Here is a 72,089-nt window from a genome sequence, read left to right as displayed (position 1 = left end):
AAATGCTTCAGAACTCATTGGATGGCGCTTCACAGTGCAGATGGACAATGACCCAAAACATACTGCAAAAGAAACCAAAGAGTTTTTAAGGGAAAGAAGTGGAATATTATGCATTGGCCAAGTCAATCACCTGACCAGAATCTGATTGAGCATGCATTTCACTTGCTGAAGACAAAACTGAAGGGAAAATGCCCCAAGAACAAGCAGGAACTGAAGACAGTTGCAGTAGAGGCCTGGCAGAGCATCACCAGGGATGAAACCCAGCGTCTGGTGATGTCTATGCGTTCCAGACTTCAGGCTCTAATTGACTGCAAAGGATTTGCAACCAAGTATTAAAAAGTGAAAGTTTGATTTATGATCATTATTCTGTCCCATTACTTTTTGTCCCTTAACAAGTGGGAGGCACATATGCAAACTGTTGTAATTCCTACACCGTTCACCTGATTTGGATGTAAATATCCTCAAATTAAAGCTGACAGTCTGCAGTTAAAGCGCATCTTGTTCGTTTCATTTCAAATCCATTGTGGTGGTGTATAGAGCCAAAAATTTTAGAATTGTGTCGATGTCCCAATATTTATGGACCTGACTGTATAAGCTATACTAGCAACCTAGGACAGGTCTTAGCTGGCCAGCTACACCCTGAACGGATCTCACAAACGGAAAGCCAAAACGCTAGTGTGAAAGTATCCTAAAATGTATTTTACTTTCAGGCTTTAGAAAAATTCTATTTTAGATAAGGTGTGTAGATGTTATATTTGTTTAGCTTCATTATAAATATGTGGATTACAATGAGACAGACCATGATGTTTTTATGGGGCAGGAGATCCAGCACTGGTTAGTCTTATTCTCTTTGCAATAAAGTAGTGAGAACCTGTGCAGCTCTCCCCTCACCAGAAGAGGGTGAGGAAAACCCCTTTCTAGTTGGACTTTTCTTATAGGACCCTGTGTTTTCTATGTACCCATTGACAATGGATGTCATAAAACACCACAATTAGAATATTGCTATACAGGGACGTGCACAGACATTTTGAAGGGCAGGGGCTTAAGTTAAAAAAAAAGGCCACTTGTCATAATTTAAAAATTTTTTGTACCATGAAGCTTACTTTTCTAGAAGTCCTACCTTGTTCTCCATGAATTTTTTGATACCACATTGCCTGCCCACATACATGATACAACACTGTCTGCCCACATACATGATGTCACACTGCTTGCCCACATACATGATACAACACTGTCTGCCCACATACATGATGTCACACTGCTTGCCCACATACATGATACAACACTGTCTGCCCACATACTTGATGCCACATGGAGGGACACTTCAAAGTTGTTTTGTGGTGGCGGACAGAAAAAAATTGTGATGCTTATAGAACAGACTACACAGTGTAGAGGTATACTGTATATTGTGTGGCACAGTGTATGCTAAATGTGTATAACAAACATAATTGACATGAAAACTTACAATTACTTGGCTTGGCCCTTGGGGTCTTGGACACCACTTCAACACTTTGGCTGGGGGGCATCTCCCCGTCGCGTGGATAAAAACATCAGGCAACGAGGGGAGCAACCAACAGCTGGCCGCTATAGGAACGATCCTCCTCACCAGCTGTTCCCCCCGTCGCCGGATGTTTTGATCCGTGCGATGGGGAGATGCAGCAGTGGCCATGTGGGGATCAGGAGCGACGAGGGTGCTGGGGAGCGGTGTAAGTATAATTTATATGAGGGCCCCGGGCATTGGGGGGGAGCATGTTTTATAGTTTGGGTAACCCCTTTAAGATTCCAGGAAACTCTGCATGCCACACTTAATTTCTTCAGTAATCCAGGAGCGTTTAACATCGACCTTTGCCTTTAATTAGTTTGCCCAATTATAACACTCAATAAAAGGTTAATTATTTATTAATAAGATTGCAGTGTACATTACCATACCTCTTAATATAATATCCCAAGCCCTGAGAAAGAATGTATCAACTTATGTGCCCATATCTCATGAGCATTGATGTGTATGAAAAGCTAACTGCTGAAAGCAAGAAAAAAGGGCGTCAAAATGTGGGGGGAATTTACAGTTAGGCCAGTTAAGAGTTAACTGACAGTATTTTTTATTTTATTAGATTTGTCACACTGCAAATGTGCAGCAAATACACTAAATTTGAACTCACCCTTACGGTATTTGCTCCAACGGTGTTTACAATTGCTCCAAACAAGTAATTCATTACCAATGTTTTTCAAACAATTACATGCTGTGAGTGATTTTAAAACGTGTTAACTATTTATTTCCCTCCATTAAAATTTTCCTTCCTTTAAAATCACTCATTAAAAGGGTTGTCTCATCTCAGACATGGGGGCATATCACTAGGAAATGCCCCCAATGTCTGATAGGTGCTGGGACCCGCACCTATATCAAGAACGGAGCCCCAAAAAGTGGTGGAGGATGCACTGCGCATGCGCAGCCGCCCTCCATTCATATCTATGGGGCCGTCGAAAATAGCCGAGCAGAGGAGCCTCTGATGCAGTTGTGAATAAGCCCATAACATGACTTACAAGAAATAGGGAGAGACTTGTGAAGCACAGTGAAGAAACAAAGGTCTCAACATTGGTACTTTTACATTTATCAATACAGTTTCTAGTTTTTACAGATTTATGAGATAACTTTTTGTAAAAGTCTTTTATTTTATGATGAAGCTGTGACGGTCCTGCTCTCCCTTGTGGGCATGAACGTGTCACCTCTTACCAGGCTGCCTGCTGCTGCTCAGCTACAGGCTGCCGTTATCCTCTGTAGGCTAGGGTCTACATGCTTCTAACGGTGCACTCCTGTTCCGGTCCCTTAGGCCTTCTGCACACGACCGTATGACTTTTTCAGTATTTTGCGGTCCGTTTTTAACGGATCCATTGTTGGGTTTTTTGTTTCCGTTGTGTTACCGTTTCCGTTCCGTTTTTCCGTTCCATTTCTGTTTGTGATCCTTTTTTTGCGGATTGCAAACGGGACTGCTGGTAACCAGTAAAGGGGAGGGGGGGTACCACTTTTGTTCCCTTTGGCCCCTTTTCTAATACTAAACCATAACAAAAAACGCAGACAACTGTTTTAGTTTATTGCTGGATGGTGATCGGCCACAGCTTTCTTTATTAAAAGTGGCAAACCCTAATAACCATAATCCTTGGAGCGGTATGCCAGCCGCTGGACTCCCACCACCATATCTTCGCTGTACACAAATGCCGCCAGCTGTGACTTCAGAAATTCAACCGGAATTCAGACCACTTAAAAGTAGAAAGAAAACAAAATAAACAAGTATCCATAACTGCCCATAACATCTTAAAATGAGTTATCCCCAAAGAATAACTATAATGGGAGGGCGGGAGGGTCACTTCGCTTCCACTGTCAAGAGGAAGTGGCTGAGACAAGGAGGGAGTTTATATAACCTTCAGGTAACCTGCTCCGCCTCTTCAAAGTTCTGGGGAGGATCCCCATTAATTTAACCCTTACTGCTCCAACTGCATCCCTACTTCCTTCAAACACCACAGTAGCGGAAGTGGGGGGGGGGCAGATCATAAATGCCTTAACAGGGAAAGGGTAAGGGAAGACCAGCAGTCCCTGAGCACCCTCCCTGTACAGTCGGGCGCTTGCAAAAACGGAAGCATACAATAATATTTAAACAGTAAGTACATAAAAAAAGTTGGGCTGGGCATAAAATTTTCAATAGATGGTTCCGCAAAAACTGAACGGATACGGAAGACATACAGATGCATTCCGTATGCATTCCGTTTGTTTTGCAGACCCATTGACCTTAATGGAGCCATGGACGTGATTTGCGGGCAATAAGGGCATTTGCGGATCCGCAATACACGGGCACCGTTCCATGTGCATTCCGCATCACGGATGCCGACCCATTCACTTCAATGGGTCCGCAAATCCGAAGATGCGGAACGGAAGCACGGAACACTATGGAAGCACTGTGGAGTGCTTCCTGGGGTTCCATTCTGTGCCTCTGCACCGCAAAAAAGATAGAACATGCTCTATCTTTTTGCAGAACGAAGGGATCGCAAACCTATTCAAGTGAATGGGTCCACGATCCCCATGCGGCTGGGCCATGGTCGATGCCCGTGCATTGCGGACCGCAATTTGCGGTTCAAAGCATGGGCACGGGCTTTACCTGGTCGTGTGAACGAGCCCTAATAGGACATGTTCTATGTTTGAACGGAACGGAAATATGGAAATGGAAGGCATATGGAGTACCTCCCGTTTTTTTGCGGATCCATTGAAATGAATGGTTCCATATACGGTCCGTATACGGAAAGCAAAAAACGGAACGTAAACGGGAAAAAAAACTTTCGCATGCAGGAGGCCTTAGGGTGCACTTGCTGTCGGCTTCTTAAAAGGCCAGTGCACGCATGTCCAAATCCTTCCCCAGCCAATTACTTGGCATCCCTGAATATTTTAGGCACCCTTTCCAGTTGGAGGGTGCATGAGCTTTAGGTTTCCAAGTCTCTAGTAACCGGCAAAAGTATTTTTTCCTGTCTGACTACCCATGTTACCGTGCTTCAGCCTGACTACTGACTGACTTCTAGCAGCCTGCGCCGACCTTAGCATTTTTCTCAGATTGACTGCCCTGACCTTGGATCTATCTTACGCATATGCTAGTACACTGTCTGTCCTGACCTTGGCCCATGTCCAGCCAATGCATATAGCCTGATCTTTCTGTTATTTACAGCGGTGTTTCTGACCCCATAAATCAGCTGTCAACTACATGGTCCAGATCCGTCTATAGGGGGCTAAAGGGTGAATAGTGGAAGCCTACCAGAATAATGCCCTTAGAGTTGGCCCAAAATCAAACCAGTTGGTTGTTCCATGGATCCACACCCACTGTCCGTAACAGAAGCAAAGACTAGTGTGACACATTGGAGGAATAAACATATATTCATATGACAAAGAAAAAAATAAGGGGTTGGGTCAGCACAACCTGCTGCAGGTGCAGATCACTATGGCGAAATACATATACAAACGGAAAATGCAAATGTGATCGCACACTACATCCAGCACTCTGCCCTCCATGCTGGATGAGACATTGGTTTATATTTTGGCCAAAGCATAGTAAGCCACTCACCGCGTCAAGGCTGTCTCATGAGTGGTCCCTAACTCTTGTTCCTACCTGTTCATGGGCCATGACAGCCACATAAAATCCAGGGAATGCAGGTCAGCATGCAAGCCAAGTACACTTTGCTTGTAACCCCGTCCGGTGCCATTACAGCTTTCATCGGATCCAGGGATGCAAGTATGAGATCCAGGGATGCACTCATGAGACAGCCTTGACGCGGTGAGTGGCTTACTATGCTTTGGCCAAAATATAAACCAATGTCTCATATATTCATATGAGTATATTCATATGAAGTCACAGCAGTAAAATACGTGAGAATAAGCATGATGTTGGTCCCAGTTACTTTGTCTGATAAGATAAGATTAATAGCTGCACAGCCAATAAAAATACCTTATGGAACAAGGAAGGTGATATTCAATAAAACTTCTTTAGGGAGTAGGTGTTTGGTATCCAGTCGTATAAACAAGACCTATAATTGACTGTAAAAAAGCTTTTTAGTAGGCCATGGGCAGGCATGCTTCACATGGGTAATAGGCATTATAACTAGAGATGAGCGAACTTCTGTTTTAAGTTCGGCGTCTAAAGTTCGGCTTCCGGTTAGCAGAGGATCCCGATATGGATTCCGAATTCCGTTGTGGTACGTGGTAGCGGAATCAATAATGGCCATTATTGATTCCGCTACCACGGACCACAACGGAATTCGGAATCCATATCGGGATCCTCCGCTAACCGGAAGCCGAACTTTAGACGCCGAACTTAAAACGGACGTTCGCTCATCTCTAATTATAACGCATCTGGAGACCCTGCAATGAATGTGCGTTACAGGTGTACAGCATACCTGAAGATACGCAACCTCTAGGACAGATACCAACAATGGTTATATTAGGCTTTGTCGATAACGGAACTTTAGTGGAGGTTCAGAAACATTGAAGAGAAATATTATGAACACAAATGACCATGGTTAAGCTAAAGATTACACCCAGAGATCGGACCCTTAGTCCACATGTATATTTGCAGATGTACTACCAAGATAGTCATCTCACTGTATAATAAGATTTTTCCTGATAAGGGGGAGAATTGAACAAGAGATGGGAAGGTTACCTGTCACTTTAACAAAAGTAAGCAGTTTGACAGAACATGTAGTGTAGTTGCTTCACTGGTACTTCTAGCATAGCTACAATCTTCCCTGCTCTAGCGCTCTGCGATATGCACCTGCATCCCTTCCCCACTATATAAATATGGTAATGGGGAAGAGTCACCAACAGTCTAGGGTCCAAGCCCAAGAAGGCCAGCCCCATAAGTAAGAGGTTGTAAGCGTTTCCAGACCTCCAAGATGTACTACTGTTGTGCAGCTATTAGAGTATAAAGTAGTTATGTAGTTTGAACTTAATACGGTCAGTATATTGATTAGCATTTTACATCAGTATTTGTCCCCCTTCCCTGGGTATTGGATTACTGAACAGAATAATGGCATGTGAACGTGGCCCAAAAGTTTTTTTTTCCAAAATGTATATGTCGCAGGGAAATGATGAAAATGGAGATTTGATCAAATCCCTAAGGGAAATGATCAATTCACGGAAGATGATGTTCCCTAAAGAAAGTAAGTGATTTGATCATCAAATCTCTTAACTGTTTTAGTGAAAAGTTTAATATTTTTGATGATATAATAATAATAATATGAAATAATATTGTTTAGATATTTGGATCGGAGTCAGACTTTCTCTTCAAAATCAAAGATTTTTTAGTACCTACTTCCATAACATCGTATTTTTTTCCATAATAGTACTGTTTATGTGTCTGTTGTAGCTTAAGTATTGGTGCTAATTTAAATTACTCAATGACTGTGATAGCTTCTTCTATCCTTTCGCGAGTCCACAAAGGTTTTGCTTTCATGCCGCTTGTTCAAAAACGTCCTGATAGTTTCATTAAACTGTTCTTCAGATACAACTTCGGTCAGAGTTTGATTTTTTTCTATGAACTCATGGCCAGGAGTGTGCCCCCACAGAAATATGCCTGGCTGTGTTCCCCCTGCCAGAATAGTATATACCTAGAATCAGGGGCGTTGCTAGGGCCTTTTATCAGCGAACTGTGAGAGCTATGGGATAAAGGACCTTTGATGACATCATCACCATGTGACCAGTAACACAGCAATATTACTGGTCACATGTCTATGAGGTAATCAAAGGTCCTTTGACTGCTTTCTTTTTTTCCCAAGACTCCTTACTTGTTTATTTCATCTTTTCACTAAAACAGTTAAGGGATTTGAACCAAATCACTTACTTTCTTTAGGGAAATCACCCCACAGAGATGTTATTTTAAATATATTCCGTGAATTGATCATCTCCCTCAGGGATTTGATCAAATCTCCATTTTCATCATTTCCCTTAGGGATTTGATCAAATCTCCATTTTCATCATTTCCCTGCGACATATATACTGATTTGTCAGGACATAAATGAAACAGTATATCAGTAGAGTCACAAAGCCACGAACAGAGGTGATGCATCCGTGAAAATGTGTTGAAACTTCAGAAGGGTGAGAAACCCACTTAGGCTACTTTCATACCAGCATTTTTGCTGGATCTGGCAGGGATCAGCAAAAACGCTTCCGTTTCTGATAATACAACCATCTGCTTCTGTTATGAACGGATCTGGTTGTATTATCTTTAACATTGCCAAGACGGATCCGTCATGAACTCCATTAAAAGTCAATGGAGGACAGATCCATTTTCTATTGTGGCAGAGAAAACGGATCCGTCCCCATTGACTTGCATTGGGCGTCTTGACGGATCCATTTTGCTCCGCATCCCGGGACGGAAAGAAAACAGCAGCTTGCTGCGGTTTGCTCTCCGGTATGGGTATGCAACCAAACCGAACTGAATGCTTTTCGGACAGTTACGTTTTGTCCCTATTGACAATGAACGGGGACAAAATGGAAGCATTCCCCAGATTTTGTAGATGAGGATTATGCCTCATTCACACTCAGTGTTTTGGTCAATGATTTCCATCAGTGATTGTGAGCCAAAACTAGGTGCAGATCTTTCCCTTATACCTTATGTATGTGGAGGCTCCAATCTTGGTTTTGGCTCCCAATCACTGATGGAAATCACTGACCAAAACACTGATGTGTGAATGAGGCTTTACTGTGTGTCAACTAAATTCTGGTCAAACTACATACACCAAGAATAGCTCTAATAATAAAGATGCAGACTGAACTTTTGGCTGGTAGCACTACTTTTATATCAAGCACTGCTTTTCTAATGTTCGATTGTTCAGCGACCGGCCCATCATACTGTACATTACGGGCTATTGTAGACAACGAACATGAGCCTGCTATGCATGGAAATTCAGACATGGAGATTTGAATGTAGGGGCGTAACATGTAAGAATGGGGTCCCATACTAAAAACTGACAAGCCCAGCCTTATTAGCAAACAAGTATTATAAGATTATAGTTATTTGTTATCCTCATCTTGTCCTTTGTGTCTTTCCTAGGTGTCCTAGCAATGGGAAATCCATTTACCCTTTCATCATCCATAGACATTGGTGCCCATAGCAGTGGCAATAGCTGCCATCCTGGTAGGTACACCCATGTATATATGTGACAGCCCATAAAGTAATGATGTTGTCATCTTTTACATTGTGCAACATCCTGCATTCCAGTTTTGTTTGACTAAAGTTTCTGCTGTCACAAGCCATTTCCTACCCACCATGGATAAAGTGTGCTACTTGTTCTATTGTTAAACCCACACCTGTATTTTGTCACAGAAAGAAAAAAAGTCTGACAACTGTATGAAAGGTCAAATGCCGTAGATTCTCACATTTGCATACATTGCAGGGGCATCTTACAACACTCTCAGAAGCGTTCGAGAAAGTCCCTGGCCCCAATGCAAAGGAGAGATTTATCAAAACTGGTGTAAGGAAAAACTGGCTTAGTTGCCCTTAGCAAACAATCAGATTCATCAATGGGTCTTGGGCTCCGTTGAATCTGTTGCCGGTTCTCTGCTTGCACTTTTGGTAGGTACTAACTACTAACCACTGCATACTGGGAAAAACCACACTGTTAAACGTGTTCTGATACTGGTCGTCAATTGGGCCCCTTTCAAAAGTCGCTTCGATTTTTACGCTTACCAATTTTTCCTGCTTCCAACTTCAAGAACTGCCTGTTCATTTGCTGCTATAATAGTATTACATAGCCTAAATCTTGAGAGCTGCCATTGCTGCAGAGTAAGGCTACATTCACACTAGCAATTTGGTTGGATCTGGCAGGGCTCAGCAAAAACACTTCCGTTACTGATAATACAACCATCTGCTTCCATTATGAACGGATCCGGTTGTGTTATCTGTAACATAGCCAAGATGGATCCGTCATGAACTCCACTGAACGTCAATGGAGGACGGATCTGTTTTCTATTGTGTCAGAGAAAAAGGATCCGTCCCCATTGACTTGTATTGTAGGTCATGACAGATCCGTATTGCCCGCAACCCATGACGGAAAGAAAACCGCAGCATCCTGTGGTTTGCTCTCCGGTATGAGAACGGAACGGTATGCATTTTGGAGAATTCCGTTTTGTTCAGTTAAGTTTTGTCCATTGACAATGAATAGGGCAAAACTTGAGCGTTTTTTTCCACTATTGAGACCCTATGACGGATCTCAATACCGGAAAATAGGAACACTAGTGTGATAGTAGCCTAATCAGTTCTAATTACTGGCGAATACATATGGGTACACTGTATAGTGTGCATGTACATAATTTCAACACATGCATTTTCACCTTTCAATGCCCAAGCTTTGCCCAAGTCTATCTTTCTTTATATACTGTAGGAAGGCACAAGGGGTCGTCATTGATGGTAGGTATGTGTCACCGAGGTTCCTGGCCTCGGTGAAGTAAGAGCCGATATTTTCATGTGTCAGCGGCAGCTAATGCTGATTGACACTTTGATATTTAATATGGCTGTAAATAGCTGATCCGGGACGGCTCTTACTGGGAGTAGTCAGAGTGCTGGGTGGGTGACTAATCCCCACGGTCCAGGCCTGGTCTTGGCAGGCTTATAAAAAACAGCCAGCACTGTCAGGTGGTGTGGATTACCTCCCTCTGATAGTGGAGCTCTAATGACCTCTGTGCTGAGGTCTGAAGACCGTGTGTCAGGCGAGCAGGCCACCTTAAAGCCTGCAAGTGGACTTTCTGAGGCTGAGCATTCAGCCGGGCGTGAACTGACACCCAGGATACCAGGTGAACTTTATTTTGTTTTTGTGTTATGTTATAAGTGTGAATAAACACTGAGGAGTGATTTACAACCTGGTCCTTTGCCTCTATACTGCGTCCGCTAACCTGCCTACCAGAGCGAATCCCCACAATACACACATTGATTTGAGTCTTTTGTGTTTCAAACACCTTTATTAAAGGTTTTACACATTTTGTGCAGTTAAGAGACAAAAGAGAGTATAGCAAAGTAAATCAGTAATGTCAGCAGAATATAACTATGAGGAGATATAATTTGCGGCCACTAATAGTGCATAATTTCCTTATCCACAATGCGGCCTTTCAAAAAGGGCCATTACGGCAAACGAAGGAAGTATAGTAAAAAGAAACATGGATAACCGACAAATGTGAAGAACAGGGGAAGTAGACGAAAGGCAAACTATGAGTGGTATTTGGTCACTTGTAAGCAGTGGCGTACCTCCAATGGAGGCAGACCATGCAGCTGCTATGGGGCCCCTGGGGGAAGGGGGCCCGCAGTGGAGGGTAGGCCCCGCCCACTTATTACAGTTGTATAGCTACCTGTGAAAAGAGAATATAAGAAGTGGAGAAGGACCTTTGGTGATGTGATCAACCATGTGACCAGTGCAGGAAGCCAAGGAATAGCAGAGCAGCAGAAGGCTGAAGGACCTTTGATGATGTCATATCATGTGACCAGTGCAGAGGACTGGTGAAAGACCAGTGAGATGTGGCTGTCAGGGGGGAGGAGCTTCTGTGTAGAGATGTCCCAAACTATTCGCCGGCGAACAGTTCCCGGCGAACATCGCTTGTTCGCGTTCGCCGCGGTGGGCGAACATATGCAATGTTCGGTCCGCCCCCTATACGTCATCATTGAGCAAACTTTGACCCTCTACCTCACAGTCAGCAGACACATTCCAGCCAATTAGCAGCATACCCTCCCTCCCAGACCCTCCCACCTCCTATCAAAAAGCAAGGACAGCATCCATCTTAGATTCATTCGGAAGCTGCAGTGTTAGTGAGAGGAGGGACAGTGTAGCTGCTGCTGATTTAATAGGGAAATCGTTAGCTAGGCCAGTGTATTCAGTGTCCACTCCAGTCCTCAAAGACTCATCTGATCTGCTGTAAGGACAGCGTCCTGACAGCACCCCAAAAAGCCCTTTTTAGGTCTAGTACATCAGTCTGCTTTTTTTTCTTCTCTGTAATCTAACTGCAGTTGCCTGCCAGCGTGTGTGTCAGGCCTACAGCGTGTACTGTGCCCACTACTGCCAGTGCCCAGTGCCACCACTCATATCTGGTGTCACAGTAGCTTGCATTTAAAATAAAAAAAATAAAAAATCACTGTAATCTAATTGCAGTTGCCTGCAAGCGTGTGTGTCAGACCTACAGCGTGTACTGTGCCCACTACTGCCAGTGCCCAGTTGCACCACTCATATCTGGTGTCACAGTAGCTTGCATTTAAAAATAAAAAACTATTTTTTCACTGTAATATAATTACAGTTGCTTGCAAGCGTGTGTGTCAGGCCTACAGCGTGTACTGTGCCCACAACTGCCAGTGCCCAGTTGCACCACTCATATCTGGTGTCACAGTAGCTTGCATTTAAAAATAAAAAACAATTTTTTCACTGTCATATAATTACAGTTGCTTGCAAGCGTGTGTGTCAGGCCTACAGTGTGTACTGTGCCCACTACTGCCAGTGCCCAGTGCCACCACTCAAATCTGGTGTCACAGTAGCTTGCATTTTAAAAAAAACAAAAACAAATTCACTGTAATATAATTATAGTTGCCTGCAAATGTGTGTGTCGTCAGGCCTACAGTGTGTACTGTGCTCACTACTGCCAGTGCCCAGTTGCACCACTCATATCTGGTGTCACAGTAGTTTGCATTTAAAAATAAAAATCTATTTTTTCACTGTAATATAATTACAGTTGCCTGCAAGCGTGTGTCAGGCCTACAGCGTGTACTGTGCCCACTACTGCCAGTGCCCAGTTGCACCACTCATATCTGGTGTCACAGTAGCTTACACGCATAGTACAACTAATCGGAAAAAAAATGACAGGCAGAGGCAGGCCTCCCCACAGGGGCCGTCGTGGTCGTGGTGCTGTGATTTCCTTTGGCCCTAGAATAATGCCCAGTGTTCAGAGGCCACGTACCCTGAACTCGAAAAGTTCTGAGGACATAGTTGACTGGCTTACACAGGACACCCAATCTTCTACAGCTTCCGCTCGGAACCTTGACGCACCATCCTCCTCCAGCTCAGCTTCGGGCACCTCTCAAGTTACCACTCGCCCGCCTGCCACCACCACCAACACTAGCACCACAGCTGCTTCACTTGATCTGTCAGAGGAGTTATTTACACATCAGTTGGAAGAAATTAGTGATGCGCAACCATTATTGCCAGAGGATGTAGATAACAGGCATTTGTGGTCGTGGCAACCAAGTACGTACCTATCCTACCTAGTATACCCTATCCCTAAGCGGTCAGAGTTGTGCCGTAACCGCGTCGTGGAGGGACGCCTGAAAGAGGGCATCCCCTTTGAGAGTAACAGAAGAAAGGGGTGGGTGGGAGGGAGAACTCTGCACGTCGTACGCATGTGGGAGGGTGCCGGCCGTTGAAGTAGGTGGCCAAGCCCCTCCCACAAATACAGGCCAATGAATCGGCCTTTACACTTCTGGTCGTGGCAACCAAGTACGTACCTATCCTACCTAGTATACCCTATCCCTAAGCGGTCAGAGTTGTGCCGTAACCGCGTCGTGGAGGGACGCCTGAAAGAGGGCAAAAAGACATACTGATAGGCAGAAGTAATTTATTGCAAAGTCGTTACAAAGCCAAAGTTTGAAAGGCTGCCGACATTTCTGTTTCGGGGTGAGGTATGTAACGATTGAAACAAGACGAGTGCCAACGCCCCAGTTTCTGTATGACATGCGCAGGCACTCGGTTTTTGGAGGCCGCGAATGCGGCACCTATGCGAAATGAATGACCCGAAATTGTGGCAGGGTCACCTCCCGTGCTGGCCACGAGTGACCTTACATGGGATATGAACTGATGGGTGGTGAGTGGAACCCCCCCGAAGGGTAACAATGGACTATTCGGTCCGGCCTCGGACAAGGCAGACCGTAACTGACGAAGCACCGTCACCGGACACCATTGGTGTGCTGTGGGAAAGAAGGATACCGGAACAGGGGGCCCATCTGGGAGGTCTTGGACGTTTTGAGCAGTAATATGAACCCGTCGGAGTTCTGGACCAGCTGACTGACCGTGAGGAACTTGCTACTGCCTGGCGAACAGGTGAACTCCCCAGGTCTCAGGAAGCCGTAAAAGGCTAGATAGATGGCGGATTTAAGTACCAAGCTGGCCAAAACCCCGAAAGGATTACCGTCCAAGGCGTCGGACAGTTTGCGGAAAAGAGGGCCGGTGACCGCTTGCCTGCGTACTTCGCTTTGCGGCCCGCACTTGCTCAAACCCTTGAGAGCAGCTTTGACAGCATGTATGGTAAACACTGACGCTAGTTCGGGATGGCTAACAGAGAGGAAGTGTTGCACTCCCGCCAGGTACGACCTCACTGTACCGTGGGAGAGCCTGCGGCAGTAACCAATGAACGCCAGGATGTACTCTGGAAAACTGGAGTCCCCTTGAGGACATTCCCCTCGAAACCTGCAGAACGTCTTCCACCCTGTGTTGTATGCCCTGGTTGTGTTAGGTGAGAGGGAATTGCGTATCAGAGCGTGAGCCGTCTCAAGGTGGTTGGTTACATTAGCCTTAAGGACTCGAGAGGAGGGACGGTGGTGCCTGTCGCGTCTGCCTCTGGCATGATCTGAAAGAAACGGGAGAAGTTAGCCCTCGACAAGGCGTCAGCAGCCCCGTTTTGCGCACCTGGCACATGGGCACTGAAAACATGAAAGTGGTGACGTAGGGAGAGCTGCACTAACCGTCTGAGAAAACACATGACTTGGCTAGACTTTGACAGCCCACTGTTGAGGATGTCTACCACAGCTGCGTTGTCAGTTACGAACAGAACAGACTGACGCGCCCAAAGACTGCCCCAAATGTGGGCGGCTACCACGATGGGGTACAGCTCGAACAGCGCCGAGGTTTGGAGGAACCCCGGAATTTGTCCCACCTCGGCAGGCCATTCGTCTGCAACCCAGTGGGTGCCAAAAATGGCGGCAAACCCTGAGCCCGCAGCTGCATCCGAAAAGACTGTAGGCGACCGACAAGACAGCTCGGGTACGAATAAGGACACCCCGTTCCACTGGCTCAGGAAATGGTCCCACATGTGGAGATCCGCTAGGGCTTGACTGTCCAGGCACACTGGGCTGTCCTGTTCCGGGGCGGAACTTAAGAGCGCCAGTAGGCGGGATATGAACGCTCTGCCCTGCGGGATGATGCGCATGGCGAAGTTTAACATACCTAGTAGAGACTGAAGGTCAGCCTTAGTGACCACGGTTGTGACTGTAAACCTGTGGATGACTTCTCTAATCCTTGTTAACTTATCCGCAGGCAACCTAGCTAACATGTGCTGGGAGTCTAACTCAATGCCCAAAAAGGTGATGACTATGGCCGGGCCTTCTACTTTCTTGGGGGAAACCGGGACACCTAACTGGGAAAAACACCTCAGCAACTTTCCCAGCCCTAGGGGAACTGCCCCTGGCCTCTCAATCAGCAGGAAGTCATCCAAATAGTGGATGACAAACTCACAGAGGACCTTGTGTACCAAGACCCAGTGGAGCGCCTGAGCCAACTGATCGAAGAGCCAGGGGCTGCTCTTGGAACCGAAGGTGAGCTTGGTGGAGAAATAATACAGGCCTCTCCACTTGATGCCGTGCCACTGCCAGAGGGCTGGCATGATGGGAAGCAACTTAAAGGCATCCGATATGTCGGCTTTGGACAACATGGACCCTGGGCCCGTTTTCATGATGATGGCGATAGCCTGATCGATCAAAGCATATCTCATGCCCACTTCCTCCGAAGGAATGAGGGAGTTAAGGCTGGGGACCTGGGAGCCGTGTGGGGCCGATAAGTCAATAATGAGTCTCTCCTTTTTACTGAACTTGCCTGTAACTACCCCCACGGGACTGACTCTCCAGCGTTGAAAGGGGGGCACACTAAAGGGACCGATCAAGAACCCTTTGCTTAACTCGGCCTCTATTAGTGTGTCTACCGAAGCGGGATTTCTTTCGGCTGACTGAAGGTTCCTGCATTCGTGTGTGAACTCCGGAGTCGTGATCAAGCCCGTATGGAAACCCTCGTGAAATCCTGACACCAGGAACTGTACGAACCCTGGATTGTGATGACCTTGCAAGTACTCTTGTAGACGGCTAATATTGACCACACTCATATAATTTTTCACCGACTTTAATGAGCACGCTACTCGGGGGTGGGCCCTAAAACAGTTGGTACAGATATGTAACAGACGGCATTGACCGAAATTACAAGACGCGTAATTGAAATTGTTACATATCTGTGCCCTCCCTAGCTGAACGATGGGTCGGCCCAGCTTGTCTACTGAGTTGGGGGGTCTGAAGACGTCGAGTGGACCAGCTGTAGAGCTGGAGGGGTAGGATGCCGTGCTGACGGCGGACTTGTCGCACCACTCGACAGAGTGAAAGATAGACTGGCAGGCGGAACAGGAGGGAGCCTTCAGACCTGCAAAATGCCTGCAGAAAAGCTCAGTGTCCAGGTTGGACCAGTCAGTAACGTGTTGGAACTGGGAGAGAGCCGCTGCCGCCTTAGCTGAAAATGAACAGTGGTAGTCATAGAATGCGCTCCCTCCATACCTGTGACCCAACTCTGTGACCCTAAAGAGATACAGGTCTAGTTCCTCCCTCCTGTCCGGCCTGGCAGTGCAAATCACATCCCTGAAAAGGCTGAACGCCATGACGAATTCCGGTATGGACAATTTGCGGTTGAGCCGGTGGTCGCGGCTTCTCAGTACCACTGACACTTCCCTGCAAGCTATGACCTTGTTGTCAGATAGGTCCCTGGAGGCTATCAATAGAGACGCAAGATTGACATCCCTACCCTCCAGGATGTCCTTCCTGATGTTGATCGGGACAAAGTGGGAGGGAGTCACGTTGGGGACGGACTGGACAGAGCGAATGTCTGCGGCGGCAGAGGTGGAGGCGACCGCAACCTCGAGGGAGGAAACTGGTAGGACTGCGCTGCGAGCCTCGATAGACTCCAACCTCGCCTGCATGGACGTGACGGCAGACGTCAGACTGTTTAGCATGACATGTATCTGAGTCAGCGAAGTTTGCATCGTGGCCGCAGGGGGATCATTGGTACTGGGTACCAGGGAGTCTTTCCATAGGCGATACAGTTCCGCTTTTCTGGCAGATGCCGGGAAAGGGACGCCCTGCTTTGTCAGCGCCGCCATAAGCCTGGGGATGGTCCAAGCACGTAGGGACGGTATACTGCCCCCTTCGGATGTCCCTGCTACGACCTCGTCCACTGACGCTTCAACGATGTCTGACGCGTGTGACATCGTGGCTGTGAAAACAGTAACGTAAAATGACCGTCTAGCCTAAATGACCGCCGGTAACCGTGCAGCAGTCTAAACCACGTAACGAAAGGGTGAACTATCCCCGTGAGGAATGTACGTTGACACCAGAAGATCCGTGAAGGAGTGGCCAGGAACCGCCACCCGGTAGTCCATGCAAGGAGACCTGCCGTACTTACCAACTGAGAAGCACTACACTCTGACTTTCACGGAAGTATCAATGAACACAGAACAACCTGTACGTAAAGTAATGCATGAGACACAAGCCTGACAAAGGCAGCACCTACCCGTCCCCCAAGGTGTACCCCCACTACCTTGGTTGACAAGGAAAATCAACTGAGATCCAAACCAACTTCTCTCTGACTAATAACTGCTTTTGAACCTGGAAAACAACAACGGAACAACAAAAGAACCAGTCAATGCGTAAGGCTCAATTGTAGAACGTGGGTTGTGAGTAGAAGGTATGGTCGGCTAACGAGAGTAGGTATACTGATTGACATGACCACTACCTGACGTTGGCGGTGAAAAAACCCCTACCTGTCTAAGCGGCACAGCGGCCTGTGCCAGACTTTGGTGTGGGCGAGGAGCGGGGCCGCTGCGAGCCCCACCGTGCTTCACGGCAACCACGTGGGGAGCGCGGGGTTCCCTGGCACCGTGAACCAAGTGGGGGTGGACCTCTGGGCAACGGCCGACACCCCACGCCAACATGTCTCAGGTGCCACGTGGAGAGCCAGCGCGTGTCCCTGACAGGGTGCTCAGTGCGGGGCCCCCTGCCGTCCCGGGGCTGGGCCGCCCGCCGGCTGAGCACTACTGCCGCGTGGGGAGCGGCGCGGCCCTCTGGCATGAAGTTGACACAGGTGGGGCCCCCGGCGTCGAGGGCCCCACCTAGCCAAAAACTAGAAATGCCGCGTGGGGGGCCTCACCGGTCCCTGATGGAGAGCTCAGTGCGGGGGAGCCGTCCTACCTCTGAGGGGCCAACCCACCGCCGGCTGGGCATCTCCACCACGTGGGGAAACGGTGCTGCCCCCTGGCATAGGGGGAGGCTTTATCAGACATGGCCTCCCCCCTTCTAATGTGCGAACGTGCCACGTGGGGGGCCCGGCGCTCCCTGATGGGGTGCCCAGTGCAGGGGTGCCCCCTTATTCCATGAGGGGCCGACCCACCGCCGGCTGGGCCCCTCCACCACGTGGGGAGAACGGTGGTGCCCCCTGGCAGACCTGGGGTAACGGGGGAGCTTGTGTGGCTCATCCCCAGCTCCGTGTTGAGATGGGCGGAGCCACATGGTGCCGCCCCGCCCCCCGGTAGGGCGGACGTTGCAGACTGCGTGCGCCCACCGCGTGAGGGAGCGGGGTAGCACTGGCTGTATGCGCGAGGTGGAAGGGCGGAAGCGGCCGGGGAGGCGGGCGGAAGCGGCCGGGGAGGCGGGCGGGGGGGAGGTCCTGTTGTGACCGCGAGCCCCGCCCCCCCCCCCCGCCGGAGAGTGGTGTCGTGACCGGACCTGAGCGGTGGAGGAGAGAGGTGCGTCTCCGTAGGCTCGGACCCCCACCCCCGCCGGCGGCTGAAGTGGCGGCGTTTGCAACGGGCAGGAGGGACCCCCCGTAGTGCCGAGGCCCGCCCCCCCGCTGTCTACAGTCAGCCATGCAGTGGCCCGGCGCATGGCGGCCCCTACTTACAAAAGGCCTGAACCAGCGCACGGACGTCCACTCACCTACTCTTCCGACCAGGACTGCCAGGTACGAGCGCACGCTAGAACTCTGCACGTCGTACGCATGTGGGAGGGTGCCGGCCGTTGAAGTAGGTGGCCAAGCCCCTCCCACAAATACAGGCCAATGAATCGGCCTTTACACATGTCTCAGTCAGGCAGCATTACACACATGGACGTATGGTGTGATGATGATGATGTTGTACCCGCTGCTGCTTCCTTTGCTGAGTTGTCAGATACAGGTCAAGCGGTTGATGACGACGAAGTGTCCGTGGATGTCACGTGGGTGCCCGCTCGAAAAGAAGAACAGGGGGAAAGTTCAGATGGGGGACAGAGAGGAGGAGGAGACGAGTTGGAAGCAGGGGGAGGTCGTTGCAAGGAGCTAGTGGCACAGTCAGACAGCATGTAACGGCACCCGTGGTCAGCCAGACAGCACGCCAATCAACGCATGCTTTTGCCACCACCAGAATGCCATCATTGCAAAGCTCAGCAGTGTGGCTTTTTTTTGGTGTGTCTGCCTCTGATAACAGCGATGCCATTTGCAACCTGTGCCAAAAGAAACTGAGTTGTGGGAAGTCCAACACCCACCTAGGTACAACTACTTTGCGAAGGCACATGATCTCAAATCACAAACGCCTATGGGATCAACACATGATGAGTACAAGCAGCACACAAACTCAAAGCCACCATCCTCCTCCTGGTCCAGCATCTTCAGCCACGTCAACCACTGCTGTCCTCCTTGCCCCCTCTCAAACATCCGCCACTCCGCCTCTCACCTTCAGCAGTTCCTGCTCATCTGCCCACAGTCAGGTGTCTGTCAAGGAAATGTTTGAGCGTAAGAAGCCAATGTCACAGAGTCACCCCCTTGCCCGGCGTCTGACAGCTGGCTTGTTGGAACTCTTAGCCCGCCAGCTTTTACCATACAAGCTGGTGGAGTCTGAGGCCTTCAAAAAATTTGTAGCTATTGGGACACCGCAGTGGAAGGTACCCGGCCGAAATTTCTTTTCACAAAAGGCAATCCCCAACCTGTACTCTATTGTGGAAAAGGAAGTCATGGCATGTCTGGCACACAGTGTTGGGGCAAGGGTCCATCTGACCATTGATACCTGGTCTGCAAAGCACGGTCAGGGCAGGTATATCACGTACACTGCGCATTGGATAAACCTGCTGACGGCTGCCAAGCATGGAATGCGTGGCTCTGCAGAGGAGTTGGTGACACCGCCATGACTTGCAGGCAGGCCTGCTGCCACCTCCTCTACTCCTCCTACTCCATCCTCTTCGCTTACCTCCTCGGCTGAGTCCTCTTCTGCTGCTGCGTCTTGCTCCACATCAACTGCACCCCACCAGCTCCCCAGGGGCTATTCCACATCCTGGATATGACAGTGTCACACCGTCTTGGGGTTGATTTGCCTGAAAGCAGAGAGTCACACCGGACCAGCACTCCTGTCCGTCCTGAACGCACAGGTGGCTCAGTGGCTGACTCCGCACCAACTGGAGATCGGCAAAGTGGTGTGTGACAACGGAAGCAATTTGTTAGCGGCATTGAATTTGGGCAAGTTGACACATGTGCCGTGCATGGCACATGTGTTGAATCTGATCGTACAACGCTTTGTGCATAAGTACCCAGGCTTACAGGACGTCCTCAAGCAGGCCAAGAAGGTGTGTGGCCATTTCAGGCGTTCCTACACGGCCATGGCGCACTTTTCAGATATTCAGCGGCGAAACAACATGCCAGTGAGGCGCTTGATTTGCAACAGCCCGACACGTTGGAATTCAACACTCCTAATGTTCGACCGCCTGCTCCAACAAGAAAAAGCTGTCAACGAGTATTTGTATGACCGGGGTGCTAGGACAGCATCTGGGGAGCTGGGTATTTTTTTGCCACGTTACTGGACGCTTATGCGCATTGCCTGTATGCTCATGCGTCCTTTTGAGGAGGTGACAAACCTAGTCAGTCGCACCGAAGGCACCATCAGCGACATCATCCCATTTGTTTTCTTCCGGGAGCGTGCCCTGCGAAGAGTGCTGGATCAGGCCGTAGATGAGCGTAAAGAGGAAGAGGAAGAGTTGTGGTCACCATCACCACCAGATACAGCCTTATCAGCATCGCTTGCTGGACCTGCGGCAATGCTGGAAGAGGAGTCTGAGAAAGAGGAGTCTGAGGAGGAATGTGGCTTTGAGGAGGAGGAAGACCAACCACAGCAGGCATCCCAGGGTGCTCGTTGTCACCTATCTGGTACCCGTGGTGTTGTACGTGGCTGGGGGGAAGAACAGACCTTCAATGGACATCAGTGAAGACGAGGAACGGGACATGAGTAGCTCGGCATCCAAACTTGTGCAAATGGGGTCTTTCATGCTGTCATGCCTGTTGAGGGACCCTCGTATAAAAAGGCTGAAGGAGAACGACCTGTACTGGGTGGCCACGCTACTAGACCCCCGGTATAAGCAGAAAGTGCCTGAAATGTTACCGAATTACCGGAAGTCGGAAAGGATGCAGCAGTTCCAAAACAAGTAAAAAAATATGCTTTACACAGCATATAAAGGTGATGTCACATCACAACGGGAATAGGGGAAGAGGTGAAAGTAATCCTCCTCCTACCACAACCACGCCGGCAAGGACAGGACGCTTTACAGACGTGTTGTTGATGGAGGACATGCAGAGCTTTTTAAGTCCTACGCATCGCCACAGCCCTTCGGGGTCCACCCTTAGAGAACGACTCGACCGACAGGTAGCAGACTACTTCGCCTTAACTGCAGATATCAACACTCTGAGGAGCGATGAACCCCTTGACTACTGGGTGTGCAGGCTTGACCTGTGACCTGAGCTATCCCAATTTGCGATAGAACTTTTGGCCTGCCCCGCTTCAAGTGTCCTTCAGAAAGGACCTTCAGTGCAGCAGGAGGTATTGTCACTGAGAAGAGAAGTCGCCTAGGTCAAAAAAGTCTAGATTACCTCACCTTTACTAAGATGAATGAGGCATGGATCCTGAAGGGACTGACAGTGGGGGATGCATTTGACTAAGAAAGGCCTGGTGATGAGATGCCTTGGGCTATAAAATGGTCCACACGCTGCTGTATTTAACTGCTTCCTGACGGCCTAACGCAGGGATGCGTCCTGGCGGCGGTCGATTCATTCCTATACGCGTCATCTCGCGAGATTTCCTGTGAACGCGCACACAGGCGCGCGCGTTCACAGGAACTGCAGGTAAGCGAGTGGATCTACAGCCTGCCAGCGGCGATCGTTCACTGGCAGGCTGTAGATGCGATTTTTTTAACCCCTAACAGCGTCTGATAACAGCGTCTAATATACCTGCTACCTGGTCCTCTGGTGGTCCCTTTTGCTTGGATCGACCACCAGAGGACACAGGCAGCTCTGTAATAAGTAGCACCAAGCACCACACTACACTACACCCCCCCCCTGTCACTTATTAACCCCTTATTAACCCCTGATCACCCCATATAGACTCCCTGATTACCCCCCTTTCATTGATCACCCCCCTGTAAGGCTCCATTCAGACGTCCGTATGTGTTTTGCGGATCCATGGATCGGATCCGCAAAACACATACGGACGTCTGAATGGAGCCTTACAGGGGGGTGATCAATGACAGGGGGGTGATCACCCCATATAGACTCCCTGATCACCCCCCTGTCATTGATCATCCCCCTGTCATTGATCACCCCCCTGTAAGGCTCCATTCAGACTTCCGCATGTGTTTTACGGATCCATGGATCGGATCCGCAAAACACATACGGACGTCTGAATGGAGCCTTACAGGGGCGTGATCAAAGACGGGGGTGATCACCCCATATAGACTCCCTGATCACCCCCCTGTCATTGATCACCCCCCTGTAAGGCTCCATTCAGACGTCCGTATGTGTTTTACAGATCCACGGATCCATGGATCGGATCCGCAAAACACATACGGACGTCTGAATGGAGCCTTACAGGGTGGTGATCAATGACAGGGGGGTGATCACCCAATATAGGCTCCCTGATCACCCCCCTGTCATTGATCACCCCCCTGTAAGGCTCAATTCAGAGGTCTGTATGTGTTTTGCGGATCCAATCCATGGATCCGTGGATCCGCAAAACACATACGGACCTCTGAATTGAGCCTTACAGGGGGGTGATCAATGACAGGGGGGTGATCAGGGAGTCTATATTGGGTGATCACCCCCCTGTCATTGATCACCCCCCCTGTAAGGCTCCATTCAGACGTCCGTATGTGTTTTGCGGATCCGTGGATCCGCAAAACACGGACACCGCGGATCCGCAAAACACATACGGACGTCTGAATGGAGCCTTACAGGGGGGTGATCAATGACGGGGGGGTGATCACCCCATATAGACTCCCTGATCACCCCCCTGTCATTGATCACCCCCCTGTAAGGCTCCATTCAGACATTTTTTTGGCACAAGTTATTCCGTGAGGGGCATGGCGAGTTCCTAGAATTTTTTATTTTTTGCCACAAGTTAGCGGAAAATAATGATTTTTTTTTTCTTACAAAGTCTCATATTCCACTAACTTGTGACAAAAAATAAAAACTTCCATGAACTCACTATGCCCATCACGAAATACCTTGGGGTGTCTGCTTTCCAAAATGGGGTCACTTGTGGGGTAGTTATACTGCCCTGGCATTTTAGGGGCCCTAATGCGTGAGAAGTAGTTTGAAATCAAAATGTGTAAAAAATGCCCTGTGAAATCCTAAAGGTGCTCTTTGGAATTTGGGCCCCTTTGCCCACCTAGGCTGCAAAAAAAGTGTCACACATGTGGTATCGCCGTACTCAGGAGAAGTTGGGCAATGTGTTTTGGGGTGTCTTTTTACACAAGCCCATGCTGGGTGAGATAAATATCTCTGTCAAATGACAACTTTGTATAAAAATATTGGAAAAGTTGTCTTTTTCCGCTAACTTGTGACAAAAAATAAAAAGTTCTATGAACTCACTATGCCCATCAGCGAATACCTTAGGGTGTCTACAGGGTGGGCCATTTATATGGATACACCTTAATAAAAGGTGAATGGTTGGTGATATTAACTTCCTGTTTGTGGCACATTAGTATATGTGAGGGGGAAACTTTTCAAGATGGGTGGTGACCATGGCGGCCATTTTGAAGTCGGCCATTTTGAATCCAACTTTTGTTTTTTCAATAGGAAGAGGGTCATGTGACACATCAAACTTATTGGGAATTTCACAAGAAAAACAATGGTGTGCTTGGTTCTAACGTAACTTTATTCTTTCATGAGTTATTTACAAGTTTCTGACCACTTATAAAATGTATTCAATGTGCTGCCCATTGTGTTGGATTGTCAATGCAACCCTCTTCTTCCACTCTTCACACACTGATAGCAACACCGCAGGAGAAATGCTAGCACAGGCTTCCAGTATCCGTAGTTTCAGGTGCTGCACATCTCGTATCTTCAAAGCATAGACAATTGCCTTCAGATGACCCCAAAGATAAAAGTCTAAGGGGGTCAGATCGGGAGACCTTGGTGGCCATTCAACTGGCCCACGATGACCAATCCACTTTCCAGGAAACTGTTCATCTAGGAATGCTCGGACCTGACACCCATAATGTGGTGGTGCACCATCTTGCTGGAAAAACTCAGGGAACGTGCCAGCTTCAGTGCATAAAGAGGGACACACATCATCATGTAGCAATTTTGCATATCCAGTGGCCTTGAGGTTTCCATTGATGAAGAATGTCCCCACTATCTTTGTACCCCATATACCACACCATACCATAAATTTTTTTGTTCCAACAGTCTTGGAGGGATCTATCCAATGTGGGTTAGTGTCAGACCAATAGCGGTGGTTTTGTTTGTTAACTTCACCATTCACATAAAAGTTTGCCTCATCACTGAACAAAATCTTCTGCGTAAACTGAGGGTCCTGTTCCAATTTTTGTTTTGCCCATTCTGCAAATTCAGTGCGCCGATCTGGGTCATCCTCGTTGAGATGCTGCAGTAGCTGGAGTTTGTAAGGGTGCCATTTGTGAGTAGCTAATATCCGCCGAAGGGATGTTCGACTAATGCCACTCTCCAGTGACATGCGGTGAGTGCTACGCTGTGGGCTCTTGCTGAATGAAGCTAGGACAGCCACTGATGTTTCTTCATTAGAGACAGATTTCATGCGTCCACATTTTGGCAAATCCAACACTGAACCAGTTTCACAAAACTTAGCAAGCAGTTTGCTAACTGTAGCATGGGAGATGGGTGGTCTTGTAGGGTGTCTTGCATTGAAATCTGCTGCAATGACCCGGTTACTGCGTTCACCAGACATCAACACAATTTCTATCCGCTCCTCACGTGTTAACCTCGGCGACATGTCAATGGCTGTAAACAAAGAGAAACTTGTAAATAACTCATGAAAGAATAAAGTTACGTTAAAACCATGCACACCATTGTTTTTCGTGTGAAATTCCCAATAAGTTTGATGTGTCACATGACCCTCTTCCTATTGAAAAAACAAAAGTTGGATTCAAAATGGCCGACTTCAAAATGGCCGCCATGGTCACCACCCATCTTGAAAAGTTTCCCCCTCACATATACTAATGTGCCACAAACAGGAAGTTAATATCACCAACCATTCCCATTTTATTAAGGTGTAACCATATAAATGGCCCACCCTGTACTTTCCGAAATGGGGTCATTTGTGGGGTTTTTCTACTGTCTGGGCATTGTAGAACCTCAGGAAACATGACAGGTGCTCAGAAAGTCAGAGCTGCTTCAAAAAGCGGAAATTTACATTTTTGTACCATAGTTTGTAAACTATATAACTTTTACCCAAACCATTTTTTTTTTACCATAACATTTTTTTTTTATCAAAGACATGTAGAACAATAAATTTAGAGAAAAATTTAAATAGAAATGTAGTTTTATTTGAAAAATTTTACAACTGAAAGTGAAAAATTAAATTTTTGTTGCAAAAAAATCGGTAAATTTCGATTAATAACAAAAAAAGTAAAAATGTCAGCAGCAATGAAATACCACCAAATGAAAGCTCTATTAAGTGAGAAGAAAACTAGGTAAAATTCATTTGGGTGGTAAGTTGCATGACCGAGCAATAAACCGCGAAAGTAGTGTAGTGCAGAATTGTAAAAAGTGGTCTGGTCATTAAAGGTGTTTAAGCTAGGGGAGCTGAGGTGGTTAATCTCTGCATGCCGGATGACTTGCGTGACTTCTCCGCCACCAACTAGGGTTCAAGCCGCAATGTTTTAGTGCACTTTCTGCCTGGAAAACATAAATTTTTCAGGCATGTGTACATGCCTAATTTTTCTGGCCTCTGGTGCTGCACTGTGGCTGCAAAAACAAAACAAAAACAAAAAAAGGCACATACATGTGTCAATCCCCCTTCGTGATCGTTACCTTGTTGTGGTGAAGGGGCTAGCGTATCACAATGAAGCGATCACCTCTATGAGTGTGTTGGCAATGGCAATGTTGGCCCACCCCAGATGAGATAAGGTCGTTGCTTCATTGTGAACAGACCAAAAGCGATCGGCTGGATAATTTTGCATAGAAAAAACATTAATTTTCTTTGTGATCATCTAAGGTAATCATTAAAGCCTACTAGGCTAACAATGGGCCCACACTGCAGAATCATTGTTTTCTGGGTCACTTAACTGTCACTGAACTACCTCAGCACGACCATAGGCTTTGAAAAACCGCCATCGACTGCAATCTCCCAAACGTGCGCACGAGCACAGTCATCACTACACCAAGATTGACGCATAGAGGAATAAAATTTATGTCATGAGTGTGTCAACTATTGACAACTCTTTGCGGTTGTCTAAACTCTATTCCATACACGTACCCTGATAGGGGACATAACAGGGATTAAACTGATAGGAATAGTACTACTTAACACACCACTCATATAGGGTGGCACAGTACATTGCACGGCGCACGCACAGTGTCCCAAATTGGAAGTAAGAGGACCAACCAAGCATCTTTTTCCATCTCCCGGTTCCTAAAATCTATTCCAGACACGTCCCCTGATAGGGGACGTAACAGGGATTAAACTGATAGGAATAATACTGCTTAACATACCACTCATATCGGGCAGCACAGTACATTGCACGCGCAGTGCCTCAAATTGGAAGTAAGAGGACCGACCAAGCATCTTTTTCCATCTCCCGGTTCCTAAAATCTATTCCATACACCACACCGGCCCCTGATAGGGGACAAAACAGAGATTAAACTGGTAAGAACAGATTTTTTTAATAAAAAAAAAAAGAGGACAGCCTCTGCGGAGCTGGGTATTTATGCCCTTTATGGATTAAAACCCGAATCTGCGTCAACTACGTAATTTTCCATTGGAGTTTTGCCATGGATCCCCCTCCGGCATGCCACAGTCCAGGTGTTAGTCCCCTTGAAACAACTTTTCCATCACTATTGTGGCCAGAAAGAGTCCCTATGGGTTTTAAAATTCGCCTGCCTATTTAAGTCTATGGCGGTTCGCCCGGTTCGCCCGTTCGCCAACATTTGCGTAAATTCGCGTTCGCCGTTCACGAACTGAAAATTTTATGTTCGCGACATCTCTACTTCTGTGTGGTGCCTGCTGGAGGAGAGGTTAGCGGCGTCCTGGGATAACCCATATAACGTCCTATAAAAGCTGGGAGTTGTAGTTCTGTCCTATTATATCCCTCTCCATGTAATTTCAACTTATGCCCTAGTACACTTTGGTAATGCTGGGAGTTGTAGTTCTCTCCTCTTATACCCCCTATCAGTAATGTATACTGATGCCCCATAATAAGTCTGGCCATGCTGGGGGTTATAGTTATTTCCTTTTAAAGCTCTCACCTAGTAAAACTGGATGATGCCCTATAATAATCTGGACATGCTGGGAGTTGTAGTTCTCTCTTCTTAGGCCTCTTTCACACGAACGATACAGATTCGGTCCGGATGTGTTCATGAAAACAAGCACCATTTCGCAAGCAAGTTCAGTCAGTTTTGTTTGAGATTGCGTTCAGTTGTTCAGTTTTTATCGCGCGGGTGAAATGAGCATTGATGCGTGATAGAAAACTGAATTTTTACAAACAACATCTCTTAGCAACTATCAGTGAAAAACGCATCGCAACCGCACTTGCTTGGAGATGCGATGCGTGAAAAACGCAGACTATAGAACAAGTGATGCGTGAAAAACAAGGCTCATGTACACAGACCCATTAAAATGAATGCGTCCGGATTCAGTGTGGGCGCAATGCGTTCGCATCACGCATTGCACCCGCACGGAAAACTCGCTTGTCTGAAAGGGGCCTTAGGCTGGGTTCACATCACCGTTTAGTTTTCTGTTTTGCGTGCAGGACTATTTTTTACAGTGTTCCGTCGTATGGCAAATAGATTTGATTCTTATCACAAACTGGTGTAGATATTTTGATTGAATTGTTCATTAAACTACCAAGTTGCTCTTAACCAAACTTTATTTTTAAGTATCACCACTTTGACTTTTATGTACTACCTTGGTAATAGAAAATGTTGACTTTGACAAAACCACTTATATGATCCTTTTCAGCTAGCCACTTCCTTCTTCTTATACACAAGATATTCTTATATTGTTATATGTTATTGTGTGTTTTCATTAAATTACTCAATGGGATGAAAAAAATACTTGACAATTTTCTTTTCATACAGCTTTAACTGTAAATCACTAATTCCTTTAGTCTTTTGTTGATAGTTCACTTCTCAAGATTCTTAAACAGGTTATCTCACAAATTTAACCCTATTTTAGGCCTCATGCACATGACCGTGCCGTTTTTTGCGGTTCCCAAACCGCGGATCCGCAAAAAACGGAAGCCGCCCGCGTACCTTCCGCAATCTTCGGAACCGAACGGGAGGCCCATTGTAGAAATGCCTATTCTTGTCCGCAAAACGGACAAGATTAGGACATGCTATATTTTTTTGGCGGGGCTTCGGAATGGAGCAACGGATGCGGACAGCACACGGAGTGCTGTCCACCTCTTTTGCGGCCCCATTGAAGTGAATGGGTCCGTACCCGAGCCGCAAAAACTGCGGCTCGGATGAAGACCCGAAAAACGGTCGTGTGCATGAGGCCTTACTCTCATATCTGCAGGACTTGCTTGTCTTTCAGAATGCACTGCAATTAGCTCTTGTCAACCCCTTCCTCCCCTGCAAAGAAAATAGTCCCTCACGTCTAGCCCCATAGATACATATAGTAAGTATTACTTCCACAGTTTCCTTCTCCACTGTCTAGAAAGAGATAAAGCCATGTATTTCTATAAATTTATAAGCAGAAAATAATCACTGAAAGGTGTCTGGACCGTTTCACTATGAGATCACTACACCAGCACTGAGGGGAGGGGAAGAGAGCAGGGAAGCTACTGAGCAGGACAGTCCACCTCTGAATGCCAGAAAAAGTGGACCAGAAGGATACACAGCAGGGGATGCTACTAGAGAGGAAAATGTAATGTACATAAAAATCTTGCAATATTTTTACTGCATGTATATTGCAATAATACTTAAGTATTATAATATATATATATATATATATATATATATATATAATATTTATATATATATATATATATATATATATATATAGTGACATAGTGAGAGGTTTTGTCTGGGAAAACAGGTATTTTCCTCCCAGCATGTGCTGCTGGGCTGATTTACAGCCAGGTGAGGTCAAATACCGGACCGGGTTTTGGCACCACCTGGCTGTAATTAAATGGGCAGCTGGGCTCAGAAGCCATGTCTCTGTGTTGGGATCTGGGAGCCTTGTGTCTGGATTAAGGCTAGCTACCTGTTTGGCGTGAAAACAGGTTGGTGCTGCTACGGTCAAGGACTCTTTGAAGCAGAATTGCCGCATGGAGTGAAATACCACCAACACCGCAAGGTGACTTTTTGTTTGATTATGACTGCTTATATTGTCACTTGCCTAAAGTGTGAATACAACACTGAACTGTTTGATCCAAAGAACATGTTGTTGTCTCTATACTGCGTTCGCTAATTCTGTCTACCAGAGCGAAACCCCACAATTGATGGAGGATGTGGGCAAGAGCAGTGAGGCTTGTGTGAACGCCGATTTATTATATTTGGGGGGGGGGGGGGGCATTTTTCACGCACGGTTGAATGTCGTACATTAAACCAGCTGTATTACAACCAGTGGCCCATGACAAAATGGAGGCTGTTGTGAAGGCCCTCATGGAGTCTAATCTGCAGCAGCGAGAGACAAACCTGCAGCAACGCGAGGCTAATAAGCAGCAGCAGGAGACTAACCAGTTGCTACTACAACATGTGATGGCTTTGCAGACAGCAGGAGCAACCCCGAGCGTCCACGATGCCCGGAAAGCAGACCATGCCGCGATTCCTAAGATGACCCCCGCAGACGACATCAAAACCTACCTGGCGATGTACGAGAAAGTGGCCATCAGGGAAAAGCTACCCCGTGACCAGTGGGCTGAGGTCGTCGCTCCGTTCCTGGCATCCGATTCCCAGCGGGTGTATTTCGACTTGCCGGACGATCAAGCGGATTCTTGGAAGACTGGGGTTGAATATGTTGGTCCGGGCCCAGCGGGTGCATCAGTGGGGGTTCAACCCGGCTGAGCCTGCAAGACCCCAGTATTATAACTTACTTCACCTCTTGCAAAAATGGCTACAGCCTGAAGCGCTGAGTCCCACTGCTATGCTGGATGGTCTGTTGGCCAATATGTTCTGAAGGGCTTTGCCATACTCTCTACAGCACTAGATCGGTCAGGTGTCTCCTGGCAATGCCCTTGAGATGGTGGACCTGGTGGAATGCTAAGAAGCTACCAGGAATCTAAAGGAGGGTTCTGTCAGGAGGGGGGTTGGCAAACCCCGGAAATCTCCCCCCCAGGGCCGGAGATTTGAGCTGATAAAACCCGCCCGGGATGTAGCCACGGCAGACCTGGCTCTGATAGTCTGCTGGCAGTGTCAGGAGCGTGGCCATGTAAGGGCTGACTGTGCCCATTGGGCTGAGCCCATGGACACTAACTATAGCTACCGTCAGTCGCTATATGCCAGAAGGTACCCTAGGCCAGCGGTAGGGGTGACCGCCACTTCGGTGGAAGAGGGGGAGAAAACCCCACTAAGTGTGATGGTGGGAGACGTGGAGGACTTGCCGCCGGGTCCTGAATTTGCAGACCTCAATGTCTCCGGGGATAATTTTGGTACCGCCCAACGTCGGGACCCAACCCTATCCCGCCCCTGGGAAAATGTGTTAATAGTAGATGGTGAACCACAGCAACCTGGGGCAGAGTCAGTGTTTTCCCATTTTGTGGTTCATAAGGATATGTTGTATCGGGTAAACCAACTACGGGGTGAACCTATTGAACAATTGGTGTTCCCCAAGGCTTATCACAAGCTTGTGTTAGATCTAGCTTACCAACACGTTCTCGGGGGTCACCTGGGGCTGCAGAAAACTCAGGATCGTTTTCTACAGCGGTTTGACTGGCCCAGCATATTCAAAAAAGTGGAAGAGTTTTGTAAGTCTTGCCCAACCTGCCAGATAACTAGCCCCCAGCCATATTTCCATAGTCCCCTAGTACCTCTCCCGATTATCGAAGTACCGGTTGACTGAATAGCTATGGACCTCATAGGCCCAGTACTGAAGTCCGCCAGAGGGCATCAACACATCTTAGTCATTCTAGACTACGCCACTCGGTACCCGGAGGCGGTGCCACTGCGACATACCTCGGTCAAACTCATAGCTAAGTAATTAATGGAGATGTTTTCCCGAGTAGGACTACCTAAAGAGGTTCTGACCGACCAAGGGACCCCTTTTATGTCCAAGGTGATGAGGGAACTCTGTAAGTTGCTGCACATAAAACAGCTACGGACATCCGTTTACCATCCACAAATGGACGGTCTGGTAGAAAGGTTTAACCAAACATTAAAAAATATGTTGAAAAGGGTGGTGGCTAAAGATGGGAAGGACTTGAACCTCCTTCTGCCCTATCTCATGTTCGCAGTGCGAGAGGTACCCCAGGCCTCTTCTGGGTTGTCGCCCTTCGAACTGCTATATGGCAGATACCCTCACGGTCTCTTGGACGTGGCCAAAGAGGCGTGGAAACAACAACCCACTCCACATAAAAGTGTCATTGATTACGTTACCCAGATGCAAGATCGGATAGAGACAGTGTTGCCTCTTGTTAGGAAGCATATGGGGGCAGCTCAGCAAGCCCAGAGTCGGGTATATAATCGGCAGGCTCGGGTCCGGATCTTTAACCCGGGTGATCAGGTTTTGGTACTGGTGTCGACCGTGGACAGTAAGTTCCTGACTAGGTGGCAGGGGCCCTACGAGGTACTCGAGAAAATTGAAGATGCAAACTACAAGGTATACCAGCCAGGGCGGCGAAAGCCGGAGCAGGTTTACCATGTGAATTTACTCAAACCGTGGAAAGATAGGGAAACCTGTACAGAAGACAGCCCGCGGCCGAGTTTTCTAGTAGAAGAGGTACAGGCCCCTCTGTCTGATACAAGAGAGGCGGCTGCCACAGTAAAAACTGACAGCTTCTCCTCTAAACTGACTCAGGAGGCCAGGGAGTTTGTTAGTCGGAACACTGACGTGTTCTCAGACCTCCCTGGATGCACTTCCATAATCCAGCAAGACATCTTGAAATATGTGCCATCAGGGAAGAACAAATCCATTGATGGAATAACCTGGTCATTCAGTATGTTCAGGTAGTCAGCTGACCTCATTCTTGGAGCACATACTGTTGCTGAACCTAGACCTGACCAACGGCAGCAACCCCAGATCATAGCACTGCCCCCACAGGCTTGTACAGTAGCACTAGGCATGATGGGTGCATCACAACATCTGCCTCTCTTCTTACCCTGATGTGCCCATCACTCTGGAACAGGGTAAATCTTGACTGATCAGACCACATGACCTTCTTCCATTGCTCCAGAGTCTAATCTTTATGCTCCCTAGAAAATTAAAGCCTTTTTTTCTGGTTTGCCTCACTGATTAGTGGTTTTCTTACGGCTACACAGCTGTTCAGTTCCAATCCCTTGAGTTCCCTTTGCATTGTGCGTGTGGAAATGCTCTTACTTTAACTATTAAACATAGCCCTGAGTTCTACTGTTGTTTTTCTTCGATTTGATTTCACCAAACGTTTAAGTGGTCGCCGATCACGATCATTCAGGATTTTTTTCCCACCACATTTCTTCCTCGAATACGATGGGTCCCCACTATCCTTCCAGTTTTTAATAATGCGTTGGACAGTTCTAAACCCAATTTTAGTAGTTTCTGCAATCTCCTTAGATGTTTTCTCTGCTTGATGCATGCCAATGATTTGACCCTTCTCAAACAGACTAACATCTTTTCCACGAGATGTGTCTTTCGACATGGTTGTTTAAGAAATGAGAAGCAACTCATTGCTCCAGTTGGGGTTAAATAACTTGTTGCCAGCTGAAAGATAATCGCCCATGCAGTAATTAGCCAATAGGAGGCTCATAACTATTTGCTTAGTTAAATCCAGGTGGCAGTTTTTGGACAGGCAGTGTATATATATATATATATATATTATATTTATTTTTATTTTTTTAAGCGAGTACCTATCCTCTAAATAGCTAATCAGTATCAGGTTGGTGGCTGATCAGTTGTTTGAGACGGCACCGGCACTCGCAGTTGCACAACGGCATTCTCTCAGTTCACCAAGCACACAGACATACATCGTATATTGGCCATGCTTTGTATCTCAGCTCAGCCCCATTCACTTCATGTGACCGATGAACATGATGTGACTAATCAGATACTGATCACCTATCTAGAGGATAGGCCACCAGTTAAAAAATCCGGGAAAATCTTTTTAAAGATTATAAAACCCAACATGTAGTTATAGATGAGGTTAAAATAGATATCTTATACTTGGTGAATATGGTTGGCGGGTAATGAGCATTACAGCTTATATCCTAAATCATAAATACATATTCTCAGAAACCTAATAAAATAATAGGAATGCCACTGGCTTTGAAGAGACGATGACACTTTTGTTTTAACAAAAATATAATTTAATATTCATTAATCTATTAATTGAAATATAAATAAGTACAAAAATGACATATCATACAGTTTCTGCAACATTTCTTAAAGGAACACACTACTGTGATGCATCATCTATTGTAAAGCCATTGTTAACATATGATTTATTATCTTCAGAGTTGGGATTTATGTCCTGTGTTATTTCATCTGTGGATCCAGAAAAGCCCATATTAACAAGACCCTTCTTGTGCCTCTGCTGAACTTGGTCAAATATTTGGAAAACCTGCAAAATATAATAATTTGAATTTGAAGGTTTTCTGATTTTAAATATAAGCTGAGATAAATATTTCTATCGCATTCTTATGGATAACTAGACCACGCGTAGACAATGGAAAAATTTTGCCAGAAAAAAAAGAAAATATCACAATATCAGATTACCTGTGATTTAGGAACGATGCCAACTCTGAAGAATGCAATGTCACCAGTTTCTATTTTTGTGCAGTCTACCACAGTAGAAGCAATATTTTCAGGAGAAGCCCCATCACATAGCACACCATCAACCTGAAATGACAGATGCATTAGACTATTTTTTTTACCTGTAAACTTAACCAGCTAAATACTAATGTATTTCTAGTTACCTTATCTCCTAATTTTGCATAGACTTGATTGTGATGAGTAGTGTCTGCTTCTCCCGAAGGATTGGCTGACGTGACAGCGATGGGACCAACCTACAGAACAAATATAAAAGCTTAATCTTAGTTTTTCTGCAGTAAATGTTTATAAAAAAGCGTCTATGTATGAATTTTACTTTTTAATAACATCTGTGTGAAGAAATACCATATTTCCATACTTTTAGAAGGAAATGGACTTTTATTATTACCATATCAATTAAGTGAGTAGTCACTGCGCAATCTGGTATCCGTATAGCAATGCTCTGAGGTGTTCCAATGTATTTTGCCGAATCATGAGCGCCTAACACATCCAACCATGGTCCTATGAATGAAATATATGCATTATTATTAAGACAGCTTTGGTATAATGCAAATGTAATGGACCTGTAGAATGATATATATCCATCTGTAGACTGAAGAGATGACTTTTTCTAGATGAAATATGAACATGGTACACTATGGTAGGTATTCACCTCTTGGGATAACAAGACTGATGGATGAGGGCCAAGCTGCTTCCATGAAATCCCATAGCAAAGGACTTAGCAAATGTTTGGCAGGTTTTAATTGCTGTAGGCTTGAAATCCACAGAGACATTGGTCGATCTTGAGCTTGACGTTTTGTTCTGCAAAAGGGCAACATTAATCTCATTTAAAAATTGTTGTTTGCAGCATACAATATACTTCATCTATTTCCTCTATGCCATACTGACTTATAACAATATTTATGTTATTTGGATTTCTGATAGCTGCTTTAATGTATTCTTTTTTTGCATCGGAATATGCTGGATTAATATAACACACTGTGTGCTCTTTTTTTTATGTATTCCTGCAATTTTCTTAAAGGAACGCTTTAGGCTAATTTCTGGGACACATGATATTATGGGCTGAGATGGTAGTGTATGACAGGGGTTTGTTTTTGCTATTCTAAGAATCCCAGTTTAATGGACTGACCCTTAATAAACTGTGTATATGTTATGCCCGGAGTGTAACTATAAAGATATTTTCAGAAATCCCATTACACACGCTGTAGTATCTGAACATACTTGTATGCCTTCTCCACTGCTTCTGGCTGATTGCAAGCTGCCACCAGGACGTACACCGTGTCTGTAGGTATGCCACATATCCCTCCATTTTTCATGATTTCTACAAAAGCAGGAACAACAATTAAAATCATGTAAATCTATTGAGCAATCATATCTTTGAATCAATACTTTTCTGTTACACTCCTGTTGAAAAAACTTTTAAAATGCAGTAAATTATTTTGCAATTGTTTTCGTGCTCCGATCTCACCTGCAATTTTTTGTACTGAGCTGGTCCTTGTAGAAATTAGATGAGGACATTTGGATCTGTCATTTGTAAAACCGCTAATTTTGATGAAAGGGCTGCCAACTGGTAAAAGGGGAGCCTCAAAAGTGGAATTATGAAGGGTTGAAAGAAATAAGTAGAAGCCAGCAAGACCAAATATAATAGTAACAGCAATATCATAGCCCAGAGGAAGTGCATTGATAGCATCAAGAAGAAAGCTGATTAAAATGAGTTGGAAGGTGAGAGTATACACAAACCAGGCTTTAGTTAGGAAAAGTGTGCTGAAAACAATAAAGCTATTAAAGAGAATGAAACATATAATTCCTACGGAAGTGTTGAAACCCCTGCTTGTGCTATAGATTCCACTATAACGAAAAATTCCCCATATTACCCACATTACTCCGTACAGAATGAAGGCACTACTTTCAAGTGTCTTGCCACGGGAGAAAGCTACTGACCCACAAATAAGATTATAAATTCCTCCAGCAACTACAACCCATGGTAAGACAACTGTAACCAAAGGTTCTCCAGGGTTCCCTGGCATTGTCATGGCAAAGGCAGCCAAAATACTGCAAGCATGAGCAAGGATTTCGGCGTCTCCATACTTGGAATAACCAAGGTAGGGTTCAATTATATCTTTATCCTTACGGAGCTTGAAAATGCTATTGTTAGTGAACAGTTTCTTAATTGTACCCTCACCTGTTGGGATAGTCATAGATGACTTTGCATTGTATAAAGTGATTAGCGCTATAATGGCTGAAGCAATGTATATTGAAATATTAACTCCCTGTGGTCCTCCATAAAAAAATCCATGTGAGTTACAAGCTAATGAAATGCAGTAGGCAACATAGAACAATAAATATATTGATTGTATAAGACTTTGAATACTTGTAAAAAGAGCAAGGACAACAAATAGTATAGTGAAAACTACCAAGAATGGAAGGGGGTAATTTAACTGACCAGTGTTCAAGAACTGATACAGTAGAGAGTAGCCTTCTGCATATCTCAAAATGGAGAAAAATGCAATATGTGTGGCCTCGAGCATGTGATAATTACGATATGAAAGGATACAGATAACAGTCTGGTAGACAGCAGCCGTCCATAGCCATGCTACCTGACCAACAAAAAGGCTACTGGTTATTCCAAGGAGTTTGCAGCCAAACACACTAGAGGCAGCCATGTTAAGGATGAAACCTGTAGCTATCAATGCTACCTTACTGGAACCTGTAGATGCTTCCTGCTCATTGCTTTTGTTAGTTATGTCTGGTCCTGGTAAAATAACATGCTTCTTGTTAACACGATGGAGAGTCCGACCACCAATAAAGTATATCCCAAGTAATACTACAATCAGATAATTACATGCCACTGCTGAGGTGCCTATTCTGCCATCATAGAATAGAACTATCTCATGAATACTGGAAAGAGAAAGTGTGATAGATATCAGAGCAAGGACAATTTCCTTTTGAAGGATCCCCACTATACCAATAATAAACAGCCCCAGGAAAAATGCTACTAAGCCAGGAACTATAGCATTTCTCATTTCAGAGTTGCTGATGACATTGGTTCCTTTCAGTATCAAGTTGACTCCGTATCCACACCATAGAGCTGAAACCGTCCAATAGAATGAGACCCACAGTGGTACATGACCTTGAATATTCTGGATTCCTATAATAGAAATGACAATGAAGTTATAGAATGAAAATTATATTAAAATTCAGTACTTTATGCTAATCAGTTACAGTTTAAAGATATGTTGATCACTAAAAATATTATTCCTGGTCCCCCCAAATGCACTTTTTCTTAACCTCCGCAGCCTGATGTTGTGTGGTATGTGATTGTACCAACCACCCTGCAGAGGTAAACCAGAACTCATGGGAGAACACAACGCAGGAGCAACATGGAATATAAATAAATCTTAAATTTAAATATTATAATTAGAGATGAGAGATGTTATCAAAAATTTTGTTTGACTGCTTTGCCGAAGTTCACAAAGAAGTTCTATTCACTACAAATTACTTTGTCATGAATCGCTTTCCATTGTATGTAGCAGGTGCAATGACAGGGAACGGTGATCGCGCCATCCTCGACATTGAACCCCTCAGATGCCACGTTCAAACACGGCATCTGACGTTCAGGCCTTTCACGGGTAAACCAGGGGTCTTGATTGAAGAAAACGCGTCAAATCTTGCGCACGCTGACCTAATGACGTCATTAAACTGGACGGAAGCGGTGACGTCTTCACTGAAGAAGTCACCACGAAGGGCCACCATGATGATGTGGCGACGTCGCACATCAGCGCACGTGAGATTTGGCGCATTCTTTTCAATCAAGATGGCTGCAATGGCCTCTCCGTGAACAAATAGATAAGGTGAGTATGTTTTGATTCGTTACCACAAAGCCCCAGGAAATTCCGATTCCTGGTGAATTAAATTTTTCCTGAAATTCGTATGGAAGTCAATTCATTTAATTTCCATTCACTCAACATTAATTATAATACATAGTGGGTACACTGGTGCGCAATTGGTATTATTTTCAGGAGATTGTGCATTATTCTTCATTGAATTTACATATTTAGCATGCTTTTTAGCACGTAAAAATGTTATTAACTTCATTTAAATTGTAATTACTGCACAGTAATCTTCCATAAATGGTCAATCAGACATGCTCTTTCACCACACTTGACACTTTTTTTAAAAAAAGTAGGCAGGCCATGGGTGGGAAGGATGGGACCCAATAAATTTATTGGTGGAATACAATTTATTGCGTTCCAATAAATGCAACATTGTTTACACTAGAAAGCTGGCATATGTTTCACCTGGCACATGGACATCTCATTGTAGAGAAGGTCAGAAGACAAACCTCCACTAATCAGACTTTGATGACATATCTGATTCTCATGTTATTGTGATTGTGTGAACCTCCTTTAACCGCCTCCGGACCGCCTAACGCAGGATCGCGTTCCGGAGGCGGCAGCCCTGCGCAGAGTCACGCATCTACGCGTCATCTCGCAAGACGCGAGATTTCCTGTGAACGCGCGCACACAGGCGCGCGCGTTCACAGGATCGGAAGGTAAGCAAGTGGATCTCCAGCCTGCCAGCGGCGATCGTTCGCTGGCAGGCTGGAGATGCCATTTTTTTAACCCCTAACAGGTATATTAGACGCTGTTTTGATAACAGCGTCTAATATACCTGCTACCTGGTCTTCTGGTGGTCCCTTTTGTTTGGATCGACCACCAGAGGACACAGGTAGCTCAGTAAAGTAGCACCAAACACCACTACACTACACCCCCCCCTGTCACTTATTAACCCCTTATGAACCCCTGATCACCCCCCTGTCATTGATCACCCCCCTGTCATTGATCACCCCCCTGTAAGGCTCCATTCAGATGTCCGTATAATTTTTACGGATCCACTGATACATGGATCGGATCCGCAAAACGCATACGGACGTCTGAATGGAGCCTTACAGGGGGGTGATCAATGACGGGGGTGATCACCCCATATAGACTCCCTGATCACCCCCCTGTCATTGATCACCCCCCTGTCAGGCTGCATTCAGATGTCCGTATGTTTTTTACGGATCCAAGGATACATGGATCGGATCCGCAAAACACATATGGACATCTGAATGGAGCCTTACAGGGGGGTGATCACCCCATATAGACTCCCTGATCACCCCCCTGTCATTGATCACCCCCCTGTAAGGCTGCATTCAGATGTCCGTATGATTTTTACGGATCCACTGATACATGGATCGGATCCGCAAAACAAAAAAAAAAATGTTCTATGAACTCGCCATGCCCCTCATTGAATACCTTGGGGTGTCTTCTTTCCAAAATGGGGTCACATGTGGGGTATTTATACTGCCCTGGCATTCTAGGGGCCCTAAAGCGTGAGAAGAAGTCTGGGATCCAAATGTCTAAAAATGCCCTCACAAAAGGAATGTGGGCCCCTTTGCGCATCTAGGCTGCAAAAAAGTGTCACACATCTGGTATCGCCGTACTCAGGAGAAGTTGGGCAATGTGTTTTGGGGTGTCATTTTACATATACCCATGCTGGGTGAGAGAAATATCTTGGCAAAAGACAACTTTTCCCATTTTTTTATACAAAGTTGGCATTTGACCAAGATATTTATCTCACCCAGCATGGGTATATGTAAAATGACACCCCAAAACACATTGCCCAACTTCTCCTGAGTACAGAGATACCAGATGTGTGACACTTTTTTGCAGCCTAGGTGGGCAAAGGGGCCCACATTCCAAAGAGCACCTTTCGGATTTCACCAGCCATTTTTTACAGATTTTGATTTCAAACTACTTACCACACATTTGGGCCCCTAGAATGCCAGGGCAGTATAACTACCCCACAAGTGACCCCATTTTGGAAAGAAGACACCCCAAGGTATTCGCTGATGGGCATAGTGAGCTCATAGAAGTTTTTATTTTTTGTCACAAGTTAGTGGAATATGAGACTGTGTAAGAAAAAAAAATAAAATAAAATCATCATTTTCCACTAACTAAAAAGTTCTATGAACTCACTATGCCCATCAGCGAATACCTTAGGGTGTCTACTTTCCGAAATGGGGTCATTTGTGGGGTGTTTGTACTGTCTGGGCATTGTAGAACCTCAGGAAACTTGACAGGTGCTCAGAAAGTCAGAGCTGCTTCAAAAAGCGGAAATTCACATTTTTGTACCATAGTTTGTAAACGCTATAACTTTTACCCAAACCATTTTTTTTTTACCCAAACATTTTTTTTTATCAAAGACCTGTAGAACAATAAATTTAGAGAAAAATTTATATATGGATGTCATTTTTTTTGCAAAATTTTACAACTGAAAGTGAAAAATGTCTTTTTTTTTTTGCAAAAAAATCGTTAAATTTCGATTAATAACAAAAAAAGTAAAAATGTCAGCAGCAATGAAATACCACCAAATGAAAGCTCTATTAGTGAGAAGAAAAGGAGGTAAAATTCATTTGGGTGGTAAGTTGCATGACCGAGCAATAAACGGTGAAAGTAGTGTAGGTCAGAAGTGTAAAAAGTGGCCTGGTCATTAAGGGTGTTTAAGCTATAGGGGCTGAGGTGGTTAAGCCTCAAATACTTAGGTATCTTGAAAAGAATTGCTATAGAAGCCAAGTGGTATTATTATTTTCCTAGAGGTAATATGTTATAGCAATTTGCCCTTTATGAATTGATTTAAAGCTGTACATCTTCCCTGAGTGCATGAACCCTTAGGCTATGATTAGATGCTACAATTACCTTCAGTCAGTAGTTTCTTACCTTATTTATAAAAGTTAAAAGTTTACAAAAAAAATCTCATAGTTATTAATATCATAGGCACATATTTAAAGTCTCTGAACTGGATATATTTCAGTGGGAACAATTCTAGATATTGCAGTCAGTGATCACATTGAAGAACTCAATACTTTCTAGTTTTCTAACTACTTACAGACAACACGGCATATGCGACTGTACAGATACATGTATACATTGTGTATCCCCTATAGTATTAATGAAAATCTGTCACCACCTTTACGCTGTCCTCCAATCCCTGTTGGACAGCTTTTTCTTTATTAATATGCATAGAGAGAAAGCTGTCAATCATGGGCTGAAGGTTGGGGTTAGCCTGCAACTCATCAATATTGAGGATTTGGGGCTTATGTATAAAACTGAGAGGAATCATTTGATGCAACTAATTTAAAACTATGACCCCCACACACATAACAGACAGAATGATGGAATTGGTGTCTGTCACTGCTCTCAGGGAATGTAGCATAAAATATTATACCCAATAACTACTGAACTTCAAGTAAACAGTTAAGTTGATATAACTAGTGATTAAATCCATACCTGCATATCCTAAAATAGCTGCCAATATAAGGAGGAGGATGCCCAGGGCATTTGGAGGTATAAGAGAAGCAGATGCACCAACACTGTAATATTCTACTGATAGAAGCAAACTCCCTAAAACAGAAAAATCAAACATTACTGAAGTATGCAAACTGCAAATATAAACAGGGATATATGCTGGAAGAGAACAGGTTAAATATCCCTACCTGCACTAACAGCCAGGACACCTATGCTGAGATAGAGCGACTCTCTTCTGTTTTCAGAGTCAGTCATAGCTGCTGCAGGTCTCAGACTTTACTCAGACTCATGAAGAACCTGATCTCCTCTGAGAGTCTTTATACTGCATGACATCATCCTTCCCACCCACAACCAGAGCAGTCCAGGTGACACATTTCCTTTATTTACTCCTCTAGACTCTCTCCTCTTCCTCTGGCTACAAGTAAAAGATACAAGTTTATCCAGCTCCAGTGCACCATCATGAGCAATAAGAGGGATGCCGCTATTTCAGTATCAAATAATACATAAGGATGATGTGTCATTCTGTATATCCAGCTGAACATCATTTTCTAGGCATTACTCTAGGAAGTTCTAGGAACAATGATCATTATCAACCAGTAGTCTTAATTTATTAGCAATTCTGTTACATAATGTGGTAAACAGATCTGAGTGAATTTCCAAAAATTTGTTTCCAGTCCAGTTGAGTTCGCCATATATCGACCTGAATCAAAAGTACTCCAGTTGCCCTGAAAAGTCATCAATAAGACTGTATCCATACCCTTTTAGGCTCTTTAGACAAGACAGCATTAGTAATTACAAAATGACAAAGTATATGGGTAAACGGATAGTAGTAGGTGCTAACAAGCAGCCTGAGTGTAAAAATGCTGCACTGTCAGATCTTTTTAAATTAAAAAACTATCCAAAAATTATCTCTTTTTGGTCGCAAATGTTGTCTACTGACTATGTTGAGCAATTTGTGCAGAATGAATTACAAAAGTTTCATATTGTCTGCATAATTGAGGCTAAGAATAGACATTTGTATCATAGGGCTGGCCCGGCTGGCATGGCCGGTATCAGTGTTTAAAAATAAAGCCATAACTTTACTGTTTATGGTGTCCATTTTTAGTGGTCTAATTCAGATAATTTTTTTGTAAGCTGTGATGTAATAATTATGTGACGTTATAAAATTGTGGTCCATTAAAAATAATTGAAACTTTCTAATTGATCATCTAAATCCTAAAAATAGTTTTTAAATTTCGATAATGGTTTATTACTTTCATGAAGAGAAACAAAATAAGTATTATGCCTGAGGATGAGACCAAACTTGTCTCGGAAGCTTGCTATGGAACATCATTGCTTCTATTTTTGTTAGCCATTAAATGTTATCATACCTGCAAGACTCTTGTTTTTCTTAATGAAAGCAATAAACCTGCTTTCTACTGGATAAGATGTCACCAGACTTTTTTCTTTTGACTAGTTTTCAATACTGAAACACTTTTCTGGGAAAGTTCAAATTCCACTTCTTTTTTCTTGTTCCTATACAAGCATCATATACTATTATATTACTAATATATACTATTCTGTTTATTCTATATGCCCTGACAAAAAACATACAGATTGGGCATCATTATATCAGTCACGTAGAAATTCAAATCATTTCTCTCAATTCCTATGGAAACCTTACATAGCGTAGTCACAGTACTTCATAGATCAGTATACTGAAACCATGCCTCCAGCTTTGTAATTCCAGACACTTTTGTTCCAGAAATATTACATATAAAACATATAATAAACCTACACCAAAAAGAGAGATTATTTGGAAAAATTCTGTTTGTAGTCTGAGAATTCACTCTATTTCTGTTAAGTTTCTAATAGTAGGATATTAAAGAGCAAGATATTATATTTTGTAGTAATGACATATCTTATATTTTGCTTCCTGAATTGCTTTGGAATTTCCAGCCCTGAGCTTTTAAAACGATGAAGTAATAATGTGTGACAGTCCATGCAGAGTGAAGCAAGGAAGTTTTGTTGTGAGTCATGCTCTTAAGAATCAATCACTCAGGGCTATAATATTTTTCCAGGAAACAAAAACTTAAAAAGCGAAAAAAATAACCAGTTACTAAGAATAGGAGCATGGGCTGGGCACTCGCCAAACTTAGTATATAAGTCAGTGTGACAAACAGGCAGTTATATCAACAGCATTCAGACATTCTTAGTATAAAGCCATCCTAGTAACTACACAATGAAGATTGACACTAACAAGATGAAGGACCTCTATGACACCAATGGCTATCTGACATCTATTGATGTATTAGATGAGATGGAATTGCACCAAGCCCAGAAGGAGCATGCAAAGCTGGAAGAAAAGTTTGGTAAGTTTGCAAATGATCCAGAAATACGTAGTGTATACTGTATCATTAACCATGATCAGAATATTTTTTTTAAGGGGAAATACTTTGAGTTATAGAAAAGATTAGCTGATTCCAACATATTTTATCTTTCAGGTAAAGAGTACACTCAGTACAATCTACACAATATCCACATGCAGTATGAGTGGGTGATGAGACTAGCAACCCATCCCAATCTACTGGAAGCAATCACAGCTGTCTTGGGTCCCAATGTCATTCTTCTGGACTCAAGATTTATCTGTAAATATCCCTCCTCTGAGGTTCCACACAAAGAAAACACTGCCCCTTATGTTGCCTGGCATCAGGATATCAAGTGAGTATGGGAGCTGCTAGACTTTTATGGCCACTGGATAATCTGCTACTTGTAAATGTGTAACCTAAATATGGCTTTCTTATATCTTTATAGATACTGGGGATTTGAGGGAGGTCCAGTGGCTTCAGTATGGCTGGCATTTGATGATGTTGATGCAGAAAATGGAGTCCTACAAATAATTCCAGGTATTACCTCTTTATGGCTAAATGTATAATATAAAAAAAGTTTTACATAGAGACTTACATACTTATTTTGCCCCAGGGAGTCATAAACAGGGTATACTGGAGCACAGAATTGCAGAGAATCCCGGGAACATGCTGACAGCAAACCAGGAGATTCCAAAGCACTTGGTGAATGAAGAAGATTTGGTTGAGTGTCCACTGAAAGCTGGTCAAATGTCTGTAAGTACAACCTAATGCCATAAAGACATTACGGAGATTTGTTGATCAAACTTAATATTACAGTATTATTGCTATATTTGACCATTAAAATTAACTATAACAGGGAGATTCATTTTGTGTAGATGGCTATACAATATAAGTAGTATGTCTGCTTGAAGAAACTGAAACCTTAGGTATTCAATTTTTGTATATATAGATAATGCACTCTAAATGAAAGTGTAAATGAATGTGTTATTTTGGAGAATGTAAGTACTGGATGTGTTCGAATCTAGACCTATGACTTCTCCAGACTGCCCTATGGACTAGTGATGTGCATTGATCTTTATTGATATATTCCAAGTCCAGGGCTGAGCTTATGGATAAACAAAAAGAGCAGGAGGTGACAAGTTGCTCATCAGCTTCCATGTTAGGAGCCTGGTGTGATATGTGACGTGTGTATTAAACAATCTCTGTAAATGCTCATCTATACTGACAGGTGCATGATGGTCTGACTGTTCATGCCAGTGAACCCAACATGTCTGACAGAAGAAGATGTGGATTTGTCATCCGCTATGTTCCTACCACAGCCTATCCTATTAAGGTAAGCAAACAAAACCCAGAGATTGCCTTGTGGTTGTATTGCCTTAAAGCTATTTACAGAGAAGAGATAATACTTTGTTAAGGGTCTTAAAGAGGGTTGCCATGTAACCAGAACCAGATTTATTTCCAATAAGAAGAGGTTGGTTGTCTCACCTAATAGGAGAAGTATCAGAGTTTGAGCATTGTGGGTAATGTAAAATGGCTCCGCAGGCCACCTAAAATGAAAAGCGCCCAACATCCAGATTATTTAGAAAGGAGCAGTATGTAATTTAACTGAAGGCTATAATATGCTCTACAGATAGCATGAATACACAATATCATCATAAATTACAGGATACCCCCACAGATATACCTGTAGCTACCAGTATTTAACACAGAAAAGAGGATGGCACCATAGTAAAAATAAAACAATTGGCCTACTATTATGGTGCCAGGTTGTATCACCCAGCACAGAAAGGACTGCTCTTTGTTTCTTCCTCCACACCCTTTACATGACGTTTGGGCTAATTCCACGCCCCTTCTTTGCCAACAAGTCACTTGCTCTGGAGAAGGGGGTTACTGGACAGGTTCTTGGGGCATGGTCTGCCTGTATGCCGTTGGCAGCATCTTATTTGTAAAGATGATGATCCTTATAATAATTCTGTGAATATGTAGCAGCCTGCAATGTTAATAAAGTAGAATTAACACTATATTTCTATGACAGGACCCAGAACGTCCTAGGACCTTTCCTGCAACTGTACTGGTGGCTGGAACAGATGAATATAACCACTTTAAAGACAATGCTCCTAATTTCTTCACCAAGACATTGTAATTGTAATTCTATGTGCTGTACCATATTATATACTAGTACTGACAATGTATTCGTACAGCTTCAATGTGAGGCTCAGGAAGCTGTACAAGAGTGATTAAATAATGTACACTACATTAGTTATTTCATAAGTATCTTATGTTATTGATGTTCTTCCATGCACATTCAGCAGTGTACAATACAAAGTACTTTATACTTACCTTCTCACTTACAAAAGTCCATTAAATTATTTAAAGACTGATTGAAACGCAATATACAGTATTAGTGTAAAATATTGTGTTTTAATATTGTTACACTGCATTCATTATCATATAAACTGCTTTAAAATAAACTATAGTTAAAGTAAATTGATACATTTGTGTGATTTACTTTCTAGAACTATTTTCTTTCCATGTATGCCAATGAAGATAAAACTAAACAGGTAATGTGTCCCCACTGCAATACATTGGACTGTCCCATAGCTACAAGTTAAAGAGTCACTATACTTTCACACAATTTTATCTAATTTAATAAAGAATTTAAATCACTTTGTTAAAAAAATCTGCCTGCATCAACCTGAAAAAAGCTGAAAAGTCATGACCACTAGGGGTCTCACTTTCCCCGAAGTTGCAGTCCACAGCCTGTTGTCACGCAAGATCCATCCCAAGTTAGAGACTCAGAATACGGCTATGAGGAAGTGAGGTCATGTCAGAGCTGGTTGAGCTCCTGAGCCTGATAAAACAACTGCTTCTACACTGCTTTTGCAGATAACAGGCGTGTCCTGTGTGTCAGTAAGTGTGTCTCTAGCCACCGGTAAAAACGACTTTTGATCTTTATTTCTGTTACTTGGGTAAAATCCACAGGACAATACACATCATGCACATGTATACACCCTGAATCAAAGGACATAATAGCAGTACAGTGCTGGCAGAATTCACAGAAGGGATATGCCCCCTGCTTCTTAGTGAAATGCACCTAGCTGTACAGTTGAAACAGGGAATATTATGGCTGAAAGACTTTAGGGAAGCCCAAAAAAAATCTGTTCCTTCACAGTTCTGATTGTATGATTGCCATTATGAAAACCTTTTTTTAAAAACTCAGTTATGCTGTAAGGCTGGCTGTACAAGGTTGTGAGCTGTGCTGAAAAAATTGCACACAGATTTTTGCGCATTTCTGCACCATAACCGCATGAGAAAACTGCATGTGTTACTTTCAGTTTTTGGTGGGCATTTGATGCAGTTTTTCTGCAGATCTCACCATTCCATTGAAAAGGGTTAAATCTGCACCAAAAATCACAAACATATTCAACATACTGTGGATTTCTAAATCCGCATGGCAGGTCAATTTCTGCATTGAACAAAAAAGTGTGCATGAGATTTGTCTTAGACCTTTACTGGTACTGTATTATGCTGCGTTTTTTCTGCACAAAAGTCAGCACAAAAAAGACTTGTGGAGTCTGCAACGTGTGCAGGGAATCTGTCAGTAGTTTTATGCTTCCCCATCTGAGGCCTTTATAGACCAGTGAGACAAACCCTGGGTCACTTTTGCTTGAACTGACAGCTGTTTTGCTAAAACCTATACTGATGAGCCCAGCACTGGAGTCTGCACAATATCGAGCACGCACCAGAGTCCTCATATTCACGAGCTCCCAACTCTCCCCAACCTCCTGCTGATGATTGATATCTTTCATCCAATTGCAATATGATCAAGATATGAGGATCCTAAACAATGGACCCGTGTCTGTTTACTCAGAATTGTTTAATAGGGTATAGTAAAATAGGGTTTCAAAACCAGGAAATCCCTTCACTCAGCCATTTTATTTCTTATTAACATACTTTATAGTAGATGAATAGACCAGGACATTTCTTAGACTTTCCAACTTAATATAGCCAGAGCAAATCCAACTATGGCTTTGATTACCTGTTATATTTGCGTCACACTATATAAATGGAGAATTTACTATAAAATAACAAGGGGTTTCAACAAGTATAGTAGATACCTGGCATTACATATTATTTGCTTGCCCGTGTTATGTCTGATCGGTGGGGGTTCAACTCTAGGCACCCCTGCCAATCAGTTGAAAAGGAGCAATGTTCGTGCGAGCGCTTCTTCCTCTTCATGATTACACTGCGCATCATCTTGGTAGTCTTGACGGTGCAGTGTAATTACAAGTGCTTGTTGCATTCACTTTAATGGAACAAGCATGTAAAATTACACTGCGCCAACTCTGCAAGCAAGACAATGCGCTGTATAATCTTGAATAGGAAATAGAGCTCGTATAAGTGCCGCCTCCTCTTCAAGCAGCAGATGAGAGGGGGTTCTGGGAGTCGGACCCCTACCGATCAGATATTGATGAACAATCCTGAGGATAGGTCATCAATATTACTTGCTGCACAACCCCTTTAAAGGGCTTCTGTCACCCCACTAAACATTATTTTTTTTTTTGGTTACTTTTAATCCCTATACTGCGATTTAGGATGGAGCGGCCGAGCGAGCGTCCGCCTCTCAGTGCGCCTGCGCCGACTGAAGACAGGTACGGCGCAGGCGCGAGATCTTGATAGCAGACAGGGCCAGCAGAGAGAGATCCCGTCCGCTGGCCTGGTCAATCAACATGCGGAGGGGGCATCTTTAGGATAGGAGGATGCGGCTGCTACCAGGTAGCTGGTAGCAAGGTAATTTGCATATTTTAAAAGTACATTTTTAACATAATCTGCTGAACCAAAATTTTTAATTACAGTATGTATGCATAAATCGCAGTATAGGGATTAAAAGTAACCAAAAAAAAATAATGTTTAGTGGGGTGACAGAAGCCCTTTAAGAATGAACAAGCTGAAGTAACATAATTTCTTACTTAGTATGTGGCAGCTCATATAATATTGCATGGCACTGCACATGAACTTACTTATGTCATGCACAGTGTTACTCATTGGAGGTTGCTCATGGATGGTCTGGTCTAGAGATGAGCGAAGTTTTCAAAAATTAGATTCGGATGCTTCACCGAATTTCCCCCAAAAATCAGATTTAATCCGAATTAATTAGTGATGAAGCGCGTTAAAAATCAGCTATTTCCCGGCTGCAGGGAGCGTGTATATCTGTGTACATAACTATGCATTACAGAAAGGGTACTTTCACCCTAACGTTATTCTTTTCCGGTATTGAGTTCCGTCACAGGGGCTCAATACCGGAAAAAACACTTCAGTTTTATCCTAATGCATTCTGAATGGAAAGCATTCCGTTCAGTATGCATCAGAATGTCTTCAGTTCAGTCCCTCTTACAGTATTTTGCCGAGGAAAATACCGCAGCATGCTGCAGTATTTTCTCTGGCCAAAATTCCGTAACACTCGCCGGTCTCCCAGTCTGCGCATGCGCAGACCTTTAAAAATGCAAAAAACAAATACCGGATCCATTTTTTTCTGGATGACACCGGAGAGACGGATCCGGAATTTCAATGCATTTGTCCGATGAATCCACATCCGGATCTGTCTACAAATTATATCCATTTGCATACGGATTTCCGGATCCGGCAGACAGTTCCGGCAACAGTACTGCCTGACGGATCCTCACAACGCAAGTGTGAAAGTACCCTTAGTCCACTATGGCAGTGAAATAGTTATTATGCGTCAGTATGACAGGCAGGTGACAGGCGTCACTCTTAGAATCTCTTCATACTTCACTTATTTGGTCAGTTATAGGTCAAAAAATGACCAAATAACTGGTGTGAACTCAGCCTTACAGGTCAGTGTTAGCACCAGGTATAAGGACTTATCTGTGCAGTGGTCCAAGATTCTACTGTAGAGTGAAATAGTGCTCTCCTTTTATACTGTCTGCTGATTCCACATAGATTGATAGATAGCCTGTTCGTTTACACGGTGATAAAAGTAGCGGGTCCATGACAGAGTGGAGAGGGTGTCAGCAGTAAGTTTTTGTTGATGTCACTGTTTATTTTTCCCTTCTTTTGAGCTGTCACAAGAACAACCCTAAAAAATGGATCCTGTCATTTGAGCATCCGCCTTTACACGGTCAGCATTTGGTCAATAATTGATCAGTAGTGCTAAGGCCAAAAAAAACAAAAACAGGAGTGGTTCCAAAACAGAGATGACACGTGATTGAAAATTTGCATGTTTACTGTGTTTTGTACCCACTCCTGCTTTTGACTTCCAAATCATGAGCAAATCCTGATACAATATACTGACCATGTGATAGAGGTCTTCTGGATGCTCCAAAGACAGGATCTATTATGTTTTTCATTTTTTGGTTCTTCTGACAGATCAGAAGAAGGGTAAAATAAACAGTGATGTCAAAAAGGCCAAACAGGGACACTAGTTGCCCAGTCACAGAGTGGTTATGGTGACAACAGTGAGAGGAGTCAACATAGTGGCCCAGTCGCAGAGTGTAATCACAGCTAAGACAATATCCCGTCAGAGGGAATAATAACCACAGGTGGTATATAATCCAATTAATGTAATCACAGGGAACGACCTGTTTAAAACGTAGCCTTTAATCTAATTATAACATAAAATAACAAAACTCCCACAGACATACATAGAAAAAGAACAAAAAAGAAGATATATCCTTGATGACATGGAAGATGATACTTGTAATCGTCCAGAAGTACGGGTCAAAATGGACTGAGGGGACAGAGATGGAGTCTAATCTGTCGCTATTCCTGGCCCTGGGCTAAATAGCCCTGCCTAAGAACGGAATGGCCGCCCTGATAAGGACGATCCCGTATTCTGGAACCTCCTGGTGACCCTAGTAAGGCCCTGTGACCCTAGTGGATCCCTACTCAGGGCCTACTCTAGGTACACAAAACAAAAACAAAGTATAAATAATAATATAGAAAGCAGCAGAACAGCCACCCCCCTGGATGCTCAGTGGCGTGGGTGGAAAAGCTGCCAATAATAAATATGTCATAAAGAATGCATAGACACCCACAGGTGTGGCTATCTATGAATATGCATCATCAATGGACGATCTCACTGTGTAGACCCCACACACCGGATACACCGTGTGACGTCAACACACCAAGATTCGCCGTTAACATTTGTACATATCAGTGTATAAATTAGGATGTATATACACGTACGGCACCAGAAGCACTACGTCTAGTATGCAATCAGATGCCAGTGTCCCAACGCGTTTCACCCTGATTGATTGTCGGGTTCCTCAGGGGACGTATATCAAAGTACAATGCTGTATTTTGGCATCAGAGAGAGGTAACCAAACTGGTGGCAAGGTCCTCAATTATGATGACACCGTTAGACCAGATCATTTACTGGTCGCATTATGTTCATTCACTTAATAGCTTAAGATGATCAAATATAGGGACCACATAAGGGGGCCTATGGAGTCTGCTCACAAGACAATCATTCGCCAGTGTGGTGATATGTCCACATATATATCCCGGCGATGAGCCAACATAGGAATTCCCACATGAATAGTCAGGGTGACAACCTACTACAAACAGTCACACATGCATGATGACACATGTGATCGCATGGCAAACAGGTAACAAGATACTACTTGCGTGTCCATATACGGCCAGGAGTGGCCCAAGCTGTCTGTGGAGATAGTCATATGTCCATTATCACTCCAGCCATAGCCCGCATCTGCACTATTTGAGACATAAATAATAGTCAGGATTAAAAGTCAGATAGGGCCAGAGACTAACCTTTTGTGGGTAGGGGGAAACAGCCCCCCTGTTCTCCAAAGAACTCACAGTTAGTGGTGCCTCACTGGTCCTATGTGTGAGGTCGCTGAGCAGTGAAACCTGCTTGGTTTAAATAGCCCGCCCTTGAGAGATGGAGCCGGGGGCCGGATATCGCCCCGCCCCTCCCCTTTCATACCTAAGGTTAGGCGTGGGCCTATGGCCCGCCCACGCCTCCTATGGGCGTGCCCGTAATGATGGATAGATTCAACCAGACCCCCTGTCCTCTAGTACTCAGTCTGTGTAGGGTGCCACCCCCGTCCAGTAACGCCCATACGGGGTGTGTCCCCATGATGGGGGGCGGACCCGGAATACAGGCCGGCCGGCGTGCGAGCCTCGTGGATGACGTCATCGGGCGCGCCCGATCACATGGTCACAATGTTGTAGCCTACTAGTGCCGGAGCGCCGCCCGATGACGTCACCCACCACCTCCGATCATGTGACAATAAGATGTAAGAAAACAGTAGGATACTTATAATACAGGGGTCAGAATCGGGTTTTTCACAAGAAAGCACAGTTATGCAGCAATCAAGAGGACCCAGTGTAGATATATTGACCCTGATTAAGAAAAAAGGGTGTTTCGGGGGGGGGGGGGGGGGCAACTAGCGCAATCTGAGGGGGGTGGGGGGGTGGGGCAACTAGCGCAATATGGATGCGCAGACCATGGACCGCATTTGGGACAGGTATACGCCCCTAGGGGCACGGTGCACATAATATACACCAATGAAGGGGGAAAAAGGAAAAGTACTGCAGGCTAAATAACGCTATTAGTGAATACTATATTATATCGTAGTGAATAGAGCATATATATATGTATAAATTGATGTTCTTCATGGGGTAGATCAAAAGCGGCACTGTAATGGGGGTGGCCACATATCCTCCCCTTCGAAATACTACAGTGCTCAAGATATATATGTTAACCCCATGTAAAATAGCATATGGCTGGCTAAAGAAAGCAGGAATAATCGATATTTTCGTTCAATCCTGCAGGTGACATGGTGTTAAGCATATGTATCCATTTAGACTCTTTTTGTCTCATGATAGTGTCAATGTCTCCTCCCCTGATGGAATGTTTTACTGTTTCCACCATTGAGAAATTTATAGCTTTCGGGTCTCCTCCATGTTTTAAAACCACATGTCTGGATAAAGGCTTATCGCGCTTGTGGCGAATATCGCCAATATGCTCCAGGATCCTCTTTTTAAAGGCTCTACAAGTTTTGCCGATGTATCTAAGGCTGCATTTACATTGGGCCATGTAAACCACGCCCATTGTATTGCAATTAGCAAAGCCACGGGTCATATACGTATGGGTCTGTTCGGTGTTCGTAAAGGATTGGCCTACTGTTATGAAGGAACAAGCCTTACATTTACCACACCTATAGGTACCATTTCTCCTATCTACTAGCCACGTACATGAGGGGGGGGCAGGTTCAAAGTGGCTATGTACCAATTGATCCCCTATACTCCGACCTCGCCTAAATGTGATTGAGGGATGCTCCGGAAGAAGATCAGTCAGGTCAGGGTCAGCTTTAATCAGTGACCAGTATCGTCCGATGATCTGGCGAACTTGATTAGCTTCAGTGTCGTATGTACCTATAATTCTGATCACTTCATCCGATGTTTTCTTTCTCCCTACAGAGTGGATTAGTGCTGATCTATCAAGAGATCCAGCATGGTTCCAAGCTTCATAAAGGCAGTCCTCAGAATACCCCCTCTGTTTAAAACGGTGGAATAGGGTACTGGCTTGTTTATCAAACTCGGTTTGATCGGAACAGTTCCTGCGGATCCGCAGAAACTGTCCCTTAGGGATACCCTTTTTGAGTGGTTTGGGGTGAAAACTATCCCATCTCAATAAACTATTTGTTGAGGTGGATTTACGGAACAGGGTGGTTGTTAAGGTGTTGTTTATGTCCTTACTAATCTGTAGGTCGAGGAAATTGATTGTTCTGGATTGTAGTTCATGGGTAAAAAATAGACCAATATGATTGATATTAAGGTCTTTCATGAACCCATCAAAATCCTCCGCAGTACCTGACCAGAATAACAGGATATCGTCGATGAACCTCGACCAAGATATTATATGGCGGGTCCATCTCTGCATCCCTTCAGTGAAGACAATGGTGTCCTCCCACCAGCCCAGGAGCAAATTGGCGTAAGTGGGCGCACAGGGGCTCCCCATCGCCGTGCCCCTGAGCTGGTGGTAGAACCGACCATTGAACACAAAGTAGTTATGTCTTAAGGCAAAATCTAGGAGTCTGATGACAAAATGGTTATGTTCCTTGAGATCGATGGATCTGGTGTCTAGAAAATATTTGATTGCTGCCAAGCCCTTATTGTGTGGAATAGAGGTATAAAGAGCTTCCACATCAATGGAGGCTAGCCACACACCTGGATCCAATGCAATGCCATCTATCCGTTTCAGTAGATCATTTGTGTCGCGGAGGTATGAGGGTAAAGACATCACAAATGGGCGCAGGATCTTGTCTATATAGGTGCCTACATGTTCTGTAAGGCCCCCTATCCCAGATACAATTGGACGACCCTTGAGGGGGACCGTGCCTTTATGAACCTTGGGGAGACAATAGAACGTCGCCACCCGGGGGTTAGATACTTCAAGGTAGTCACATTCACGTCGGTCAATAAGTCTCCCCTCAAGGGCCTCCTGTAGGATCTGGGATAGTTCCCTCGCAAACAGCTGAGTTGGGTCCAGTTTGAGCAACTCATAGCTGGATCCATCAGATAGGAGCGACATACACATGTTACAATATTGTTCACTAGACATAACAACAATGTTCCCCCCTTTGTCCGATGGTTTGAATATGAGTTGTTTGTTGGTACTAAGATCCCGTAGTATTTCCATTTCCCTCTGTGTGTAGTTTTTCATACCGCTCACCTGTGTCGATGTTAGATTCCCCAAGTCCCTGGTTACTGATTTAAGAAACAGATCAATATGAGCCTCACCCAGTGTTTTGGGAGGCAGAGTGGTAAGGGTGGCAACAGCATGAGGAGTCAACATAGTGGCCCCATGACAGAGTGGTGAGGGTGGCAACAGCTAGTGGAGTCAAAATAGTGGCCACGTCACAGAGTGGTGAGAATGGCAACAGCATGAGGAGTCGACACAGTGCTCCAGTCACAGAGTGGGGAGAATAGCAACCGTGAAAGGAGTCAACATTGTAGCCCAGTAACAGAGTGGGGGGAAACAGCAGTGGCAGTAGCAGCACAAGATAGTGGCAGTAGGAGAATATGGCAGCAGAGGCAGCAGGTGTGTGGCATCAGGTGGGTCGCAGTATCAGAATAGTGGCTGAAGCAGGTGACCAGAAGAAACTGGCTTTTTTTCACAATGATTTGGTGTGGTACCCAGAATGTTCTAGTCTGATGCATCGGCACTGGCGTGTGGAAATCCTGGTTGATCCATGTCTGATTCATCTTTACAAAGTTTGTCTGCCCAGTAGTACAGAGGATCTTGGACCTGGGGTGGCTGGGTGCAGTCAATGTATACCACCACCTGCTGGTTCAGATTCTGCTCCATGTCCTGCTGGTGCTCGGTGGTTTCTTCAGTAGGCGGGTGGAGAAAAGCACTCATTAGAGACTCCAGACTTAAGTTACCACTGATTGAGCTGGTGCTGTTCCTGGTCTCCACCTCCCTCCAGCAGTAATGGTAGTGGAGCGGGAACGCACAGGGCCCTCGGTCAGACCTTTGTGAGTATGGGCCATGACACACATAGGCATCGACAAACTGACTACATAGGATGTCCTGATAGTAGTTGAGTTTATCCTTCCTCTCAGCAGGTGGAAAGAAGGCCCCCATTTTGGAGAGGTAGCTAGGGGCTAACATGGTGGAGAGCCAGTAGTCATCCCTCTGCCGAATGGTGATAATACAGATGTCACTATGGAGAGACTCCCTGCCTCCAACTCCATTGCATACTGCTACGGTGTGTCAGGGTCATCTGCTTGGTCTTGCTCCTTGCCCTCCAGCTCCTCTCCTGTCACTTGTGCAGATAAACCACCCATTTCTGTATACATTGCTTGTGCGTGAATGTCCTCCTCTGCCAGTTTTAGCCCCCACAGAGCTCAGGTGGCCATGAGATGTAAGCACCACGTCTCCTGTCCCCTGGACAGCCAGATTTATCAGCATCTGCCCCAGGACATCAAGGAGTGGAATGACAGAATTCATCCTGTAGTCCTGGGGACTGACAAATAAAGTGGCCTCCTCAAAGGGCCCGAGCAAACGGCAGGTGTCATGCATGAGCTTCCACTGGCTTATGTTGAATTTACACAGGGGAGTACTCCTGTCCACCTGCATCATCAAGAAATCGTTCATGGCTTTTCTCTGCTCATATAGTCAGTCCAACATGTGGAGGGTGGAGTTCCAATGGGTGGAAACGTTGCATATGAGGCAATGTTGGGGAATGCTATTCTGCCTTTGCAACTCAAAGAGGACATTTTTTGCAATATATGAGTGGCTGAAGTGCATGCACAGTTTCCTGGCCATTTTCAAGATGTCTTGCAGTTGGGTGCAAGACTTCAGGAACCGGTTTACAAGCAGATTAAAGACGTGCATCATGCAGGGCGTATGTGTCAGCCCTCCTTGATGCAGCGCCGACACAATGTTCTTCCCATTATCGGTGAGCATAGGCGAGGAGATAGCCAGGATTCGAGTTCCTCCTGAAGGACGTGGAGCAGTTTCTCCCTGGTGTGACTCCGTTCACCCAGGCAAACCAGGTGCAGAACAGCGTGACACTGCCGTGCTCTGCATAGGTGTTATGCTGGAGGAGCACTCCGAATTGTGCCTGCAGAGCAGTATTGAAATATTGAGGCACTTAGGTTGAAAATTTTGCAATTCAAGTAAATGACAGAATATTTCCGACCAGATGTTTCGGTCACGATGGACCTTCATCAGCAGCGGTCATATTATCTGTAGGGTGGGTAGTAGTATTTCTGGGGCGCCTCAGAAATACCACTACCCACTCTACAGATAATATGACCGCTGATGAAGGTCCATCGTGACCGAAACGTCTGGTCGGAAATATTCTGTCATTTATTTATATATACCACGGGCAAATGGATGATGCAGAAAATATGAAATAAAACCATACTTGAATTGCAAAATTTTCAACCTGAGTGCCTCAATATTTCATTACTTGGATAATGGCCTAAGAGCCCTTGATTGGCACCGGTGACACCTTTTAAACTGAGTGCGGTTCCTCACTTTACTACAGATGCAGAGCAGTAACAGACATATATTGTCCTTGACCATAGTTAAAGCTCCACACATCAGCGCTGCCTTGAACTTTACAAACACCGAAAGGCTCTGGAGGAGGACTGACCTACCTTCTGCTTAACATACATATGCAGGGCTGGTACAGTCTTTTTAGAGAAGTAATGATGACTTGGGACTCTCCACCTTGGCTCATCTCAAGTAATTAGTTCTCTGAAAGGTGCAGATTTAAACACATGGAAAGAGAGGGACTGTAGTAGGCCAGAAGCACGTTTAGCCTCTGTGCCATTGGATGAGTGCACACATACTGTTGTATTTTTGCAATGGCCTCAGTGATCGATTGCTGGCAAAATGAGTAACAAGGAGTAGGAGGAGGAGGAACATTAGGACCAGTAGATGATGGGAAGGAAACACATCTCCCTTCTGCTGAGGTGATGGAGCCTTGACTGCTGGAAAAGTGTTTGTGGGCCACTAGGAGAAGCCTTTAGGCTGTACCACAGCATTAGCTCCACGGTTTTCCTAAGCCACTTTATGGTGACACTGCATGTGTTCACACAGGGCCGTGGTGCCAACATTGGCATCCTGGCCACACTTCACCTTCTGCCCACAGATTCTACACACAGCCACGCTAATGTCCTCCGGCGACTTGATGAAAAATTCCCACATCGGCGAGTAGGGAATTTTACCCAGACTTCTGTGTGCTGACTGCCTGCCCCTGACTCTATGATCCCGTGCACCACTAGTTGTTTCCAGACAGGTAGGTTCCTGAGTAGCAGACGGTCTACCCTGGGCACGTTTGGCTCCAGATCTCACACTGCTGCCACTCTGCTGACTTACAGCTATGCTTGCACTCTTCTGACTCAACCGCTGTCTCCAGCGCTATGTGCCACCCTCATCCCCTAATGATGATGAAACCCCCTCTTCACTCGGCTCCCAAGTGACGTCGGCTATATGATCATCCACTACTGTCTGCACGTCACTGACGTCACCCTCACCAGTCTCATGGCCGCATGCCTGACCACTCGCAACACCTGCTCCCACACCTGCTCTGGGATTCGCGTCCCCACCTATCCCTTGGTTGAACTTGATGGACTTATGTATTTTTTCAACAGTATTAACTATGTAACTATGTAACACTACTCTTATCATTGCTACTTCCCTGCCTACAGGAGGAAGCAGGGGATCTATCCTACAAATCTTGGCTGGGCAGTAGCTGCTGACTGTCTCAATAAGTTCATCCTCTCTGAAAAGCGGACCAGAGCCAACAGCATATAATACTTCCAGAGCAGAAGGAACATAAAATGAAAGAGGCAGGTTCAGGACAGGTAGGAACTAAGTGTGGTGTCAGAGGAACCTACCAAATCGTGGCTGGGGGTGTCTGATATCAGTTATGTCAAAGACAGAGTCAACCATTCAAGGACAGCTGGGTTGTTTGAACAAGACCACTAGATGACACTGGAGCTTCTTGTGCTTCTGCTACTTCTGCCAGCTCCAGAAACATTTTTGCCACTGCCTGTTTCCTTGGAAAGCCCTGGCATCTGTATGTTGGACATACTGTACTGTAACAGTAACTGTAAGTGTTAAATAGCAGTAGTGCCAGGGCGCTATTTCATCCCAATTACAGAATCAAGGATAAATGGAATTACTTATGTGAAAAACAATGTGAACACCCCACAATCAGTAGTATCAGACTGCAGAATCAAGAATTAATGGAATTACTTATGTGAAAAACAACATGGACACCCAAAAATCAGTAGTATCAGACCGCAATTTCACCCCCAATTACAGAATAAAGGATTAATGGAATTACTTATGTATAAAAAAATGTAAACACCCCAAAATCAGTAGTATCAGACCACAATTTCACCCCAATTACAGAATCAAGGATTAATGGAATTTCCTATTTAAAAAGCAATGTGGACACCCCAATAGCAGTAGTATTAGACCGCTTTTTAACCCCAATTATTAGCCAAGTGTTACACTGTTCTATTGGCCCCTGCACTCTCCCTATAGTGTGGATAAAGTCTCCCTATTATAACCCTACACTATCTCTGTGCTGTCCCTGAACAGTTCAAAACTAATATTTTGTAAATAAAGTATTTCCTAATCACTGTCCCTAGTGCCGGTCATGTCTCTCCCTGCACTAAGTACACAGTAAAAAGGAGGAGACTGGGCAGGATGAGGCTTTTTATAGGGCTGTGACATCACAAGGGATAGTTATCTTCTGAATGGCTGGCTGCACGGTATTATAGGTGATCCCTCATTTCTGAGCTTCTTTTTTTTTCACTTTGTAATAAGTGCAGCAGCCATTTTGGGAAAGTCTGATTAGTTACCATGGAACAAAAGAAAATTCGGATTAGTGACTAATCAAATTTTACCGCTCAATTTGCTCAACACTAGTCTAGTCATGTGCCCCTTCATCAGCAGCCATGTTGGGGCAAAATCATTGTCTATACATGGGAACCAGCTGTCAACACAAGAAGCCGGAACAACACAGCAGAGTACAGCCATGCAGATGCTCGTATTACAGCTTATTTGTAAACTGATTTGTGTAATTGCACAAATTAGAAATGTGGAAGACTACTATAATGATGGGGATAAGGCTGACCATTTGAATATCTATATTTGCTCAGCATTTTCAGTAAAGCCTTGGATACAGTGACCACATAAAGAGCTGTTTAGAGATGAGCGAATCAAAGTTGACAAAGTGGAATCGATCCGAATTTCAGGAAAAATTCGATCTGCTCCGAAGTTGAAATTCCTCACGCTTTGTGGTAACAAATTTTTTCCTAAAATGGCTGCTGCACATGTTAGAACATGGAGCTAAAAACTCTGGGAATGAGGGATCACCCACAATGTCATGCATTAACCACTTAAGGACCACAGGTTTATACCCCCCTAGTGACCAGGCCCTTTTTTACAAATCGTCACTTCACAACTTTAACGGTTTATTGCTCGGTCATGCAACTTGGCACCCAAATGAATTTTACCTCCTTTTCTTCTCACAAATACAGCTTTTTTTTGGTGGTATTTGATTGCTGCTGACATTTTTAGTTTTTCTGATATTAATCAAAATAGACCACAATTTTCTCAAAAAAGTGTATTTTTAACTTTTTCTGGTAAAATTGTTCAAATATAATTATATTTCTATACAAGTTTGTGTCAGAATTTATTGTGCTACATGTCTTTGATTAAAAATCCAATAAGTGTATATTTATTGGTTTGCGCAAAAGTTATAGCGTTTACAAACTATGGTACAAAAATGTGAATTTCCGCATTTTGAAGCAGCTCTGACTTTCTGAGCACCTGTCATGTTTCTTGAGGTGCTAGAATGCCAGGATAGTATAAATACCCCCCAAATGACCCCATTTTAGAAAGAAGACACCCCAAAGTATTCACAGAGGGGCATGGTGAGTTCATGTATGATTTAATATTTTTTCACAAGTTAGCGGAAAATGACACTTTCTGAGAAAAAAATAAATAAAGTTTCCATTTCTGCTAACTTCTGGCAAAAAAAATCTCCCACGGACTCACTATGCCCCTCAGAGAATACCTTGGGGTGTCTACTTTCCGAAATGGGGTCATTTGTGGGGTGTGTTTACTGTTCTGGCATTTTGGGCGGGGCTAAATTGTGAGCAACCCTGTAAAGCCTAAAGGTACTCGTTGGACTTTGAGCCCCTTTACGCACCTAGGCTGCAAAAAAGTGTCACACATGTGGTATCGCCGTACTCAGAAGAAGTAGGGCAATGTGTTTTGGGGTGTATTTTTACATATACCCATGCTGGGTGAGAGAAATATCTCTGTAAATTGACAACTTTGAATAAAAAAAATTAAAAAGTTGTCATTTACAGAGATATTTCTCACACACAGTATGGGTATATGTAAAAATACACCCCAAAACACATTGCCCTACTTCTTCTGAGTACGGAGATACCACATGTGTGACACTTTTTTGCAGCCTAGGAGCGCAAAGGGGCCCAAATTCCAATGAGTACCTTTAGGATTTCATAGGGCATTTTTACGCATTTGGATTCCAAACAAAATTTCAGGCTTTAGGGCCCCTAAAATGCCAGGGCAGTATAAATACCCCACAAGTGACCCCATTTTGGAAAGAAGACACCCCAAGGTATTCCGTGAGGGGCATGGCGAGTTCATAGAAGATAATTTTTTTTTGGCACAAGTTAGCGGAAATTGATTTATTATAATTTTTCTCATATTCCACTAACTTGTGACAAAAAATAAAATTTTACATGAACTCACCATACCCCTCACGGAATACCTTGGGGTGTCTTCTTTCTAAAATGGGGTCACTTGTGGGGTATTTATACTGCCCTGGCATTTTAGGGGCCCTAAAGCGTGAGAAGTAGTTTGGAATCCAAATGCGTAAAAATGCCCTGTTAAATCCTAAAAGTACTCATTGGAATTTGGGCCCCTTTGCGCACCTAGGCTGCAAAAAAGTGTCACACATGTGGTATCACCGTACTCAGAAGAAGTATGGCAATGTGTTTTGGGGTGTATTTTTACATATACCCATACTGTGTGTGAGAAATATCTCTGTAAATGACAACTTTTTAAATTTTCGCCGGAACTGCCTGCCGGATCAGGCAAAATGTATGCTAACTGATGGCATTAGTAAGACTGATCAGGATCCTGATCAGTCTTAAAAATGCCTGATCAGTCGAAAAAATGCATTGAAATGCCGGATCCGTCTTTCCGGTGTCATCCGGCAAAAACGGATCCGGCATTTATTTTTTCACCTTTTTTTCAGTCTGCGCATGCGCATACCGGAAGGATGGATCCGGCATTCCGGTATTCTGAATGCCGGATCCGGCACTAATACATTCCTATGGGAAAAAAATGCTGGATCCGGCATTCAGGCAAGTCTTCAGTTTTTTTAGCCGGAGATAAAACCGTAGCATGCTACGGTTTTCTCTTTTGCCTGATCAGTCAAAACGACTGAACTGAAGACATCCTGATGCAAACTGAACGAATTACTCTCCATTCAGAATGCATGGGGACATACCTGATCAGTTCTTTTCCGGTATAGAGCCCCTGTGACGGAACTCTATGCCGGAAAAGAAAAACGCAAGTGTGAAAGTAGCCTACGCACCAGTACACAGTGGAGCGTGGCGGAGAGGGGAGGCCGCCATGTACTGACAGAGCGCTACCTGGTCCTGGTGGTCAGGGGTGAGAACAGTGCTTCCCAAGGATCATTTTCTACTGGGAAATGCAGGGCACGATACACTAGAATCTATATAATATAAAGATATTAGCCCTACCCCCGAATAATAATACAATTAGGGGGTCATTTATTATATAGAAATACGTCTATATTAGGTGTATTTCTGACACAGATGTGGCGCAAAGGTCCTTAGCACCGCAATCTGTATCTTTTCCCGCTCATGGCAGGTCTAAAAAAAGTGGTGTGGGCAGGGAAGGGATACAGTTATGGCCATGCAGTTATTGGATACCACCGCCATATAGTGATAACACCGCCATACAGTGACCGGATAACACCGCCATACAGTGACCGGATAAAAGGGTATAAGAGGGCACAGTACAGGGAATGACTATGGGCACTGCACAGGGTGTGATAGGAGGGCACAATGCAGGGTATAAGGGGGCACAGTACGGGGTGGGGGGCACAGTACAGGGTGGGGGGCACAGTCACATGACCCTGTGACATTAGAAGGTCCTTATGGTGAATGCGGTTCAGATGCCACCATAATGAGAGGCAGAGGAGTGAGACAGGGGCCCTGGATGGACAGGAGGGGTGGACACAGCAAGTAGGTGGAAGGGGCTCTGAGGGGGATTCATACAAGAAGTAGTGGCTGGAGGTCTGTGCAGGGCAGCAATAGGAGATCGGAGGGTGGAACAGGAGCTCTGGATACATGAGGGAGGAAAGGAGACAGCAGGGGCTCAGTGAGGATGAGATAGGACAGGATATGGGGGGGGGGGGGGGGGGCAGGTGTCATGGAGGCAAACTGCTTAATGAAACAGTAAAACCACTAAATAGAATGAAGCAGCAGATCGAAGATTCCCCCCCCCCTTTCCTTCTGTCCCACAGAGAAGAGACAGTCACAGTGCAGACTCACTCACAGACTGTGTTCACACTTCTCTGCTCCAGCTCCAGCCGTGCGGTCTCTCTCGGTCTCTCTCCTCAGGCAGCGTGTGTCCTGTGTAGAGGGGGCGTGTCCTGAGTCTCTGCAGCTCAGAGGGCCCACCAGAGGGGTACTGCGTATGTGAAATGACAGCAGTGAGAGCTCCCATCTGTATTGATGGAAGTGCTCATAGCAGCTCAGTGGGCCCCCCCCAGGAGCATTGGGCCCCGGCACTTGCCCGGGGATGCCGGGTTATGACGCCGGCCCTGCTTCTTATTAGCCGTACTGCGGTGAACTTACATTGTTATACAGCCTGTTTTGCGTAAATTGCCCGGTAAATGCTGAGTTTCTTCCATAGGGACTGACAAATCGTCTATTAGCCGTTCTGAGGTGAAACTTTTTGGGGGAAACAGCCTTTTTTGGGGTGTACTAATAGGATATCTAAGTGTGTCTATTAGCCGTACTGTGGTGAAATTCTTTTGGGATACAGCCTGTTTTGCACAAATTGCACGGTGAATGCTGAGTTTCTTCCGTAGGGACTGATGAATTGTCTATATTAGCCATTCTGTGGTGACATTATTTTGGGATACAGTCTGTTTTGGGGTGTATTTATATGAAATCTAAGTATGTCTATTAGCCACTCCACAATGAACTTACATTGTTATACAGCCATTTTTGGGGTATATTAATTTACTTTTAATTTAATTTATTTATTTTACAGTATGTCAGGCAGACAAGTAACAGGCCCTTCAAAGGGAACAGGCAGTGGGCAAAATGTTTCTGGTGCAGGAAGAAGTAGCAGCAGAAGAAGGGGGGTGCAGCCGGAGTCGCAGCAACAGGTCTGAGATCCCAGTGTCATCTAGTGGTCGTGTCTTGACCAGCAACCCAGCGGTGCTTGAATAGTTGACATCGCAAGTGACATCAGACACCCCCAACCAAGAGTCGTGGGTTCCTCTGACATGACGCTTAGTTGGCATGGCCCAGGAGCAGGCCCTGTGCCCCCACCTGTCCTTAACATGCCTCTGTCATTTTCTGTTCCCTCAGCTGGAGAAGTATTATATGCCGTATGTTCGGCTCCACTTTTCAGCGAGGACGAGCTTCTAGAGGACAGTCAGCAACTACTGCCCAGCCAAGATCTGGAGGAGAGATCCGCCACTTCCTCTGGTAGGCGGGCAAGTAGTGATGATGAGAGTCGCATGGGAACTGATGTTGTGAGCAGTCAGGCTCCTGGCCCTGAGACCAATAAGGGGAACATTAGTGACGTGCAGAAAATAGTGGATGATGATGTAGCCGATCGCAATTGGGAGCCGGGTGAAGAAACGGCTTCATCATCTTTAGGAGAAGAGGGTGGCAGCTTGCGCGTGAGGCAGCGGCTGAGCCAAGACGGTGGTAGCGTGGCCATGAGTAATTAGTGTGGCAGCAGTGCGAGGTTGGGAATCAAACATGCCCGGGGTAGACTGCGCACTTCACAGGAGCCTACCTACCTGGAAAGTAGCTGTGCAGGGGTTCACGGAGGCAGCAAGAGCAGGCAGTCAGCACAGAGTGTTGGGGGGGGAAATGCCATACTCGGCGGTAAGGCAGTTTTTTATCAAGCCGCCAAGGAGGTGAATTGGAGTCACAGTTCTCCCAGGCCACTCTTTGGTGATGCTGCATGTGTTGACGCAGGGCAGTGGTGCCAACGTTGGCACCCTGGCCACGCTTCACCTTCTGCCCACAGAATCAGCAACTGGCCATTGCTGATTCTGTGGGCAGAAGGTGAAGCGTGGCCAGGGTGCCAACGTTGGCACCACGACCCTGCGTCAACACATGAAGCATCTCCAAAGAGTGGCCTGGGAGAACTGTGACTCCAATATAGTGGTGCAGCCTGCCACAGCAACTGCTGCATCACCCAGTGGCCCGCACGACTTTTCCTGCAGTCAAGGCTCCACCACCTCAGCCGAAGGGAGCTGTCTTTCCTTCCCATTATCTACTGGTCCTGATGTTCCTGCTCCTCCTCCTCCTACTCCCCGTCAGTCATTTCATCAGCAATTGATCACCGAAGCAATTGCAAAAAGACAGCAATACGCGTGCACTCATCCAATGGCGCAGAATCTGAACGTGCTCCTGGCCAAGTTGCTGGTACTGCAGTCCCTCTCTTTCCAAGTGGTGGACTCTGCACCTTTTAGAGAACTGATGGGCTGTGCCAATCCGAGGTGGAGAGTCCCAAGCCATCTTTTCTTTGCAAAAAAAGGCAGTACCAGCGCTGCACACGTGGGTTGAACAGAAAGTGGGATAGTCCATGAGCCTGTCGGTGTCTGCTAAAGCTCACAGCAGCGCCGACATGTGGAGCTGTAGTCAAGGGCAATATATGTCTTTACTGCCCACTGGGTAAATTAAATGTGGTTCCTGCCCAGCCACACCAGCAACTTGGCCAGGTGACACTGCTGCTGCCTCCAAGTTCTCACGCTGTTGGTCCTACAACAATGTCCGCCTCTGCCTCCTCATCCTCCACCATGTCCTCAGCCTTCACTGCAGGGACAATTCAGAGTGCTCCTCCAGCATACCACATGTGCAGGGCATGGTGGGTTAACGGAGTCACACAGGGGAGGAACTGCTCCGCATCCTCCATCAAGAAATCGAATCCTGGCTTTCTCTTTGCCAACTCAAAATCGGAACCATGGTCACCAACAACGGGAAGAACATGTTGGCGGCGCTGAAGTCTTCCACCCATCTGCAAGACATCCTGAAAATGGCTAGGAAACTGTGCATGCACTTCAACCACTCTTACACTGCAAAGCACACCCTCCTTGAGCTGCAAAGGCAGTATGGCATTCCCCAACACCGCTGATATTATTATAATTTATTTTATTATTATTATTTATTATTGAAGCGCCATTCGTTCCATAGTGCTGTACATATGAAAAGGGGTACACATACATAATACATACAATTGCACTAAGCATAAAGAAGACAAGTTACAAACTCGTACAGAAGGAGAGAGAGAGGGCCCTGCCCGTGAGGGCTTACAATCTACATGGTATGGGAGACAGACACAGTAGGTGAGGGTGAAGCTAGTCATGGCGGTATAGAGGCAGCAGGGTCACTGGTTGTAGGCTTGTCTGAAGAGGTGGGTTTTTAGGTTTCTAGGTTGGGGTAGCGAGTTCCAGAGTGTCGGGGGATGCACGGGAGAAATCTTGGAGGCGATTGTTGGATAAGAGGAGACGAGAGAAGGAGGTCTTGTGAGGATCGGAGATTGCGTGTGGTGATGTATCGGGAAAGTGGCTTAGATGTAGGGAGGGGACAGGTTGTGGACGGCCTTGTATGTATTTGTTATTATTTTGAACTGAATTCACTGGGCAAAATAGGGATTGGCAGAGGGGAGAGGCAGAGGAGTAACAGGGTGAAAGGTGGATTAGTCGGGCATCAGAGTTGAGGATAGATTGGAGGGGTGCGAGAGTGCTAGATGGAAGGCCACAGATGAGAATGTTGCAGTAGTCTTGGCGGGAGATTATGAGGGCATGTACAAGCATTTTCGCAGATTCAAAGTTAAGGAAAGCACGGATACGGGAGATGTTTTTGAGTTGGAGGCGGCAGGTGGTGGAAAGGGCTTGGATGTGCGGTCGGAAGGAGAGGGCAGAATCCGAAGTCACTCCATGGGGGAAAGATGATGAATTCTGTTTTATCCATGTTAAGTTTTAGAAAGCGAGAGGAGAAGAATGATGATTTAGAATATAGACATTGTGGGATTCTGGATAATAAGGTGGTGATGTCTGGACCATCTGGACTAGGCGAGGCTAGTGATTTCTAAGTGACATACAGTAGGAGAAGACTTGTTTGCTGCGCAATAGGGTTGGCATTCCTGGAGGGGTCTGTAACATTGAAATTGAAACTTTACGCAGGAACGAATAAATGGCACACTTGGGGAAGAAATTCTCTTAGTATTGTATTGACAGTCCTGTGTTATCCAGGACTTGGAATTCAGATTTTTGACAGGTTCAAAATTAGCTATCATTGTGGCCTTGCAGTAGGGAAAGTGAATAGGATGCTTGGCTGTAAAGCTAGAGGTACAACCAGTAAGGGAGATTGTGATCCAACCAGTAAGGGAGATTGTGAGAACACATCTGAACGTAGAGATGTCGCGAACATAACATTTTCCGTTCGTGAACGCGAATTTCCGCAAATGTTCGCGAACGGGCGAACCGAGCAAACCTCCATAGACTTCAATAGGCAGGCGAATTTTAAAACCCACAGGGACTCTTTCTGGCCACAATAGTGATGGAAAAGTTGTTTCAAGGGGACTAACACCTGGACTGTGTCATGCCGGAGGGGGATCCATGGCAAAAGCTCACATGGAAAATTACGTAGTTGACGCAGAGTCGGGTTTTAATCCATAAAGGGCATAAATCACCTAACATTCCTAAATTGTTTGGAATAACGTGCTTTAAAACATCAGGTATGATCGATCAGGTAGTGTAAGGGTTACGCCCGCTTCACAGTGACAGACCAAACTCTGACAGACCAAACTCCCCGTTTAACGCACCGCAAACCACCTGCAAACAGTCCATTTGCACAACCGCAAACTTCCCATTTGCACAAGGTTGGATACCAAGCTAGCCATGTCCCGTTCCTTGTCCTCACTGACGTCATTGAAGGTCTCTTCCTCCACCCAGCCACGTACAACACCAAGGGTCCCCGAAAGGTGACAACAAGCCCCCTGGGACGCCTGCTGTGGTTGGTCTTCCAACTCCTCAAAGCCACCTTCCTCCTCTGACTCCTCTTCTTCAGACTCCTCTCTCTGCGTTGCCACAGGTCCAGCAATTGACGACGACAAGGCTGCTTGTGACCACAACTCTTCCTCTTCATGCTCATCTACGGCCTGATCCAGCACTCTTCGCAGGGCACGCTCCAGAAAAAACGCATATGCGATGAGGTCGATGATGTTGCCTTGGGTTTGACTGACCAGGTTTGTCACCTCCTCAAAAGGACGCATGAGCCTACAGGCATTGCTCATGAGTGTCCAGTAACGTGGCAAAAAAATACCCAGCTCCGCAGAGGCTGTCCTAGCACCCCGGTCATACAAATACTCGTTGATGGCTTTTTCTTGTTGGAGCAGGCGGTCGAACATTAGGAGTGTTGAATTCCAACGTGTCGGGCTGTGGTAAATGAAGCGCCTCACTGGCATGTTGTTTCGCCGCTGAATATCGGAAAAGTGTGCCATGGCCGTGTAGGAACGCCTAAAATGGCCACACACCTTCCTGGCCTGCTTGAGGATGTCCTGTAAGCCTGGGTACTTATGGCTGGAGCGCATCAATGTAAAGTATATTACCCAGCAGGCAAGTTATGGGTGCGTTCCACAGTGGAACGCACAGCGAAATCGGGGGCCTAGGACTATAGTCAGAGGGTGTAGACCTCGGGCTGATATATTTCCCTAGGGCAAAACATTATGTGACTAAAGATTAAAGAATATAGCTAGGGAATCCCTGCCACATAATAACATTTAGTTACAGTCCCCCACCAACATACTTCCTGTTCCGGCCCTGGAGGTCATGTGACCAGGAAGTTACTGCCCACAATGAGATGCCACATGGAACCAACCAAACGAATGATATGCATTCTCCCTATTTAACCGTGAGTTTTTTCAGTGTTATGTTATGCTTATATTTATACTTATGCTCTTGATAGAGGGGACTTAGTTGTAATCCCCGAAACGCATCGAGCTTTTTATTGGAATAAACAAGCATCCTTGGTTTGAAGCCCTCAAGTTTCCTTTCATCACGAGGACGGGGTGTGTATCCATCTTACAGGCGACCTCGGCGAGGGAGGTAAGGAGGACAGATGTCTTGAGTTTATCCTGTTCATCCTCCTCCCTGGTGAAGTAAGTCCCTTGACTTAACTTATTTCTCATTTTAATAATATTATTCCATCATGGTTATGGCATGTTTTCTATATAGCTCTAACACAGCACCATTAGACCTGCCATTCGAGCTGTTGTAGATAATCTGTATACTGTTATATATACATATATTTCTATACTGCAACCCTTGTAATACCGGTCACGTGTAACTGGTGCCCCACTATACTGTTATGTGTTCTCTTGCGTATGGCACACTGTCAATGTTCCTGCGCTTTGTTTCTTTTTAAGTGGGCAGCTGCCTCGCACTGTGGCCAGCCTATCACAAGCTGGTAATTTGACGCTAGTTTCGAGTTCTCCTCTGGCGCTTCACCCCTCCTATTCTCCTTTCCCTGTCCCAATCCCCCTCTCCACAAATCCACTCCAATTTTTTCTTTTATCTTTTACGTATACTTATGCACAAAGCATTGTACGATCAGATTCAACACATGTGCCATGCACGGCACATGTGTCAACTTGCCCAAATTCAATGCCGCCAACAAATTGCTTCCGTTGTCACACACCACTTTGCCGATCTCCAGTTGGTGCAGGGTCAGCCACTGATCCACCTGTGCGTTCAGGGCGGACAGGAGTGCTGATCCGGTGTGACTCGGCTTTCAGGCAAGTCAACCCCAAGACGGCATGACACTGTCGTATCCGGGATGTGGAATAGCCCCTGGGGAGTTGATGGGGTGCAGTTGATGTGGAGCAAGACACAGCAGCAGAAGAGGACTCAGCCAAGGAGGTTAGCGAAGAGGATGGAATAGGAGGAGTAGAGGAGGTGGCAGCAGGCCTGCCTGCAAGTCGTGGCAGAGTCACCAACTCCTCTGCAGAGCCACGCATTCCATGCTTGGCAGCCGTCATCAGGTTTACCCAATGCGCAGTGCACGTGATATACCTGCCCTGACCGTGCTTTACAGACCAGGTATCAGTGGTCAGATGGACCCTTGCCCCAACACTGTGTGCCAGACATGCCATGACTTCCTTTTCCACAATAGAGTATAGGTTGGGGATTGCCTTTTGTGAAAGAAAATTTCGGCCGGGTACCTTCCACTGCGGTGTCCCAATAGCTACAAATTTTTTGAAGGCCTCAGACTCCACCATCTTGTATGGTAAAAGCTGGCGGGCTAAGAGTTCCGACAAGCCAGCTGGCAGACCCCGGGCAAGGGGGTGACTCTGTGACATTGGCTTCTTACGCTCAAACATTTTCCTTGACAGACACCTGACTGTGGGCAGATGAGCAGGAACTGCTGAAGGTGAGAGGCGGAGTGGCGGGTGGTTGAGAGGGGGCAAGGAGGACAGCAGTGGTTGACGTGGCTAAGATGCTGGACCAGGAGGAGGATGGTGGCTTTGAGTTTGTGTGCTGCTTGTACTCATCATGTGTTGATCCCTTAGGCGTTTGTGATGTGAGATCATGTGCCTTCGCAAAGCAGTTGTACCTAGGTGGGTGTTGGACTTCCCACGACTCAGTTTCTTTTGGCACAGGTTGCAAATGGCATCGCTGTTATCAGAGGCAGACACACAAAAAAAATGCCACACTGCTGAGCTTTGCAATGACGGCATTCTGGTGGTGGCAACAGCATGCGTTGATTGGCGTGCTGTCTGGCTGACCCCGGGTGCCGATACATGCTGTCTGACTGTGCCACTAGCTCCTTGCTAGAAGACCTCCCCCTGCTTCCAACTTGTCTCCTCCTCCTCCTCTCTGTCTCCCCATCTGAACTTTCCCCCTGTTCTTCTTCTCTTCGAGCGGGCACCCACGTGACATCCACGGACACATCGTCATCATCAACTGCTTCACTTGTATCTGACAACTCAGCAAAGGAAGCAGCAGCGGGTACAACATCATCATCATCACACCGTACGTCCATGTGTGTAATGCTGCCTGACTGAGACATATCCCTGTTATCTACATCCTCTGGCAATAATGGTTGCGCATCACTAATTTCTTCCAACTGATGTGTAAATAACTCCTCTGACAGATCAAGTGAAGCGGCTGTGGTGCTAGTGTTGGTGGTGGCGGCAGGCGGGCGAGTGGTAACTTGAGAGGTGCCCGAAGCTGAGCTGGAGGAGGATGGTGCGTCAAGGTTCCAAGCGGAAGCTGTAGAAGATTGGGTGTCCTGTGTTAGCCAGTCAACTATGTCCTCAGAACTTTTCGAGTTCAGGGTACGTGGCCTCTTAACACTGGGCATTATTCTAGGGCCAAAGGAAATCACAGCACCATGACCACGATGGCCCCTGCAGGGTGGCCTGCCTCTGCCTGTCATTTTTTTTTACATTAGTGGTACTATGCGTGCAAGGTACTGTGCCACCCGATATGAGTGGTGGGCAGTGGGCACAGAGAAAAAATTGTATTACTTTTTTATCTGCAAGCTACTGTGCCACCAGATATGAGTGGTGGGCAGTGGCACTGGGCACAGTACACTCTGTGGGCCTGACACACACTGGCAGGCAACTGCAATTATATTACAGAGAAAAAATTGTATTACTTTTTTTATCTGCAAGCTACTGTGCCACCAGATATGAGTGGTGGGCACTGGCAGTGGGCACAGTACACTCTGTGGGCCTGACACACACTGGCAGGCAACTGCAATTATATTACAGAGAAAAAATTGTATTACTTTTTTTATCTGCAAGCTACTGTGCCACCAGATATGAGTGGTGGGCACTGGCAGTGGGCACAGTACACTCTGTGGGCCTGCCACACACTGGCAGCCAACTGCAATATATATATATATATATATATATATAAAAAGAAAAAAAAAGCAGACTGATGTACTAGCCCTTACAGCAGATCAGATGAGTCTTTGAGGACTGGAGTGTACACAGAACACTGGCCTAGCTAACGATTTCCCTATTAATTCAGCAGCAGCAGCACTCTCCCTGCTCTCACTAACACTCCAGCTTCAGAATGAATCTAAGATGGATGCTGTCCTTGCTTTTTGATAGGAGGTGGGAGGGTCTGGGAGGGAGGGTATGCTGATTGGCTGGAATGTGTCTGCTGACTGTGAGGTACAGGGTCAAAGTTTGCTCAATGATGACGTATAGGGGGCGGACCGAACATCGCATATGTTCGCCCGTCGTGGCGAACGCGAACAAGCGTACTGTGTGCAGTTCTGTAGACCCCCCTCCCCCACAAAAAGACATAGGAAAGGTTCCATAGAGGGGCCAAAAATAGGTTATGTTAAAAAGTTAAATAAGTTTCAATGGGGGAAATAGGAAACTAAATTTGAGAACAATGGGGCACAATCTGAAATGTCAGACCAGTTGCAATGTATACTAATACATAATATTCTTTATTTGAAATAGTAGTAAATGCTTAGAAAAAATTTCTAGCGGATGTGGTTGAAAAATCTACAGTTAGTGAATGTAAACCTGCCTGGGATCAACATATATCTATCCTAAAAGAAAAG

General features: G+C 45.3%; 2 protein-coding genes across 2 annotated transcripts; one reads left to right on the top strand and one right to left on the bottom strand.

Moving 5' to 3' along the window:
* Positions 1-33,593: 33,593 nt before the first annotated feature.
* Positions 33,594-41,660, bottom strand: LOC120978076. Its single transcript, XM_040406312.1, has 9 exons — positions 41,505-41,660; positions 41,299-41,412; positions 35,436-37,115; positions 35,189-35,288; positions 34,620-34,768; positions 34,356-34,468; positions 34,114-34,203; positions 33,914-34,036; positions 33,594-33,758 (listed from the first exon to the last, which is right to left on the bottom strand). Exons 1-9 carry the CDS (start codon positions 41,569-41,571, stop codon positions 33,594-33,596), a joined length of 2,601 nt encoding a protein of 866 aa, XP_040262246.1. The 5' UTR covers positions 41,572-41,660.
* A 1,720-nt stretch (positions 41,661-43,380) lies between these two features.
* Positions 43,381-46,136, top strand: LOC121009557 (probable alpha-ketoglutarate-dependent hypophosphite dioxygenase). Its single transcript, XM_040442766.1, has 6 exons — positions 43,381-43,667; positions 43,800-44,016; positions 44,110-44,201; positions 44,278-44,417; positions 44,893-44,997; positions 45,700-46,136. Exons 1-6 carry the CDS (start codon positions 43,538-43,540, stop codon positions 45,805-45,807), a joined length of 792 nt encoding a protein of 263 aa, XP_040298700.1. The 5' UTR covers positions 43,381-43,537; the 3' UTR covers positions 45,808-46,136.
* Positions 46,137-72,089: the final 25,953 nt, after the last annotated feature.

Source organism: Bufo bufo, chromosome 8 (genome assembly GCF_905171765.1).
Source record: "Bufo bufo chromosome 8, aBufBuf1.1, whole genome shotgun sequence".
NCBI lineage: Eukaryota > Metazoa > Chordata > Amphibia > Anura > Bufonidae > Bufo > Bufo bufo.
Note: the sequence above shows the minus strand (reverse complement) of the source record. Positions and strands in the feature narration are given on the sequence as shown.

Bases quoted from the DNA above. Each gene is read 5' to 3' on its own strand.
- LOC120978076 (XM_040406312.1), bottom strand. From the start codon at position 41,571: ATGACTGACTCTGAAAACAGAAGAGAGTCGCTCTATCTCAGCATAGGT. The intron at 34,037-34,113 runs GTAACTAGAAAT...CTGTCATTTCAG, and splicing joins ATGCAAAATTAGGAGATAAG to GTTGATGGTGTGCTATGTGA. The intron at 33,759-33,913 runs GTAATCTGATAT...TATATTTTGCAG, and splicing joins GCATCGTTCCTAAATCACAG to GTTTTCCAAATATTTGACCA.
- LOC121009557 (XM_040442766.1), top strand. From the start codon at position 43,538: ATGAAGATTGACACTAACAAGATGAAGGACCTCTATGACACCAATGGC. The intron at 44,202-44,277 runs GTATTACCTCTT...ATTTTGCCCCAG, and splicing joins AGTCCTACAAATAATTCCAG to GGAGTCATAAACAGGGTATA. The intron at 44,998-45,699 runs GTAAGCAAACAA...TTTCTATGACAG, and splicing joins CCACAGCCTATCCTATTAAG to GACCCAGAACGTCCTAGGAC.